Consider the following 71,690-nt stretch of genomic DNA (forward strand, 5'->3'; position numbering starts at 1 on the left):
TCCGGCCTAGACGCACAGTTCGGGACCCCCTACCCGATATCCGCCGGTTTTGACACCGACAGCTAGGAAACATAACCATCTCTGATTAACGAGCTAGTCAAGTAGAGGCATACTAGTGACACTCTGTTTGTCTATGTATTCACACATGTATCATGTTTCCGTTTAATACAATTCTAGCATGAATAATAAAGATTTATCATGAAATAAATAATAACTTTATTATTGCCTCTAGGGCATATTTCCTTCACTGAGCACATGCTCACTAGCTGAGCTATTCCCCTCCATCTTGTAGGCAAATTACTTGTCAGAAGTCTCATACCTCTTAACACGGGCATGAGTTTGAAATACCAATTTCAACTCTTGGAACATCTCATATGCTCCGTGGCGTTCAAAACATTTTTGAAGTCCCGATTCTAAGCCGTAAAGTATGGCGCACTAAACTATCAAGTAGTCATCATACCGAGCTTGCCAAACATTCATAACGTCTGCATCTGCTCCTGCAATAGGTCCGTCACCTAGTGGTGCATCAAGGACATAATTCTTCTGTGCAGAAACGAGGATAATCCTCAGATCATAGAGCTAGTCCGCATCATTGCTACTAACATCTTTCTCTAGGAACATATCATAAATAAAACGGGGAAGCAATACGCGAGCAATTGATCTACAACATAGATATGCAAATACTATCAGGACTAAGTTCATGATAAATTTAAGTTCAATTAATCATATTACTTAAGAACTCCCAGTTAGATAGACATCTCTCTAATAATCTAAGTGATCACGTGATCCATATCAACTAAACCATGTCCGATCATCACGTGAGATGGAGTAGTTTTCAATGGTGAACATCACTATGTTGATCATATCTACTATATGATTCACGCTCAACCTTTCGGTCTCAGTGTTCCGAGGCCATATCTGCATATGCTAGGCTCATCAAGTTTAACCCGAGTATTCTGCGTGTGCAAAACTGGCTTGCACCCGTTGTATGTGAATGTAGAGCTTATCACACCTGATCATCACGTGGTGTCTTGGCACGATGAACTGTAGCAACAGTGCATACTCAGGGAGAACACTTATACCTTGAAATTTAGTGAGAGATCATCTTATAATGCTACTGCCGAACTAAGCAAAATAAGATGCATAAAGGATAAACATCACATGCAATCAATATAAGTGATATGATATGGCCATCATCATCTTGTGCCTTTGATCTCCATCTCCAAAGCACCATCATGATCACCATCGTCACCGACTTGACACCTTGATCTCCATCGAAGCATCTTTGTTGTCTCGCCAACTATTGCTTCTACGACTATCGCTACCGCTTAGTGATAAAGTAAAGCAATTACATGGTGATTGCATTTCATACAATAAAGCAACAACCATATGGCTCCTGCCAGTTGCCGATAACTCTGTTACAAAACATGATCATCTCATACAATAAAATTTAGCATCATGTCTTAACCATATCACATCACAACATGCCCTGCAAAAACAAGTTAGATGTCCTCTACTTTGTTGTTGCAAGTTTTACATGGCTGCTACGGGCTGAGCAAGAACCGTTCTTACCTACACATCAGAAACCACAACGCAGTATAGTGATTTCTTTTTGATCTTCAGAAAGAACCCTGTTCATTGAATCCGATTCAACTAAAGTTGGAGAAACTGACACCCACTAGCCACATGTGTGCGAAGCACGTCGGTAGAACCAGTCTCGCGTAAGCGTATGAGTAATGTCGGCCTGAGCCGCTTCATCCAACAATACCGCTGAATCAAGAATCAACTAGTGACGGCAAGCAATATGTATATACCCACGCCCACAACTCCTTTGTGTTCTGCTCGTGCATATAACATCTATGCATAGACCTAGCTCGGATGGCACTGTTGGGGAACGCAGTAATTTCAAAAAAATCCTACGCACAAGCAAGATCCATCTAGGTGATGTATAGCAACAAGAGGGGATAGAGTGTTGTCTATGTACCCTCATAGACCGTAAGCGGAAGCGTTATGACAACACGGTTGATGTAGTCGTACATCTTCACGATCCGACCGATCCTAGCACCGAAGCTACGACACATCTGCGATCTGCACACGTTCAGCTCGGTGACGTCCCACGAACTCTAGATCCAGCTGAGTGTCGAGGAAGAGTTTCGTCAGCACGACGGCATGATGACGGTGATGATGAAGTTACCGACGCAGGGCTTCGCCTAAGCACTACGACAAATATTACCGAGGTGGAAATTTGTGGAGAGATCAACTTGTGTGTCTATGGGGTGCCCCCCTCCCCCGTATATAAAGGAGTGGAGGAGGGGGAGGGCCAGCCGTCTATGGCGCGCCCAAGGGGGGAGTCCTACTCCCGGTGGGAGTAGGATTCCTCCATTCCCTTGTTGGAGTAGGAGAGAAGGAAGGGGAAGAGAGAGAGGGAAGGAGGGGGGTGGCCCCCCACGCAATTCGGATTGGGCTAGGGGGTGCCCTCCACCTTGGCCTTCCTCTCCTCTCTTCCACTAAGGCCCAATAAGGCCCATATACTCCGGGGGGGGGGTCCGATAACCCTCGGTACTCCGGTAAATGCCGGAACTCACCCTGAACCATTCCGATATCCAAACATAGCCTTCCAATACATCGATATTTATGTCTCGATCATTTCGAGACTCCTCGTCATGTCCATGATCATATTCGGGACTCTGAACTACCTTCGGTACATCAAAACACATAAACTCATAATACCGACCATCACCGAACGTTAAGCGTGCGGACCCTACGGGTTCGAGAACTATGTAGACATGACCGAGACTCACTTTCGGTCAATAGCCAATAGCAAAACCTGGATGCTCATGTTGGTTCCTACATATTCTACGAAGATCTTTATCGGTCAAACTGCATAACAAACATACGTTGTTCCCTTTGTCATCAGTATGTTACTTGCCCAAGATTCGATCGTCGGTATCTCAATACCTAGTTCAATCTCGTTACCAGCAAGTCTCTTTACTCGTTCCATAATGCAACATCCCGTAACTAACTCATTAGTCACATTGCTTGCAAGGCTTATAGTGATGTGCATTACCGAGAAGGCCCAGAGATACCTCTCCGACAATCGGAGTGACAAATCCTAATCTTGATCTATGCCAACTCAACAAACACCATCAGAGACACCTGTAGAGCATCTTTATATTCACCCAGTTACGTTGTGACGTTTGATAGCACACTAAGTGTTCCTTCGGTATTCGGGAGTTGCATAATCTCATAGTCATAGGTACATGTATAAGTCATGGAGAAAGCAATAGCAATAAACTAAACGATCATAGTGCTAAGCTAACGGATGGGTCAAGTCAATCACATCATTCTCTAATGATGTGATCCCGTTCATCAAATGACAACTCATGTCTATGGTTAGGAAACTTAACCATCTTTGATTAACGAGCTAGTCAAGTAGAGGCATACTAGTGACACTCTGTTTGTCTATGTATTCACACATGTACTAAGTTTCCGATTAATACAATTCTAGCATGAATAATAAATATTTATTATGATATAAGGAAATATAAATAATAACTTTATTATTGCATCTAGGGCATATTTCCTTCACCTTCTTCTTGTAGACTCGTGTTGGGCCTCCAAGTGCAGAGTTTTGTAGGACAGTAGCAAATTTCCCTCAAGTGGATGACCTAAGGTTTATCAATCCATGGGAGGCGTAGGATGAAGATGGTCTCTCTCAAACAACCCTGCAACCAAATAACAAAGAGTCTCTTGTGTCCCCAACACACCCAATACAATGGTAAATTGTATAGGTGCACTAGTTCGGCGAAGAGATGGTGATACAAGTATAATATGGATGGTAGATATAGGTTTTTGTAATATGAAAATATAAAAACAGCAAGGTAACTAATGATAAAAGTGAGCCCAAACGTCATTGCAATGCTTGGAAACAAGGCCTAGTGTTCATACTTTCACTAGTGCAAGTTCTCTCAACAATGACAACATAATTAGATCATATAACAATCTCTCAACATGCAACAAAGAGTCACTCCAAAGTCACTAATAGCGGAGAATAAACAAAGAGATTATTATAGGGTACAAAACCACCTCAAAGTTATTCTTTCTGATCGATCTATTGGGCTATTCCTATAAATGTCACAAACAACCCTAGAGTTCGTACTAAAATAAAACCTTAAGACACACATCAACCAAAACCCTAATGACACCTAGATACTCCAATGTCACCACAAGTATCCGCGGGTTTGATTATACAATATGCATCACACAATCTCAGATTCATCTATTCAAACCAACACAAAGAACTTCAAAGAGTGCCCCAAAGTTTCTACCGGTGAGTTAAGACAAAAACGTGGGCCAACCCCTATGCATAAGTTCACAAGGTCACAGAACCCGCAAGTTGATCACAAAAACATACATCAAGTAGATCACGTGAATATCTCATTTGTCACCATAGATAAGCACATGTAAGACATACATCAAGTGTTCTCAAATCCTTAAAGACTCAATCTGATAAGATAACTTCAAAGGGAAAACTCAATTCATCACAATAAGGTAGAGGGGGAGAAACATCATAAGATCCAACTATAATAGCAAAGCTCGCGGTACATTAAGATCGTGACAAATCAAGAACACGAGAGAAAGATCAAACACATAGCTACTGGTACATACCCTCAGCCCCGAGGGTGAACTACTCCCTCCCCGTCATGGAGAGCGTCGGGGTGATGAATATGGCCACCGGCGATGATTCCCCCCTACAGCAGGGTGCCGGAATAGGGCCCCGATTGGTTTTTGGTCGCTACAGAGGCTTGCAGCGGCGGAACTCCCGATCTAGGTTTATTTCTGGGGCTTTTGGTATTTATAAGATTTTTTGGCGTCGGTTTCAAGTCAAGGGGGGCCACGAGTCAACCACAAGGACGGAGGGCGTGCCGGGGGGGGGGGGTAGGGCACGCCCTCCATCCTTGTGGAGGCCTCGTGGATCTTCTGGCCCAACTCTTTTGCTTCGAGGGCTTCTTCTGGTCCATAAAAAACCACCGTAAATTTTCGGCTTAATTGGACTCCGTTTGATATTCCTTTTCTGCGAAACTCAAAAACAATGAAAAAACAGAAACTGACAGTGGGGTTAATAGGTTAGTCCTAAAAAATTATATAAAATAGCATATAAATGCATATAAAACATCCTAGATAATATAATAGCATGGAAAAATCAAAATTATAGATACATTGAAGACGTATCATTGGCCCTTCAAATAGCTCACTTAACTTCTCTTTTATGTTTTAAATAGTTTACTTAATTTCTGTCTTTCAGTTGGTCTCTCGGCGCCCATTCACTTGAGGGTTGTTGTCTCATGTCATCAAAGGAAAATCGCAGAAGAAACCTACGAGCAATGATCATTGTGAAGAAAAAAAATAGAGATGCAATATGAATGTAATCGTTCGCAACATTTTAAACAGTTCACTTCACTTTAATTTTATTGTGTTTCAAATAGTTCACTTACCTTTCACCTTGTAATTGTGTCTGTGCCAAATGACGCAACGAGTCATTATAAAAAAAATGGAGTGGCAATTCTGAAAAAAGCTGGGAAGGGGGTCAATTTTGGGAAAATTGCCCAAAAGAACTGCCCTAAGCCTCCTGAGAGAGGGAAGTACCACACCAATGGAAGTATTTTCTTTATAAGCACAAACCATGCTCTTAAACTGTTTTTTTTTTCTGGACTAGAAAGTACAAACTGTAGGCCCGCTGGCCAGTGACCCCAACCCAGCCACCACCGACATCGCGCCCGGGTGCGCGTAGCACGCACCAACAGCAGCGAAAGCATTGGCTTACTCACGAAGCTTCTCGGCCAGGGCGCACCGTCCCGCTGCAGGTGGGCCCAACAGACCGCCCATACCACACCGCTAAACTAATAATCAGGCAACGAATCACACTCCCGAGGGAAAGCTCGCCCCGAGATCACCCGATCCCTCCCGTCCGTCGCCCCGCCAACGGCGCAGATCGCGCGGGTGGACGTGGCCCGCGACCCCCGAACGCCACAAAGTGTCGTGATCAACTCACTAACACGGATTAAATATCCCTCTTAACCTTTTTCCGACCCGTATTATGACAGGCTCCGCGGCTTCTGGCCCCTTTCCGCAGCATCAAACCGGAGGGGAAAGGAGGGGGAGGAGCGGGAGGAGCAGCAGGCGGAGGAGATGTCGGAATCGGAATCGCGGGGGCGCGCCGACGCAATGTGAGCGAGGAGGAGGGGCTGGGGAAGAAGAAGAGGAGGAGGAGGGGGAAGAAGCCGCGATCCCGGTCTCACGCTCCGCCCGACGAGCCGCCCGCCCGCGGCCCCGCGAGGTATCTCTCCCTCCCTGCACGGTTTTTCCCCAATTAGCACGAGAAGGAACATTTCGGGGGTTCATGGCGACGGGAGGACCGGGGACTTAGGGTTCCGGCGAGGGCTGCCTACCTGAGGTGGCGTTGCTTGTTTCTAGGTCCGTCAGGGTTTGGTTTGTTGTTTTGTGGCTTGTTTCCAGGGCCGTCGGGGAGGGAGGGATGGAGGATGAACTTCTAGGGTGTGGTGTGGGGTGCTGGTTCGTGCGTGGTGGATTGATTGGGCGAGTTGTTAGCAGCGGGCGGGATCCTGGGCCTACCTGTGTGCTGTGTGTCGTTTTGATCAAGGGTTCCTGGAACAGATTCTTCCAGCTTCTCAGGAAGCACAACAATCCACGGAGATAGAACACATTGTCAAGTAACCAAATGTCACCATGGGTTTTATTTCAAAACATAGGCAATAGTTTTTGGCATTTCCACTTGGCTAGGAACACGAGGCGGTACCAAATATCGTGGTCCATACTCTCATTGTATCTCTTGCAGTATAGAGGAATGACACTGGCAGTAACAATAACAAGTGCAGTCATGGCCCACACATGATAATTGTGTGGTATATTTATTTGCTACTCCCTCTGTCCCATAATATAAGACGTTTTTTGACTACACACCGTGTCAAGTCTTATATTATGAGGCAAGAGGGAGTAGATACCAACTTTTGCATAGGTATGCACTAGTTATCTTTTTTTTCATGGATGGACTAGTTTATCTTTGCTCATCGCTAGAGGTCAGCCGAAAAACTTGTTGATAGCACCATACAGCCATCATTTTCCATCGAAAATGTATTTACCCAATTAACTGCCATGCTACCACATTGCAGAAATGTACAGGATGGCGCTTCCAAGCTGGAGTGACATTTCGGCCTACCTGTCAGAGTATTGGTCTGTCATAGCTGCTACTGTCATCTTTGCATTGGTAGGTGGCGTGACAATTTATTATACCATCAATCAGTTGAACAAAAACATCAGCTTGAGCTTGATGAAAGCTATCAGAGCTAGGGCAAAGAAGTACAAGAAACTGAAAGACAAGGTCCCTGCCGCTTCCCACATTTGGAGGAAAGAACTTGGCTCTCGCAGTAAAGGTCTGAAATGCTGTGTATGCTTGAAGTCTGTTTCACCGCCACAGTATTTGGGGGGGACTATCCATGAGTGTGATATTTGTGGTGCCACTGCACATCCGAGTTGCTCAGGAAATGCACACAAAGATTGCAAATGCGTTTCTATGGTTGGTCTTGACCATGTCATTCACCAGTGGGCTGTCCAGTGGATTGACACAGCAGATCGATCTGAAGAAGACTCATTCTGTTGCTACTGTGATGAATCTTGCAGTGGAGCTTTTCTCGCAGGGTCTCCAATTTGGTACTGTATGTGGTGTCAACGGATAGTGCATGTTGATTGCCACAACAACTTAGCCAAGGAAACTGGTGATGTCTGTGACTTGGGCCCATTGAAACGGTTGATACTATCACCTCTGTGTCTCAAGGAGCTTCATAGGACAGGTGCAACAGGACTTTTCAGTTCTATCACAAGTGGGGCTAATGAATTGGCTTCCACTGTGCGGGAGACGATTAGGATTCGTAGCAAAATGTACAAAAAAGACATTGGTCCTTCTCAGCCAGAGAGCCCTGGGACTGCTGAGCCACAATCTGACACTGACGGAGACTCAGAAGGATCAAACACCACTGCTAAGAGAGATGATCATGTCAATGGTAAACTTCATGAAGTGCATCAAAGCACTGAATCGGAAAAAGATAAACAGTTCATAGCGGATAACGCTACTAGCAGGCCAAATGGCCAGCATGAGATGTCCCATGCCCAGAATAATCAAAAATATGAAATTGTGGACGTGCCTTCTGATTCTAGGCCATTGCTAGTTTTCATTAACAAGAGAAGTGGTGCCCAGAGTGGCGATTCACTGAGACAGCGCCTGCAGATCCTTCTTAATCCTTTACAGGTTGGTGTAGCAATTAGTTATTGCCTTTAAACTTTTACCAGCTTTAAATAATGTGCTCTTCTTTCTTCAGTTGCTCAGATCAATGCTGCTTATTTGATTTATTTCTAGCATACTGTATATGAACTTTCATTCACATAACTCGTGTATAGTATCTCTGAAGGGCGTAAGCTCTGTGCCATAGCATGAATAATCCTGTCCCAGCTTATTTTGTTCAAAACTTAATGCTATGTGTCACTTGTTATACTATTATGATTTCTAGTGCATGATTGCAAATTCCTTGCGTAGAATTCAATTAATGCTCCATCTGGCAATTCTTAATCATTTCAATCTTATGGATTTGGCCCATTTATTTATACTCCCTCTGATCCATATTAAATGTTGCTGATTTAGTACAAGCGACAATTACTATGGATTGGCAGGAGTAATAAAACTAGAGTTCACATTTGGGTTGCTAAGTGCTAACTCTTCCGTAGGTATTTGAGTTGGGCAAGCATCAAGGACCAGAAGTTGGTTTATCTTTGTTTCGGAAGGTACCTCACTTCAAAATTCTTGTTTGTGGTGGTGATGGCACGGCTGGTTGGGTTTTGGATGCCATTGAGAAACAAAAGTTTGAAGCGCCACCTCCTGTAGCCATCCTTCCAGCTGGTACTGGCAACGATCTTGCGAGGGTTTTGTCTTGGGGTGGTGGTCTTGGTGTTGTTGAAAAGCGGGGAGGTTTATTCTCAGTTTTGAAAGATGTCGAGCATGCGGCAGTTACTGTTCTGGACAGATGGAAGATCACTATAAAGGACAATCAAGGGAAGCTCATGTGTTCACCAAAATTTATGAACAATTACTTTGGTACGTTTATCCATCTTCTTCTCAAATGCATCCCTGTATAGTTCTTGCATTATAGATACCTTAGTACTTAATAGTGATACTTTTTCAGGGGTTGGTTGTGATGCAAAGGTTGCTCTAGATATCCACAACCTGAGGGAGGAAAACCCTGAACGGTTTTATAGCCAGGTAACCCTTGCTTGCTCCCCGCCCGCTTATGTGCACAACGGAAGGCATTTTTCCTTTAATTGCAAGTAAACTTGTTGGTGTTCTTGCTTGGTTGCACAGTTGCGCAGAATCAGACATGTGGAAACATTACACCATGATACATTTTCATTTTCCCCTTCCAAAAGTAATCGAATGGCTAGTTGTGTGCAATCGAAGGAACAACATGTAATTTTTTCAGCTTCCCGTTGTAAGGGTACTTATGGTATAGAAAACTACATCGATCATCCATGGTGAACGTACATGTTTTAGAGTGTTGAATTTCTTTGATCCTAATGGTTTTTATGCTTCTCTTTAAATCACAAGACGAGATATTTGTCTATTTTTCTCTTGTCTATTTATCAAAACGTTTTCGATTTGTAAAAATTTAGTGTGTCCAGCTGCTAATGATAGCATACAAACTGTTAGTGTAATGTTCTAGCCTGAAAAGAAATAATTAGTTTTGAAATGGCACTGATGATTTTGTTGAGCCACTGTGGCTTTGCTACTCGTTTGGGGATCTTTAGGCGATGTATTGGCATTGGGCATGCGGAATCTGGTCAAGTGTTGGGACAAGTGTTCAACCTAGCAGATTTGTTGAATGAAAATAGTTGATGGATGAGTCATGTAATTTAGAATTTTCCTTTTTTAATTTCTTGGGTACTTTGTGGAAATTTGCACATTCTGGATAGTTTGTTCTCCTTTTCTTTTTCTCAGTTGCTCACTCTTAAGGTTTCTTGCTATGATTGATCCATAAATAGTAATTTTATTTGCAGATTCCATGCTTGCAACTTGCTATCTCCCTATTCTACATCGTTCTGTATTTACAGCTGCATATCTGTTTTTGTCACAGCAATATGATTTAGTTTCTCTGCAGTTCATGAATAAAGTGCTTTATGCAAAAGAAGGCGCAAAGAATATCATGGATAACATGTTCTATTATTTTCCTTGGGAAGTCAAGCTTGAGATAGATGGATCCAACATTGAAATTCCTCAGGTAAAAGTGGATCACATTTTCTTACCTTTTCTCTTGTATGTGTCTTAGTGAGCACATAACCTTGCATTGGCATATCTGCAAGACATAATAAACGAAGAGACCAAGTTTATGCAACAGTGATGAACGTGATCTGTTAAGATGGTTGCTGCTATTTGATTGTTCATGTTCTAAAAATTACTCCCTTCCGTATGAAAATATAAGACACTTTTTGACACTGATAGTGTCAGAGGACATCTTATATTTTGATACAGAGGGAGTAATTTGGCATATCTGGTATCCCTTTTGGATGGAGTAATGTAGAAGCATATCCCGTTTAGGCAATGCCCACTACATGGCAAGTGTGGTTAGCTGTCCCCAAATTGGAAGAAAAAGATTTAGCCTACATCCTGTTCCTTGTCACATTTCTCCTGTTGCAGGACGCCGAAGGTATCCTTGTGGCCAACATCCGGAGCTACATGGGAGGGGTTGACCTGTGGAAGAATGAGGATAGTGTCTCCGACACTTTCCAACCTCAATCCATGCATGACAAGACGCTGGAAGTAGTTAGCTTCACAGGAATGCTGCATCTTGGAAGGCTGCAGGTTCTTATAGACTTCAGGTTTTTTTTTGTGATATATATATTCAGTGTGGACTGTGTATTGATATGATAATCTTGCTATAGGTAGGGCTTTCTCGCGCGCAAAGGTTGGCTCAAGGGCATCATATAAAGATTGAGATCACTACTCCGATGCCCATCCAAGTCGATGGAGAGCCATGGTCTCAGGAGCCATGCACCATAGAAGTTTCTCATCACGCCCAGGTTTGGTCTCTCCCTCGTTTGCATAAGTTTAACCGTGCTTTCTTCCTACCTGGCTTACACATGTGTTTCTCTTATGAAGGCCTTCATGCTGAAGAGAGTCTCTGAAGAGCCTATAAGCCACGCCGCGTCCATAATGGCCGACATCCTGGAGAACGCCGAGAACAGCGGCACCATCTCGGCCTCGCAGAAGAGTGCTCTGCTTCAGGAGATAGCGTCTAGGCTTTTGTAGCAAACTCTTCTGTGCAACACGGTCTTGTAGCTCTGTAGTTGGCCCTATAGCATTTGACCATGTCTGGCCCCTTCTGTACATACAGCCATGGCTTCCTTCCTTCTTGGATCGAGCTTGTGTATAATTTCTGTAAAATTTTGTAGGGCTTTGAGTTTGAGATGAGCACTACCAGAAACTATTGTGGTTACTGGTTAGCCTAGTTCTTGGTGATTCTGGTTCTGGGGAATGTGTTCTGAGTCGCTTGTTTGGCTTGTTAGGTACAGACGATGATTCGGTGTGATGTGGTATGTGCAGTGCGCATATGACCTCAGTTCTTGCACAGTATTTTGGTTCTTTTCTTATTTTTCCTAGCGTTGGTCGGACATGAGCGCGATGTGATCGCAAAAAGGAAAAAATGAAAATAAAAAGACAAGCATCGTGAATGAACGAACGAAAATAGAAACTGCAAGTTAGGCATGGAGAATGGTGTTGCATGACTCGAGATGGTGGGTGGATGCCTCGGAGTCGGAGGTGTTCGCAGCGAAGTCACCAAAACTGAGCAGACAGAAAGCGGATTGAATTTATTTACAAAACAAAAGCGCCCGTCTAGCTTAGTTGGTACAGTGCAAGGCTTTTAACCTTGTGGTCGTGGGTTTGAGCCCCACGGTGGGCGTCCAGCTATATGCTCTTTTTTGGTTGGTGCAAGATCAAATCTGCTCTGCCACTTAGCTAGTTGTATTCTTTAATTTTTTTATTTCTATGGAGAAATCAATCAAGAGCAAACAATTTGCAATGACGCGGATTAACTCTCAACCCAAAGGAACCGAGCATCGGCAATGTTCAGAGCGAACCTTGCCACCAGCTAAAGGTTGTTAGCCCACCTAGTGATTAGTAAGGTTCTCATGGTCTATATCAGCTCAACAATCTTCAGGTTACCGGTGGCCAACCACATAGAAAATTCCTTGATGATGCGCAACAAAACAAAGGGGTTAGAAGTCATTTGGCGGAAGACGCGTCCATTTCCCTCTTTTCAAATATACCACCAAACAAGTTGCATCCCGCATTACTCTCAAACCAAAGGAACAGAGCATCGAATATGTTCAGAGGCAACCTTGCCATCAGCTAAAGGTTGTTAGCCCAGCTAGTCAAGTTTTCATGGTCTGTATCAGCCTAACAATCTTCAGCTTATCAGCAGCCGACCACATAGAAACTTCATTGGCGGTGCACGACATAACAACCGAGGGGTTAGAAGCCGTGTGCCGGAAGATGCATTCGTTTCTCTATTTTCAGATGTACCACCAAACAAGCTGCATTGCAGAGGACCAAGCCTTTAACATCCTCTGATAAGGCTATAACTAATCTTGCTGAAGACCCAAATGCTCCCTTTATTTGCTATCATCAATAGAGGACTAAGCCTCTAGCATCCTCTGATAAGGCTATAACTAATCTTGCTGAGGACCCAAATGCTCCCTTTATTTGCTATCATCAATAGATTTTGCTTTTGTTTTTTCGAGCAATCAACGAGGATGGGGTGACCTACCTGAATATATTTCTCATGGCTGTACGAGTCCCGCAGTGGAAGATATACACAAATTTTGAGAGTTTTACATAGGGGTTACATCATCAAAGAGAGTACCTGCATAAAGTACTATTGATTGTGATAAGTGTGGAATGCAGCATTTTTCGTGCACGGTTGCATCTGCTTCTACTTATGGATAATAAATTTAAAAAATAGCAAAAAAATCAGAAATTTTCAGGCACCAAAGATGCTCGAGTCTTGTAGGTGCTTGTAAATTTTGTGATGGGATGACTTATTAGGAACCTGATAGAAAAACAAAATCACGTGGGCAAAGTTAGCGCCTGACCGTACTCTCCTCCCATGTGGCCGAGCAACCGACATCTTCATCATTCAGGCTGGCAATGTCAGGGTGTGTCGTACTCGTCGATGAAACCACCATGGTGATGGATATGGGTTGTAGGCCTGTTGGACTGGCCTGATGGCATGGCTATGCTAGCTACAAAGAATAGCGTCAGGCATACGAGAGGTAAATTGCAAAAAATCATCACAACTGGGGACCCTTATTCAGACAACCGTCGTCATTGTGACGACAGTTTTTGAAAAACGCTAATTGGTCACTAAACGCACATTGATACTGTTTCTGATGGGCTGACATGGCATAAACTTTGACACCGCGCAGACACCTCTCTCTCTCTCTCTCTCTCTGACATTCTGTCGAGCAGCTTGTCTGCACTAGGCAGGACGCTGCCGTTGCCCGTCACCGCAGACAACCGCTCCCTCGCGCTCTGCTTCTGCACCCCGTGCCCTGCCGTGAGCTCGGCCCGGCGCCGTCATGCCGCCTGGCTGTCAGGATCAAGCTATAGAAATGATCAAGAAGGAGAGAGAGATGGAAGACGAATTGGGAAAAAGTTCACCCAGATCGGGCTGTGTGTGTATTAGCTGTAGAGTAGTTGGCCATATAGGCAATTCATAGAGAAGATTCCATGCTCTGGCCAGCCACAACCCGGCTGCCTTTATAGGTGGAAAGCCTCCCGGCAACAGGTGAAACATAACAGTAACGACTGAAACGGAACAGTAGACATCTAATGGTCGACAGAGAACGGTAAAGCGAGGCTCGATCTCAACCCTCCATCTACTGAATCGTTATCTGTAGCCGCAACTAGCGCTAACTAAAGAAATAACACTTCCCGCTGCAGTCCTGACATTGCTCCCCCCTTGAGTGTCGACGTGTCCTCACGGCGTTGCCGCTGCTTCCCTCCAAGCGCGAGTAGTAGAGCTGAAGAACTCCAGGAAGGTGTATTTGATGAAGTCTGCGTCTTCCCATGTTGCATCTTCAGGAGGCAGGTTTATCCACCTGATAAGCCACTGGACGACGGGCATGTTCTGTCGTGGAACTTGATGAACCTCCAGCACTTCTTCTGGGCCTGTTTTGATTGTCCCATCCGCATTTACCAATGGTAAGTTAGGGTCTGGTATAGATTTGTCCCCAATGTGTTTCTTCAACTGGCTCACATGAAACACTGGGTGGATCTGTACATCTTTTGGAAACTGCAACTTGTAAGCTGCTTTGCCTACTTTCTGAAGCACCAAAAATGGACCATAGAATCTATTTTGTAGTTTCAGTGCTCCTCTGAACCCAAATGCAGCTAATCTGTACGGAGCCATCTTCAAGTACACTGGATCGCCCACCTGAAAGCTTCTTTCCACCCTCTTATTGTCTGCATATTTCTTCATCCTGTTCTGTGCGACCAACAAATTCTCTTTTAAGTTGTTGCAGTATTTGTTGCTTGGCAGTTAAAAAATCATGTTCTTCTTCATCATCAGGCCCAGGTATTGCCAGTTCTGAGATGAGAGGTGGGGGAAATCCATAGAGAGCCTGAAATGGAGACATTTTAATGGTTGTATGATAAGTGGAATTATACCAGAATTCTGCTAAGGATAGTCAAGAAAGCCACTTGGTTGGAGCAGATGTAGTCATGCATCTTAAATAGGTCTCCAAACACTGATTTACATGTTCTGTCTGGCCATCTGTTTGTGGATGATAAGCAGTACTGAACCTTAGTTCCACATTGAGTGCAGAGAAGATATTTTTCCAAAGCTGACTGGTGAAAATTCTGTCTCTGTCAGAGATAATTAGTTTTGGGGGACCACGCAACTTAATAATGTTATCCACAAAGGATTGGGCTACACTGAGCACTGAGTAAGGGTGGGACAGGGGTATGAAGTGGGAGTATTTAGTAAACCTGTCCACAACCACCATGATCACATCCTTTCCTTGAGATTTAGGTAGTCCTTCAATGAAGTCCATGGATATATGCTGCCAGGCCATGTCAGCCACTGGAAGAGGTTCAAGCAGACCAGGTTGCAAGCAAGTTTCATGCTTTGCTCTCTGATAAACAGGGCAGGCTGCAATGAAATTTTCTATAGCTGTTTTCATACCAGGCCAATAAAAGATGCTTTTGATCATGTGATATGTTGCTCTCCTTCTTGAGTGCCCCCCACTGGAGAACTGTGTAGGGCCACAATCAATTTATACCTTAACTCAGGGTTGTTACCCACATAATTTTTTCCTTTGTATCTAATAATTCCAGATGTTAAGGAGTAGTCTGACAGTGACTTATCCTTGTTTAACATCAATTTTTCCAACAGTTGCACACTACTAGGATCCTGTTGGTAACTGTGCACCAGATCTTCTGCCCAAACAGGAGTAGCTACAGAGATAGCCATACATTTAGGAAGAACTCTTGACAAGGCATCAGCCACCTTGTTGTGAATACATTTTTTGTACCGAATTGTGAAATTAAATTCCAACAATTTCATCATTAGTTTGTGCTGAACTCCTTCAGTGATTCTTTGATCAGTTATGAATTTTAGTGATTGCTGATCTGTTTTAATTATGAGCTCTTTCCCTAGCAAGTAGTGCCTCCACCTTTTTAGTGCCTCCAAAATTGCTAGAGCCTCTTTTTCATAAGTAGACAGAGCTGCATTCCTAGGGCATAAAGATGAACCATAGAAAGATATTGGCCTTCCTTGCTGCATTAGAACAGCCCCCAATCCCTTTTCCTGAAGCATCAGTTTCCAAAACAAATGGCTTGGAAAAATCTGGCAAAGCCAAAACAGGAGCAGAAGTTAATGCTTGTTTCAGTTGCTGGAAAGCTTTTGTATGTTCAGGTGACCAATGGAAATTTCCCTTTTTAAGCAGATCATGCAGAGGCCTGCATATAACACCATAACTTTTGATAAATCTTCTATAGTACCCTGCTAAACCCAGAAAACTTCTAAGCTTAGTGATATTTTCAGGCACAGGCCACTCAGCTATAGCAGAGATCTTCTGTGGGTCAGTAGCCACACCATCAACAGAAATCACATGCCCTAAATATTCCACTTTCTGAGCTGCAAACACACACTTTGACATTTTGGCAAAAAGTTGGTGCTCTCTTAAAAGATCCAAGACCAACTTAATATGCTCCAAGTGCTCTGTGAGGTTTCTACTGAAGATCAGTATGTCATCAAAGAAAACCAACACAAATTTCCTTAAATAAGGACCAAATATGGTATTCATTAATTCTTGGAAAGTTCCAGGGGCATTGGACAGGCCAAATGGCATTACCAGAAATTCAAAATGGCCCAAGAATGTTCTGAATGCAGTTTTATGGATATCTTCAGGTGACATTCTGATTTGGTGATAGCCAGACCTTAAGTCCAATTTAGTAAAATACTTTGCTCCATGCAGTTCATCTAAAAGGTCTTCTATCACAGGGATAGGGAATTTGTTCTTAATTGTAAGAGCATTGAGTTTTTTGAAGTCTGTGCACAGTCTCATGGACCCATCCTTCTTTTTAACTAACAACACAGGAGCAGCGAATGGACTTTGGCTGTGTCTTATGAGATGTGCAGCCAACAATTTTTTTATCTGCTCCTCCATCTCTCTTTTCTGATTTTGGGGCACTCTATAAGGCCTAACTTGTGGTGGAGCTGCACCTTCTACCAAAGGTATTTTGTGGTCCAATGCTCTATGAGGTGGCAGTGTTTTGGGTTCCTCAAACAGATCAGCATATTGCAGCAATAACTGCTGTATTTATGGTGGAGTTTTAAAATCCTCTGGTGCATCCAAGAGTATGTTGTGGATTTGACACAGGAACACTTCAGGTCCTTTGTCTAATAATTTATCCACTTTCTTAGCAGGCATTTCCTTCACACTAGCTGCAGTAGTGAACATTGCTGTTGAAACAGTTTGCTTGCCCTCATGTGTGAAACTGAATTGCTGGGCTGGAATATCAAATGACACAAGGCTCACAGCAGTAAACCAATCATATCCTAGGATTGCATCATGGCTTGGGAGGAACAGTGTTCTGAAACTGTGGGAAAGTGTCACTTTGGAAATCTGAAACTGACAGTGAGGTACAACTGCAGTAGATGTTAGTGTGCCCCCACCAGCCACTGAAATCTTTCTGGGTTTTACAGGCAGCATGTTGCAGTTTGCCTTAACTGCAAAATCTTGGTTTATGAAAGAGGTAGTACTACCAGAATCCAACAATGCTACAGCTTTCTTCCCATTGATATGAATGATTACTGTAGGAGTTGGCACGGCTAACTGTTGTCCCATGGCAAAAGCAGAAAGGAACATAGCCTGATCTCCGTCATTTACTTGCTCTGCCTGATCTTCCAATCGTTGCTCTTCAATATCATAAGTGACTTGCTCCTCTGGTTCTTGTTGCATGGCTTGAACATTTGGTATTAACTTGCATTTGTGGCCATGTACCCACTTATCTCCACATCTCCAACACTCTCCAAGTTTTCTGATTTTCTGTGCATTATTAGCAGGAGTTTCATTGTGCCTGACAGGAATTTGTTGCTGGATAGGAGGAACAACAGGCTGTTTCTGGATAAAACCTCCAGTGTTTTTCTGGTAGTAGTTGTTATAAGGGACTGATATTCTTTTTGTGTTTGCCACTGCAGGAGGATGACAAGGTTCCACATCCTTTGCTAACTAGTAGGCATCAGTGAGGGTTTGAGGTCTCAATGGTCTAATTTGATATTTGATGCCTTCTCTTAATCCATTAACATAGCATCTTACAAACCAAGATTCTCCTAATTCTGGATTTTCCTCTTGTACATCAGCCATGAGATCTTTAAATATTATTGTATATTCAGACACTGTGCTGTTAGACTGTTTCACTGAATTAAAATTTTCTGTGAGATCATATGAGCCATGTGCAGAAAATCATTTAGTGATTTCTGTGCAAAATTCCTTCCAGGAAACTTTCTTTTTCAGCAAACCTGATCTTCTCAGCCATACATCTGCTTCCCCAATGATGTATAATTGGTCCAAGGAAACCTTGTATTCTTCTGGTGCCCCTGACATTTGGAAATATTTGTTGCATTGCCTGATCCAACCCACTGGGTCTTCTCCTTCAAACCTAGGAAAATCCATTTTAGGCACTTTGGTCAAGGATTTCATGAATTGACACTGCATATCCTGTTCATAGGTCTTTGCATATCCCTGCCACAACTGCCTATCTCTATTTTGCTGATAGTATTGCTTAAAAATAGGGGTGTGAGTGGACTGTCTGGCTGTAACTGGAGTGCCCAAAGGACTTAAGTGCTCTGGTCTTCCTTGCTGTGCAAACCCTGGTGGAGCAGCTGGTCTACTGGTTCTGATAGGAGGCAGATTCTGCTGTTGCAGCTCTTCCAATTGCCTGGTCTTTTCCTTTTCAGCCTCCAATTGTTTCCTGAGTTGCTCTGTTCTCAACAGTTGAGTTTGCATCTGTTCCTGAGAGGTTGTTGGTGAATTTGGTCTCTGTTGAGAGCTTGATGGGACTTCAGTAGTGCTTCCATTTGTTGGTGCCTTCACTAATACTTGCAAAACTGAATTGATCGTGGAGAGCTGTTTGCCTAAGTCCATCACCACTTGCTCTACATTGCCCATCTGCACAGATATATCCCCTTGTTTGGAACTGATAGACTGTACCTCATCATGCAGTTTTGCCATATCCGCCTGCATCTGTGACTGGTCTTTCTGCACGAGCCCCATGTCGTCTCGAAGAGACAATAGTTCCTGTAGATCAGGCTCGTCGATGGTCTTGGCGCGCCCCATCACCTTGATCTGAGGGAGAGAGAAGGAATTTTACTGTCGAAATACTTCGGTAACCCGGCTCTCTGCTCAGATCCTGCCGCCTTCTTGCTCCGCTCCACCAAAGCTGCACGAACCAGTGATAGACAAGGAATTTTACCACCAGGGAATCGTTCCCCAGCAACCTTTCCGCTCTACTGGTTTGCAGCCGAGCAATTCTCCGCCACCAAGGCCGCCCTGGTACAGATCGCCGCCTCCAACGCCGCCCTGGTACAGATCGCGGCCACTCGCACCGCTCCGGCTCAATTCGGTTCCGATCTACTCATGGGGAGGGAATTGGGTGGGATTACTCTCCCTATGGACGAAAATTTTTGTGGCCGAGGAAAAACCTTGCTCTGAATACCAATTTGTCAGGAACAAGCTATAGAAATGATTAAGAAGGAGAGAGAGATGGAAGACGAATTGGGGAAAAGTTCACCAAGATCGGGTTGTGTGTGTATTAGCTGTAGAGTAGTTGGCCATATAGGCAATTCATAGAGAAGATTCCATGCTCTGGCCAGCCACAACCCGGCTGCCTTTATAGGTGGAAAGCCTCCTGCCAACAGGTGAAACGTAACAGTAACGACTGAAACAGAACAGTAGACATCTAACGGTCGACAGAGAACGGTAAAGAGAGGCTCGATCTCAACCCTCCATCTACTGAATCGTTATCTGTAGCCGCAACTAGCGCTAACGGAAGAAATAACACTTCCCGCTGCAGTCCTGACACTGGCCCTCCCGCGACGCGACGCCCTGTTGACCGCCCATCCTCGCCCTGGGACAGCCAGCGCGCCACGGTCAGGAACCCGACCAGGACGCAGGGGCTCAGCCAGCGCGCCACGACCACGAACCCGACCAGCGCGCCACGGCCAAGAACCCGAGCTACGACGCGATGGTGTGGTTGCTCTCCACAAGCAACTGTGTGCCCTCTGCTCACATCCGGCGATCGCTGCGGCAACGGGCTCGGACATCGGCACGTACAGGCTCCACACAAGTGGCGGGTCTGGCTCTGGTGCCGGGTGACGGCCGACCTCCTTTCACCGCCCACCACCTGTTCGACCAAAGGTCCAAGAGCAGCCACCAGCCTGAATGAAGACGACCTCTCCTTCATATCTTCATTGCAAAACCAATTCGCAGAGTTCAAGAACAATGAAATTAATAGGCCTGCAAGGGCAACGCGAAGCTTCAATTGATCAACCAGCAGGAAGATGAGATTTCTCATCGATCTGCATTATTTCCAGGAGACCCCTTCCAGGCAAGTGTGTACTGTAATTTCTCAGCTTCTGTACATAATAAGTTAATTACAGTTCGCTTGAATTAAATATGAAAATATAATTTTTATATTCCCAAGAGTAAAGCGAATCACTTCTGTAACAGCCCAAGTAGATTGCTGTCCCATACAAGGTGGCATTTGCGAACCCGAAGGCGCCTGTCTATCCACGTTCGGCACAAAGCTTTGAGATGACTTTTCAAAATGCGCGATGTGTTTTTGACAAGAATATGCATTTTATTATTATCCTTGTCGGATTTTGGGTTCTGGCAGACCCTTAAGGTTCGAATATTGGGGTGCACGCGGAGATTCTGCCTCCTCCTACCTGCACCCCTCCGCCATGCTAGGATCCAAACTAAGAAAAGAACAACACACGAGACATAGGGTTTTATATTGGTTCGGGCCATCGTTATGGTGTAATACCCTACTCCAGTGTGTGGTGTGGTGGATTGCCTCTTAGGCTGATAATGATAAACCATACAAGGAAGAACAGCCTCGCGAGGTTCTGTTCTTGGCTAGGGCGATGAACTGCTCGGAGGAGTTCAGTCACCTTTCTCTCTTTCTCTCTCTCTCTCTCTTTTCTTCTTTCAACCGACCGAACCCCTTTGATATGTGGGTGGCTGGTCCTATTTATAGAGGCCCTGGTCCTCTTCCCAAATATTAAGCGGGAAGGGAGCCAACAATGGCGGGCTAATTTGAAGGGGGACAACAAGTATCAGCTATCCTGACAAAAGTAGTCTTCGCCTGTGCAAAGCTCTGGTGATGACACCGTCTTGGGCTCCACGGTGACCTCCGTCTCGTAGTCCTCCTGGTCTTGGTCTCGTTGCACCGAAATGACAACCTTTGCCTGATGCCTCGGTACTCCGCGGCTGCACTTGCCCCCTTTGCACCAAAGAGGAAAGGAGGACGCTGCGCGGGCTGGCACTCGCCTGGCGCCCTGAGTCGTCGTGGCTTGCGCCATGGGCACCTCGTGAGGTACCCCGCCTTGATCTCTCCGCCCCCTCGTGAGCCAGCCTGATGAGGCCGTGCCTGAGGAAGCTCCGCGTCGTCCGCCCCGCGAGGCTTGGCCCCTCGCGAGGGTCTTGGGTTTGTGTTGGTGAAGATGGGCCGTGTTGGGGCCCCCTTTGAGCCACGCCGCAGGCCGCAGGCAGGCAAGTCTGGGGACCCCCGTTCCCAGAACGCCGACGGTAGCCCCCGGGTCCAAGGCGCGCCCGGACTTGGCTGTGCAGGGAGGCGAAAGGGCAAGAGCGAAGCGCCGCGGGCCCTAACAGCCTGCGGCTTTGGGCGCCGCGTGGCGGTTGATTGGACGTGGGCGTCTCCACTTCCCCACGACGCCTCGGCAACTGCACGGATTGGACAAGTCCCTGCATGCAAAAAAACGGATCATGATTACCTGCGATCGTGGGGGCCGTCGGTTGGCCCTCGCCAGCTATAAGTACTGATCGACGCGCGTCCTTCCAGTTTTATCTCCCCTCGCTTCTCCTTCTTCTTCATGGCCCCGTCGAGGAGGTTCTCGGCCGCGGAGAAGGGGAAGGCTTGCCAGGCTGGGCGTGCCTCTCCTCCGCCCAAGCGCGGCCGAGGGCGCCCCCGCAAACATCCTGTGGCCACCACGGCAGCTCCCCGCGGCCGCGGAGACGCTTTCTAGCACGGTGGTGGGCGGATTACTGCGATCAGGGGGTGCGCTCCGGCTGCACGTTCCCCCATGCCGCGCTTCCGCGCTGCTGAGGTGCTGCCGGAGTTCGTCATGTGGTCGGCGGAGCCGACTAGCACCCGGCTTCCTCTTCCTCGCTTCCTCCTCGGCGAGCTCCCGGCCGGCGCCCTGGGCAGCCTCTAGCTTCAGGCCGACGGCTGCTGCAGCCGGGCCTCATGGGTTTCATTGGAGGTCTCCGCAGCCGGGAGTCTGGCCCTGGCTCGCGGTTGGCAGTCGTTTGCCCGCACGCGCGATCTAGACCGTCGGTGCACCCTACACTTCAAGTTTGACGGTGATGCCACCCTCTATGTGAGGGTGTTTGGGGAAGATGGCCGCCGTGCAGGGTGCTGCCCCGAGGGTGATGACCGTGCCTGGGAACCCGGCTCCGGTGATGATGGAGAGGGCAGCGCTCGCGCGGCCGGTGGCGCTCAGGGTTCCTCAAGCTTCTCCGGTTCTTCTTCAGGCGGCGACTCTTCTAGCGGTGGCCGTGGTCAGCCTCCACGCCGTCGCATCTGCTTGGGAGGTGGTAGCATGTCCGCCCACCGTCGCGCCCTGGTGAAGCGCGAGAGGGAGTCCGCCTGAGCTCCAGAGGCAGCTCGGGCTTCCCTGCGGGCCGGTGCGAGGCGAGCTGCACCAGATTTGTTCTTCATTTTCCTTTTTCCTGCGTAACAAGGACAGTAGTGTGGTGTCCCGCGGGGGCGTGTATGGGTTATTGCTGTTAATCATCGTTTTGCTTTCTTTATTGTACCTTCCGGCTACGTGCCCACACGTGGATGGTTCCCGGCCCCAGCCGTGAGGGCGACCGACCTAGGCCCTGCGTCTGTGTCGCGGTGCCCAAGGGGCACGGACTGGAGGGGTGCTCCTGCAGGGGGCCCAGGTCACGAACCCTTTGAATGACTAGGATAGGGACTCTCGCGAGGGCGCCTGGCTGCCCCCCCCCCTCGCGAGGCTTTGCACCAGAGAAATCGAGGCAGGAGAATGAAAGGTCGAAGAACCGCAAGCCAAAAACGGCAACAACTTCAATAAAACTTCGAATGAGAAGGAACAAGCCAACTGCGGAAAGCAAATGAAAAGCCGCGTCCGGCACCTAATCTAGTCTTCGACGTCTTCTCACTAGCGCGGAGCTAAGTGCTGCCACTGGGCGTGGGAGGGAGCCCCAGGGCCTGAGGCCGGCACTCCTGAGACTCCGAGGCATGTACAGCCCCAACTCATTATTACGTGAGAGTGTCACGGGCGGCGAGCTTCACAGGCGTTCGCCTTCTTCACGGGCTCCGGGCCTTTTCCGAAGCGCGATAGCTTCATAGGCACTCGCCTTGCTTCACAGGCTCTGGGCCTTTTCCAAAACGTGATAGCTTCACAGGCACTCGCCCTGCTTCACAGGCTTCGGGCCTTTTCCGAAGCGCGATAGCTTCACAGGCACTCGCCTTGCTTCACAGGCTCTGGGCCTTTTCCAAAACGCGATAGCTTCACAGGCTCTGTGCCTTTTCCAAAACACGATAGCTTCACTGGCACTCACCTTGCTTCACAGGCTCTGGGCCTTTTTAGGGGTAGAACCTCCGGAGGTGCTGGATGTTCCATGCATTCTGAACCGGCACTCCCTCCTGAGTCTCCAAGCGCGCGGAGCCGGGCCTGGAAACATGAACAACCTTGAACGGGCCCTCCCACATGGGAGAGAGCTTGTGCAATCCCTCCCTGGAGAGAACCCGCCTGAGCACGAGGTCTCCTACCTCGAGAGTCCTGGGGCGGATGTTGCGGCAGTGATATCGCCGCAGCGCCTGTTGGTACCTCGCCGCTCGCAGCGCGGCTTCTCGGCGACGCTCCTCCCCCAGCATGAGGTCCATCCCCCGCATGGCGTCCTGCTGCGCCTCGTCGAACGCCAGGACCCGCGCGGAGCGACGTCTCACCTCGTGAGGGAGGACCGCTTCCGCTCCATAGACCAGGAAGAACGGGGTCTCTCCAGTTGGCTTGGTCGCAGTGGTGCGGATGGACCACAGCACGGACTGAAGCTCGTCGTACCAACCTCTGCCGCAGGCCTCCAGCTTCTTCTTGAACGTCCTGGTCTTGAGGCCCCTCAGAACCTCCGCGTTTGCCCGCTCGGCCTGGCCGTTGCTTCGGGGGTGCGCCACTGAAGCGTAGCATATCTGCGTTCCAAGGTTAGCACAGTATGTTTTGAACATGTTACTGGTGAATTGCAAACCGTTGTCCGTGATGATGCGATTCGGCACCCCGAACCGGCTCACGATGCTCTTGATGAACTTGACCGCGGAACCTGCGGGAATGGTGCAGACAGCCTCTACTTCAGCCCACTTGGTGAACTGGTCCACGGCAACGTAAAGGTAGTGGTAGCCCCCTGGCGCCCGAGGAAACGGGCCCAAGATGTCCAGCCCCCAGACTGCGAATGGCCACGAAAGGGGGATAGTCTGTAAGCCCCCTGCTGGCTGATGGATCTGCTTGGCGTGGAACTGGCAGGCTTCACAAGCTTTCACCAGTTCCACGACGTCATTGAGCGCGGTGGGCCAATAGAACCCACTGCGGAACGCCTTGCCGACGAGGGTCCGTGATGATGAATGATGTCCGCAGTCTCCGCCATGTATATCTTCCAGTAGTTCCTTCCCTTGCTCCCTAGAGATGCAGCGCAGGGATACATCGTTTGGTCGCTTCCGGTAGAGCTCTCCATCTTTGATGCAGTATGCCGTGGCCTGGCGTGCCACTCGCTCTGCTTCCTCCTCTTTCTCCGACAGGGTCCCTTGCGTTAAGTAGCTCCGGAGCTCCGTGATCCAACATCCCTCCTGAGGTTCCATTGTCAGGAGCAGGCGTGCTCCCGAGGCCGGGCCACAGGCCGGAGCTCTTGAGGCAGGCGGCTAGGGGAGCTCCTCCCAGGGCTGAGCCGTGTTTGATAATAACGGCAGGGCTGAAGGCTTGAAGAGCCGCTCCTCGAAAACGCCAGGCTCCTGAGGTAACCGCCTGGACGCGCGTTTGGCGATGTCATCGGCTTCCTGATTGGTGCCACGGGGCACATGCTGCAACTCCAACCCCCAGAACTGCTTCTCCATCCTGCGGACCTCCGCAAGGTAGGCTTCCATGTGCTCATCCTTCGGCTCGTACACCTTGTTGGAGAAGTTGACAAGAAGCTGCGAATCGCCCTTGATGGTGAGGCGTTTCACCCCCAGGGCAGCCGCGGCCTTCAAGCCCGTTATTAGACCTTCATACTCCGCTATGTTGTTGGAGACCTTTTCACCTTGTTGGAAACAGAGCTGCACGGCGTAATAGAGCTTGTCCTGAGTGGGCGATATAAGCACCGCCCCAGCCCCAGTGCCGTGCCTGGAGAACGCCCCATCGAAGTACATGACCCAGGCTTCTGGCGCCTCACTTCCCGGGGACAGGGACCGATCCTCGTCGGCCTTGAGGCCTGGCGCCTCCGTCCATTCTGCCACAAAATCTGCCAACGCTGCTCCCTTGATGACTCTGGTTGTGCTGAATTCGAGCTGAAATGCTTGCAGCTCTATGTTCCACTCGGCGACCCTTCCAGCTGAATTGGGGCTCCTGAGCACTCTCTCCAGGGGGTATGACAAGACGACCTTGATAGGGTGACCCAGAAAATAGTGCCGCAGCTTGCGCGAGGCCACCAGCAGCGCGAGGAGGAGTTTTTGAGGCATGGGGTATCGTGCCCTTGCATCCCGCAACACCGTGCTGACGAAATACACTGGGTGCTCAACGAGGTGGAGTGCGTCAGTGCTGGTGGCTCCCTTCGGAGACCTTGGCGCCTCTTGAGGCAATGAGGACTCCTGAGACTGGCCATCTAGGAGTGGGGCCTCTTCTGCTTCCGGTGCGCCCCTCTGCGGCGGCTGATCCTCCTCAGCCGCTGTAGCGATTTCTGTGGGCCTTCCCCATTTCTGTTCCACCTCGTCCCGGGCCGCTGCTGCAGTTTTGATTCGACGCTCCTCTCTGACTGCCACCAAGGCTGCGCTGGCGGAGTAGGGAGTGGCGGCGAGGTAAAGCACCAGGGGCTCTTGAGGGCGCGGAGCCACCATGACCGGTGGACTGGTCAGGTATCTCTTGAGATCCTGGAACGCCTTGTCGGCCTCTTCAGTCCACTCGAAGGGCCCCTTTTTCTTCATTAGCTGGAAGAAAGGCAGCGCTCGCTCCCCCAACTTGGAGATGAAGCGCCCTAGCGCGGTCATGCGCCCCGTGAGCTTCTGCATTTCTCTGAGGGTCTTTGGCTGGCTCATGTCTTCCACTGCCTTGACCTTCTCCGGGTTAGCCTCGATGCCTCGGTGGGACACGAGGAAACCCAAAAGCTTGCCCGAGGGGACTCCGAACACACACTTCTCTGGGTTGAGCCGTAGGTTCACTGCGTTGAGGCTCGCAAAGGTTTCCTCCAGGTCTTGTATCAAGGTCCTGGCCTCCCGAGATTTTACCACGATGTCATCGATGTAAGCTTCGACATTCTTCCCGAGCTGCGGGCCCAGGGTGATGTGCATCAGCCGCTGAAAGGTCGCCCCTGCGTTACGCAGCCCGAATGGCATGCATGTGTAGCAGTACACCCCACACGGGGTTAGGAAGGCTGTCTTCTCGACGTCTTCTACCGCCATCTTGATCTGGTGATACCCAGAGAAGGCATCCAGGAAGCATAACAGGTCGCATTCCGCAGTGGAATCGACGATCTGGTCGATGCGAGGGAGCGGGAACGGATCTTGCGGGCACGCTTTGTTGAGGTTGGTGAAGTCGACACACATGCGCTCCTTCCCTCCCTTCTTTGGCACAACGGCAGGGTTGGCCAACCAATCTGGGTATTGGACCTCGCCAATGACCCCAGCGGCCTCTAATTTGCGGGTCTCTTGGACGATGAAGGCCTGCTTTTCTGTGGACTGCCACCTGGCCTTCTGCTTCACAGGGCGCACGTTGGGGCACACGTTGAGGTGATGCTCAATTACACTCCTGGGGATCCCTACCAACTGGTCTGGCTCCCAAGCGAATACCTTCTTGTTTGCGCGCAGGAACCCGACCAGGGCCTCTTCCTGCTCGGGTTTGAGGTGGGCGCCTATGGTGAAAGTGGCGTTGGAGGACCCGTCCTCATCGACGGGTATCTGCTTGGTTTTTGCCTTGTCTTGGGTGAACAGCTGCTTCTTCTTGGCGGGCGCAGCTCCCTTGGGCTCGGGGGCCTCCAAGTCGGCGGGCTGTGCCGACGCCGCTATCTTGAAGACGAGCTTGAGCACCCGCAGAGCGTCCCCGGTGTCCCCGTGCACGGTGAGGACACCGCTGCTCCCGGGCATCTTCATGAGGTTGTACGTCGGGTGCGTCGCTGCCATGAACTGGGCCAGCGCTGGGTAGCCGAGGATGGCGTTGTAGGGGAGGCCGATGGGGGCGATGTCGAAGTCGACCAGCTCCGTGCGGAAGTTGTCGTAGGTGCCGAAGGTTACTGGGAGCCGGATCTGTCCCAAGGAGCTGGACGATCCGCCCCCAACGCCTGAGAAGGGCCGGCCGGGTCGCAGCCGTTCTTGGGGTATGCAGAGGAGATTGAAGGCCTCGACCGAGAGCATGCTGAGGCCCGCGCCGCCATCAATGAGGGTTCTGGTGACGGCCACCTGGTAGATGGTGGGGGTGCACAGCATGGGGAGCGCACCCGAGCAGGCCGAGTTGGAGGGGTGGTCCTCCGAGCTGAAGGTCAGGCCGGTCTCGGGCGCCGCCCGATCCAGGGGAGCCCCCTGCCGCGTGGAAGCGGCGCTGACCCGACGGATGAACGACTTGACGTGGTGACTTGTGGACGGCGCCTGCGAGCCGCCCAAGAGGGCCGCGACGACCGGGGGTGTTGACGCAGCGCGATAGACGGGGGAGAGGTTGCGGGGCTCCATGGGCGCGCGGAGCGCGCGGGGCGAAGAACCAGCTGGGGTGAGCGTGGGAATTGCGGTGCGGCCGCCTTGCCGCACGGACAGATGCCGGGACGATGCTTGCTGCCCATCCCCCGCCGGGCCGGTGGCGGCGTTGACGGTAGGTGACGGGGAACGGCGTGGATGCCCGCCGACAGGGGCCGTCTGGGCGACGCGGGAAGCGAGTGCGGCCCGCCGCTCGGCGCGGGCCCGGCGAGCGTCAGACATGGGCGTGACGGTCGGAGGAGAACGGGGCGGTGGAAGACGAATTCTGGCGCACCCCCTACCTGGCGCGCCAAATGTCGGATTTCGGGTTCCGGCAGACCCTTGAGGTTCGAACACTGGGGTGCGCGCGGAGATTTCGCCTCCTCCTACCTGCACCCCTCCGCCATGCTAGGATCCAAACTAAGAAAAGAACAACACAAGAGACATAGGGTTTATACTGGTTCGGGCCACCGTTGTGGTGTAATACCCTACTCCAGTGTGTGGTGTGGTGGATTGCCTCTTAGGCTGATGATGATGAACCATACAAGGAAGAACAGCCTCGCGAGGGTCTGTTCTTGGCTAGGGCGATGAACTGCTCGGAGGAGTTCAGTCACCTTTCTCTCTTTCTCTCTCTCTCTCTCTCTCTTTTCTTCTTTCAACCGACCGAACCCCCTTGCTATGTGGGTGGCTGGTCCTATTTATAGAGGCCCTGGTCCCCTCCCTAAATATTGAGCAGGAAGGGAGCCAACAATGGCAGGCTAATTTGAAGGGGGACAGCAAGTATCAGCTATCCTGACAAAAGTAGTCTTCGCCTGTGCAAAGCTCTGGTGATGACGCCGTCTTGGGCTCCACGATGACCTCCGTCTCGTAGTCCTCCTGGTCTTGGTCTCGTTGCACCGAAATGGCAACCTTTGCCTGATGCCTCGGTACTCCGCGGCTGCGCTTGCCCCCTTTGCACCAAAGAGGAAAGGAGGACGCTGCGCGGGCTGGCACCCGCCTGGCGCCCTGAGTCGTCATGGCTTGCGCCATGGGCACCTCGTGAGGTACCCCTCCTTGATCTCTCCGCCCCCTCGTGAGCCAGCCTGATGAGGCCGTGCCTGAGGAAGCTCCGCGTCGTCCGCCCCGCGAGGCTTGGCCCCTCGCGAGGGTCTTGGGTTTGTGTTGGTGAAGATGGGCCGTGCTGGGCCCCCTTTGAGCCACGCCGTAGGCCGCAGGCAGGCAAGTCTGGGGACCCCCTTTCCCAGAACGCCGATAATCCTCGATCTATTTCATGCTAGAAAGGTAACAAGCACTTGCTGTACATGATAGATGACTTTAGTAATCTAAGGTGACTGGACTAGTGGTAATTGTACTGGATGCCAAGCAGATACATTAGACATTGATAAAAGAAGCGGTTCCTTTTGTCGAGTGTAGGTTTCTTTCCCAACCGGAACATTTACATTTAACAGAAATACCATGAGCGGTAGCTTGCTTATTCTTCTTGGAGATGTGCTGTAGATGAGTTACCTGTAGTTCAAAATTTTCAAACTTTACACATGACTGAGAAAATGCTCATATGGCACTACCACATGTATCACCAAAATGATTTTGCTTCACTCAAGTCGTGTAGTATTCTTTCTCTGAGCATTTGATTGATCTATAGGAAATATGCATATGTGGCAACAACGTTTAGGAATTCCATAAAAACGTCCATCATGTTTGGCACATCAAACTCACATTATTACAAGGATGAATACTTAAGTGGTCCACTCAGCTAGTTTTATTCTTAGGTTAAGAATAGTGATTTCACATGTTGTAGTTTGTCCACGTTGTGGGTGAAAGCTTTGCTAAGCTGAACCACCTTCTTTGGAGACATCCACTGGGTAACGATGGATGCAGCTAGCCCATGATCCATTGGCATTGGGGGATGGTTGGATGCACACCCACACGGCGGTGTTGCACTTGTACCCGGCTCCGAACCCGATCATCCACACCCTATCACCCTTCCGCATTCGGCCCTTATCTTCGATGTAGGCCAACTGGTACCACACGGATGCACTTGATTGGTTCCCAAACCGATGCAGCGTCATACGCGATGGTTCAACATGCTCGTCTGATAGACTGAGGCCAAGCTGTACGGAGTCGATCACCGCTGGTCCACCAACATGGATGCAGAAGTGCTCAAACGCCATTCGGAAGTCAGGGATGTATGGCCTGATCTTCCTCCGGTGGAGCACCTTTCTTGCCATGGAAAATAGATATTTGATCAACTCTGAGGTTGGTAGGACGAGCGGTCCGATTGCGGTCATGTTGGCCTTGAGCGTTTCTCCGGCGATGGCCATGAGGTCTTTTGATAGAGTGAGCCCTATGTTTCCCTCAGGATCATCCTCTTGGTAAACGCACCGGTAAGCAGCGTCATCTGCACCGACGAGCGTCCGCTCGACGTGTGCAAGCTTGAACCGGGCCTTGTGCTTACAAGTCGATAACAGCATGGCGCTGCCACCCACACGGAACAAAATGTTTCCCAAGTGCATGGAACGCACATTCCCCTTGTAGTATTGCGGACCAAGGGTCTCCGTGGACACCACCAACACATGTGATCCCGAAGGAATGATCTGCAGCATGTTCTTTGCGAGCCCCACCGCGGTCACCCCTGCACTGCACCCCATTCCGGAGAGGTTGATCACGCGGATGTCGTCTCGCAGCGCATACCCGTTGACGATCCGGTCGGCGATGGATGGCACTGGGCAAAACAGGCTGCAGTTGGTGATTAGGACGTGGATCGCATCAAGGGCGATGCACGTCTTGGCCAATAGGTCATCGATCGTCGAGAAGATGACCATCTCCGCCTCACTGCGACCTTCATCTAGAGAACAGTCTGGCTCGACATAGTAAAGTGCAGGTGGCACCAATGTGTCTTCACCCATGCCAGAGCGCTCAATCACACGTTCTATGAATTTAGTGGTAGATTCGCCAAAGAATGGTGAGATGTGTGCATGCTCGAGGAAGGTGGCCTTTGGGGCTCGATACTTGTAGCTTGTTCTGAAGCAAGCGTAATCGACAAGGTACACATTTCTAGGATGACGTATGAGGTAGGAGTAGATTCTAAGCATGGCGGTCGGAAGAATGGCAGCCAAGAGTAGGTTGATGGGTTGGAGATCACGCAGTTGGGAAAGAAGCTCGTCTATAGGGGCAATCCGTTGTGCGGCTTGTAGGAGGAGGACGGCGGCTGCTAGTGTTATGGTGGTGGCCATGAGCAGGAACTTGTTGGTAGCCAGATAGTATAGCCGTTTGAGGTGCTTGAGATCGGACAATGAGGTCATAATGTTGGATTATGCAGATGCGAGCGATGAGGATAGAATAATGGGAGTAGTGAGGGCCGGGAAGGGGGTTTTATACAAAACACCGAGCCGGGACAGTTTCATTGGGAACTTAATTTTTCAGCGCTTCCTTGCATTCAGAAGCTTATATTGCAACGTCATGGAAGAAATACGTCGTTATAGCATATTTAGATCAAACATGCTTTCCAATAGTAGAGGGGACCATGGATGCCCACTTCTGAACTAGTATTTCATACAATGTTTTTCATGCAGCACAAGAGTGAAGTTAGCCATGTTTTTCACATGACACAGCAACACTTTATTCAGATAGTTAAGAAGACGTCTAGCAAAAAATATTGAAGAGATATTTTGCTGTTACCCTACGAAATACTGTGGACCATCTGTTTTTTTAGGACTCTGTCGAGCGGGTCCCAAATTTCAGTTTGGGCATAACATGCTAAGCGCATCTCTAGTGTTATTTGTTTAATGATACGTGTGGGCTGATGGGTTTTTTCTAAAAGGGAAAACCGATGGTTTTCAGCAATTTCGACCGCGATTGTGATGGTTTTATGCTAATTTCTCCCTTTTGCTTTTTTTGGAATCGTTCTGCCTTTCACTTGAGTAATCTTTTGGTTGGTTTCATACATTGATATTAGTTACTGCAAGGATCTCAGCTTGTGCTTGTTTAGCCTGTTTTGAATTGTACAACTACGAACGTAAGTGCATGTCTCATGTCCGTTCTATTACCAAAGGCAAAGTATTTTCAAGCTTTTTTTAGCAACATATGATAATTATTGTTGCTGGTAAAGCTACAGTTAAAATTACATATTTAAATTTTAGCACGTTAAATATTCAAGAGTAAATAACATAAAACCACATGGATTAGGGCAAACGTAACTATGGATGACAGCACGGCGGGTTTGAGCAGGCAGGGCTCTACTGAACCCGTGCCTAAGACGGCGGTGGCCACCCACCCGCCATCTCAAATAAGGTGACATCTGCAAATCCAAAGGCATCTGCCCACCAACATTTGACGCAAGGTAACTAGGTAAGTATTTGAATTAAGCGCTTGCCTATAAATCCGCCACTGAGATGACCATCCTAAATTTTGTGTTGTATTTTGGACAGGAATCTGCGTTTGTCTTATTCATATCAATCCAATATTGAAGCTCGAAAGGTAACATGCACTAGCTATACAAGATACTTTCCCAACTGGATCATTAACATTCAACAGAAATAGCATAAGAGACAGTACGTCACAACATGCTTATTCTTCATAGGCTGCGCTTGGAACGTCATTTTTAAGCGATCTACACCAGTAAAACACACCCCCGCCACTTACAACATTGAGATAGGTGAGAATATGCTCATAGTGTTGTATCACATGCATCAGCAAAATAACTTTTCTTCACTTAAGTGCAGTAACTCTTTCTCTGAATAATTGATATGAAACTTATTAAAACCATCTAGATGTCACCTAAGACCGCGCATGTGCATTTCTGGCGCCTATGTTTCGCGATTCCATGAAAAAAAATATGTACATTTCCTATGCTTAGAGCACATCTAGATCAAACAAGATTTCCAATGGTAGATGGAACCATGCGCGGTTGACTTCTGGCTAATTTTTTTAAATAATACATTTTTTATTAATTTTCATAAATATTACGCTGGGTAATTTTTTTCAAAAATAATACACCGTCGGCCCACAGCAGGCCGATTGGATTCTAGTCGGCCTACAGCTGGCCCACTGGCCCCTGTCGGCCCATTATGGGCTGATTGGGTCCTGTCGGCCCACTGTGGGCTGATTGGGTCCTGTCGGCCCACTGTCGGCCGACTGGAGCTAATTGGCTCGCGGTGGGCTAATTGTTTTTGCAAAAAAAGTAGGCATAAAAAATATATGTTTAAAAAATGTTAATCATGTAATTAAAAACTGTTAAACATGTATAAAAAAATATGTTCCTGATGTATACAAAAAATGTATAATATATATGCAAAAAAGTTGACTAAAAATATGTTTTAAAAAGGATTAATCATGTCTTTAAAAATTGTTAAATGTGTGTATGAAAAATGTTCCTTATCTATACAAAAAATATAGAATGTGTATGAAAAAAAGTTGACACCAAAAAAATATGTTTGAAAAAAATGTTAATCATGTATTTGAAAAAATGTTCAACGAGTACACAAAAATGTTTCATGTATTGGAATGAAAGGTTAAACGTGTATAAAAAAATGTTCCAGCTCCGGATCCGGTATGGGAGCATCACGGACCTAAGTATGATTGGTTGCTCTTTTTGTATGGAACTGGAACATTTTTTTCAAACATATGTTTTTGGTGTCAACTTTTTTCATACACATTCTATATTTTTTGTATAGATAAGGAACATTTTATACACACATTTAACAATTTTTAATCATGTATTTGAAAAAAATGTCAACTTTTCAAACATATTTTTTTGGTGTCAACTTTTTTTCATACACTCTATATTTTTTGTATAAATAAGGAAAAAAATTATACACACATTTAACAATTTTTAAATACATGCTTAACACTTTCTAAAACATATTTTTATGTCAACTTTTTTGCATATATATTGTACATTTTTTGTATACATCAGGAACATTTTTTATACACGTTTAACATTTTTTAATTACATGATTAACATTTTTTAAAACATATATTTTTTATGCCTACTTTTTTTGTAAAAACAATTAGTCCACAGCGAGCCAATTAGCTCCAGTCGGCCCACAGTGGGCCGACTGGACGCAATCAGCCCACGGTGGGCCGACAGGGGCCAGTCGGCCAGCTGTAGGCCGACTGGAGTCCAATCGGCCTGCTCTGGGCCGACGGTGTATTATTTTTGAATTTTTTTATCCAGCGTAATATTTATGAAAATTAATTAAAAATGTATTATTTTTTTAAAAATAGCCCTTCTGAACAAATATCTTGACACTTGTTTTTTCTTGTAGCACTAGTGTGTGTATTATAAGCCATGGAGGTTGATTGACTTTGGTTAATTTAGCTTGACCTTGATGATTTCCCAAGTATGCATTCGCCGGGTTAAGTAGATTATCAATTAGGATTAATTATTCTGATAACAAAATGAATTAGCTCCTGCAACGTCCTCAACTTTTTGAATACTTGTCTAAAAAAAGCTTTTTGAATACCTTTCCAGGACAACAGATATGCACAATCAGCCACTTTGCAAGGCAATTTTGGTACTCTTTGCAAGGCAAATTTGGTACTCTATCCTTTGTCAAGGTGGGTTACAGCACCTTGCCCCCCAACCAGCTGAAACGTCGTTTGATGATTGGTGGGACAAAGCATGGCAAACAACTCTGATCACCTAAAGAAGGGATTCAATACCCTGGTGGCGTTAGGTGCTTGGATTCTTTGGACTCACCGCAATGCATGTGTGTTTGACGGAGCAGCTCCAAGCATGGCAAGAGCGCTGGACACTGCCGGTGATGAGCGGCGTCTTTGGGAGATTGCAGGTGCACGGGGCCTCATTTTCCCCTTTGATTTTCAGGCGAGAATGTAAACTAAGAACTTTGGTGAGGCGTGCGCAGCGTGTTTCAGTGGGCATTGTATGGGTTCTTTGTCCCATTTCTTCCTCATATAATGATACACAGATCTCCTGCGTGTTCAAGAAAAACAAGCAGCCAATTTGACATCAGAAAGAGCTTTTACCAGCAACTTTCTCAAAGGTGGCTTTGTTGGGGCACATTCCAGGCCGCCCAGCACACAGGCCACAGGACATACAAGAAAATATCAAGTGGAATTTTAGCTTTCCACACCCACTTGTAGTGAGATCCAGGCCATCACATTCAAGCCACTGATACATAGATTTAGATTGAAACTTTCTTTTACCAAATACTCCTCTTGGGGGCTTTGCCTGTACGTATAAAGCCTCCGCACCTCATCAGGCTCGGGACAAAGATGAACTCCTCTTGGGGGCTTTGCCTGTACGTCTGAACTCAGAACTTCTTTCCTTCTGTTTATATATTGCACTCCTATTGCTATTGCAAGTCAGAACTCCTGCCCAGAAAATCATCCTACCAATCTTGGAGGAGGTTTCTCACTGACATAAATCATCACTAACGAACTGATCACCGATACATGAACCAATGGAGTATGTACACCAAATACTGCAGTAGTCGACACAAAAGAAACGAAAAAAAGGGAGAAAAAAAAACTGCGACGAACAAACGACGGATGCCCTACAAAATTGCTGGCTGCGCAAGCGCAGCCGTACGAGGCATCTAACACCCGTCGGCAATAACTCAATAAGCCCTACAGCAATCATCTACTGATCAGACTCCAGCAATCTCCTCAGGTTGCAAAGGGCCTCAGCAGACAGGCTCTTGCAAGATCTTATCCTCCTCGATGACGCCTCCTCCGAAGTCCGCAGGCACCCGCCGAGCTCGGAGGCAAAGCAAATGACAATCACCGTCAGGTTGTCGAAGGTCTGGAGCCTCTTCGCCTCCATGGCGAGCTCCCTCGCGCACCTCTCGGGGTCATCGTGCCGTCGGAGCCCCTTCCGGACCAGGGTCACCGCCTGCTGGCTGGTCATGACGTCCCATATCCCGTCGCAGCCTATGATGAGGAACTCGTCGTCCTCTGTGAGGATGGTCTGCTGGAACTCTGGCTCAGCAATCAGAGGTGACTGCGAGCCTTGAGGCATTTTCATGTCCCAATCCCCTAGAGCACGAGTCACCGACAATACTCCGTTGAGGTAGCCGTCTTCGATGTATCCCCCACACTCAGTGACCCTTTGACGCTCTGCTTCATATGTTGGCCTGTGATCACGGGACATCTCCATAGCCATGCCTTTCCTGCATAGAACTGCTCGGCAATCCCCAGCATTTGCAACCAACAACTGCCTGCAAGATAGGAAGAAGAGCAAAAGTTAGCATGCATATGCCAATACAATCATGTCTATCATATCACAGAGTGCATCTGCAGAGGCTTTGACTGCATGCTCATCTTACCTTCCAAAGATCAAAGCTGTAAGAGCTGTGGTTCCCGACGATCGGCTGATGACTGAATCGTCTGCAAGAGCAAGGTCTGCACTCAAGAACGCTTTGCGGATTGAGTTCGCAACAGATTCAGAAAAGAATTCATCTTCTTGCAATCCTTCTGGGAACTCTGAATCCTCAAAGAACAACCTCATGGCATGCCTTTTCATGTAGGCTGCTGCATCTGAACCTCCATGGCCATCAAAAACCTACTGACAAATAACACAATTAGTTCAGATGGTGCAGGAGAATCATAGTAGGATAAAAAATATGACAGAAGGCCATGCATACCCCATAGAAGGCATTAGGGGACGGGCACAGCAATAGTGAGCCAAGATGACCAGAAAGATTATCAATTCTGATATGCTCATCTTCCATGTACCGCCTAGGTCCAATATCAGCGAAGCTCCCAGATCTAATCTTGGGGACAAACTGTAGCGTCTCCAAAGGCGTCTTGACCTGCATTGAGCAGAGACCAATTAATATGCTGTCATGAACAGACATCCTCCGCTAAAACTATATGTGGGGAGAGGGTCACTTATACTGTTTGATCAAGACAAATTGGGTTGCTAACCATCGCATGGCAAATCATTCAAAGTGTTCAGCGTCTAAATCAACCCTATTATACGGTTATGGAGATAACAAAACAAACGTTTCAATGCTTAATTAATGAAAACAACTACTTATGCGTGTGTTATGGAGATAACTAAACAAACATTTCAATGTTGACTTGATAAAAACAAACTACTTATGCGTGCGCTATGGAGATAACTAAACAAACATTTCAATGCTGGATTGATAAAACAACTACTTAGGCCGCGTACAACCTTGTACTTCCAAGTAAAAGCCGTAGCAAATCCCCAAAGCAGACAATTCAATGTACTCACAATAAGTTACTAGCATAATTCTAATATGCCCAGCAGAGAAACAAAACACAGAGAATCATACTATCTTGCATAGGCAAACAATCAATATGCACTGCCAAACCATACTAGAACATAATTTGCATAAAATTACCACGCGCTAAACAGATCAACCCAATAATGATTCCAACATCCATTTATACCCCCAATTTCCAAACTACCATCAACAGTTGATACATCGATATTACAAAACAGCAACAAGAAAGGCTTAACCTTTAAATTCTTATTACAAGTACTCTAGACTAGAACCAATTCTAGGGAAGGTCATTTAAACACCTGTCGGCATCGTAATTTCGCTACGCAAGAAGATAAGAGAGGCGCTTCTGATTGATATATAACCTATAAAAGAAACCTATAGCGCCAGGAAGAACAGACTAGCGATCCCTACCGATAAGCATCAGATTTACCATACCCGTCTCGCCGGGTGACAAGAACTCCTACGGCCTACCTAAAGATGAAAACGAACGGGGGAGGGGGAGGGGGGAGCCGGCCGGGACCATCGCCAGGCAGGGTCAAGAACTCACCAGATCGGGCACCTCGAGGTCGACCTGCGCTTGCGAATCGACCGGCGGCGGCGGCGACGACACCCCGACCCCGACCCCGACGACGACCTCCTCGGCCCCTCTGACGGGGCACCGGCGGAACTGCGCCTCCAGCATCGGAACGACCTGATGCATGACCTCCGGCCCGGCAACCATATCTCCGCCTCACTGGTCAGATCAGATCCCTCTCCTCCGCAAACAACCTCCCGGATCCCTCGCTCGCCCTTCACTCGCCAGAGAACTCCCCCGATCCGCACTCGCGCCACAGAACAAGAATCCAACGACGATCGCCCGATTTTTCCTCGTGGGGTCTCACGATCCGAGAGACGCGATCTTGAACCTTTCCTGGACACACACGCTCGCTCGGTGGCTGGCTGGCTCACGCGCAGACTTTCCTGATCCGAAACGAGGGAGAGGGGGAGAAGAGAAGAGACGAAACGGCGCAAATTAGGCGGACACGTTGCTATTTACGCGCGCGTGGTGGGATTGGAAGAGAATAAATCAACGGACGGCGGCGGCGGCAGCTGGTGCGTGGGCGTGGGGGACGTACGGGCGCGTGGCCGCTGCGAGCCGGTAACCTAGGCTCGGTGCGATGGTGGGTGCACCCGCACCAGGCCGGCCTCGTTCTCGTCTCGGTTCACACTTTCGCCCGTCAACGAAACAATGATGCGCTGCAATGAAAATCAGTTGATGGAATTTTTTTGAGAAGTCTAGTATATTCTCCTGTCCCAATACCAAGGTAGAAGACAAGGCGTAAATCTGTACAATTTTGAATATTATGACTGAAGCACTTAACGATAAGTATTTGAGTTTGCCTGCAAATATGGGTATGGACAAAAATAATTGTTTTCAATTCCTTTTTGATAGAATTGTAATGAAAATCAGTGGATGGAAAGAAAAATTGCTATCCGCGGGTGGGAAGAAAATTTTGCTCAAATCTGTTGTACAAGCTATCCCAGCTTATGCCATGTCCGTCTTTAAAATTCCTAAAAAAACTTGTAAGGGAATTATCGACGCGATGTCGCAATTTTGATGGGGTGACGAGGACAACCAGAAGAGAATGCATTGGATGGCGTGATGAAAGATGTGCGTCTCAAAAGACCAAGGAGGTATGGGGTTCCGAGATATCCAATGTTTTAATCTGGCATTGTTAGCCAAACAAGCATGACGTCTACTTGATAATCACGAGTCTTTATGTGCTACGATCTACGAGATATCCACAGGAGACATAGTCTAGTATGTACTTCAAATATTATACACAGACTTCAATAACGCAGCCGAATACGAGGCTTTATTGCACGGACTTCGAATGGCTGTCTCTATGGGCATACAACGCCTGGAGGTGTGTGGGGATTCAAACCTCGCAACATCTCAAATAAACGGAGACTTCGACGCTAAAGATCCGAAGATGGCGGCCTATCGTAACGCCATACTCAAAATATCAGCTCGGTTCGAGGGACTTGAGTTTCATCATGTGGCTCGAGAAAGTAATCAAGCGGCGGATGTCCTTACTCGCATAGGCGCCAAGCGTGACCCCGTCCCACCTAACATCTTTTTGAAAAGGTTCTTCAAGCCATCTGTGGTATGGCAGGACGAGAGCGGCAACTCTAGTTCAGATCCGGTTATACGCCAAGATCCCAAACACAATATCGATATCATCGGGGACTCAACCACCGAAACAACACAAATCGGCCCATCTAATAATGGCAGTAATTGCCCCATGGACCAAACCCTTCTTGGCCTACCATAATAGGCGAGAGCTCCCTGAGGACCAGAATGAGGCTCGATGCATCGTTCGTCGCTCGAAAGCCTACAAGGTTCATGAAGGAGAGCTCTACAAGAAGAATGCTACCGGAGTACTTCAAAGATGTATCTCCGAAGAAGAAGGACGACATCTCCTGGCTGAAATCCATGCTGGTCTTGGCAGTCACCACGCTGCAGCCCGGGCTCTTGTAAGTAAGGCCTTCCGTACCGGTTTCTTCTGGCCAACGGCCCGAGCAGATGCACATGACCTTGTCCAATGTTGTGTGGGATGCCAATTTTTCGCCAATCAAAGCCATATGCCGCCTACCGCCTTACAAACAATTCCCATTACTTGGTCTTTCGCGGTCTGGGGGCTTAATATGGTCGGACCCCTTAAAGGGGGGAGCCATAAGAAAAAAAATATCTGTTGGTCATGGTAGATAAATTCACTAAGTGGATAGAGGGCAAGCCAGTTAAAACAGCTGAAGCCGGACCAGTCATGGACTATATATCCGGTGTCGTACACCATTATGGTGTCCCACACAACATCATCACCGATAACGGCTCCAATTTTACAGCCGACGAAGTAAAAACATGGTGTGCTAACCTGGACATTAAGCTCAATTATGCCTCCGTCTATTACCCCCAAACAAATGGTCAAGTCGAACAAGCCAATGGTCTTATCCTGAGCAGCATTAAGTCTAGACTAGTACGATCTTTAAAAGAGTCAGACAAACACTGGGTTGAGGAGTTCGCTCCGTACTCTGGGGGCTGCGGACCACGCCCAATCGCACTACCGGTTACACATCATTTTTCATGATGTACGACGCAGAGATCGTCTTGCCCTGCGACATTATTCATGACTCACCTCGAGTGCGCATGTACAAAGAGAGAGAAACCGGGCTAGATCGGCAGGACAGTCTAGATGCCCTGGAGGAGGAGCGCGATGTTGCAAAAGCACGTTCCGCATTTTATCAACAACAAGTTCGCAGATACCAAAGAAGAGAGGTGTGGGCCAAGACTTACAATGTTGGTGAACTCGTTCTATGCTTTCCAGAAAAGAAAAAAGACAAACTCAAACCCAAGTGGGAAGGTCCCTTCATCATAGATGAAGTTCTCACTGGAGGTGTGTACCGTCTGCATGACACATTGGATAATCGCGAGCCGAACCCGTGGAATGCTGCCAGACTCCGAAGATTCTATGCCTAGAGCCGGACTCATTGTTCGTTTTCCTTTTTCTCCTCTTTTCATTTTCTCTCTTTAATTTTTTTGAGAAGTCTAGTATATTCTTCAGTACCAATACCAAGATAGAAGACAAGGCGCAAATCTGTACAATTTTGAATATTATGACTGAAGCACTTAACAATAAGTATTTGAGTTTGCCTGCAAATGTGGGTATGGACAAAAGTAATTGTTTCCAATTCCTTTTTGATAGAATTGTTATGAAAATTAGTGGATGGAAAGAAAAATTGTTATCCGCAGGTGGGAAGGAAATTTTGCTCAAATCTGGTGTACAAGCTATCCCAGCTTATACCATGTTCGTCTTTAAAATTCCTAAAAAATCTTGTAAGGGAATCATTGACGTAATGTCGCAATTTTGGTGGGGTGACGAGGACAACCCGAAGAAAATGCATTGGATGGTGTGGTGGAAGATCTGCGTCCCAAAAGACCAAGGAGGTATGGGGTTCCGAGATATCCACTGTTATAATCTGGCATTGTTAGCCAAACAAGCACAACGTCTACTTGATAATCCCGAGTCTTTATGTGCTACGATCTTGAGAGCTAAATATTTTTCGGACGGCGATTTAATGAATGCAAATCTAAAAAAGAGCTCCTCTTTTACTTAGCAAAGTATCATGACTGGAGTGAATTGTCTGAAAAGTGGTTATATCTGGTGAGTTGGAAATGGACATAATATTGATATATGGAGAGATGCATGGATTCCTAACTGTGCGAATAGGAAAATTGTTACTCATAGAAGGGGACAAATACTATCAAAAGTCTGTGATCTTATTGACCCGGTCGCGAATTCTTGGGATAAAAATTTGGTGACACAAACGTTATGGCCAATTGATGCTCAAAGGGTATTAGCAATTCCACTTTTCATGCGTAATATGCCTGACTTTATTGGTTGAAGCCATACAAAAAAGGTAAGTTCACTGTTCGATCAACTTATTTGAAAGAACGAAACCAACAACATGGGAAAAAATTAGAACACGCAAACGGAATGGGTAGAACCAATGTCAACCCTATATGGGGTAATATTTGGAGACTATCCTGCCCAGCAAAAATTAAAATTTTCATATGGCGTATACTGCATGGTACCTTCCCATGCCGAGTTACACTTGCTAACAGACATATAAAAGTTTCACCCATTTGTCCTTCTTGCTCAAATGGACCGGAGGATACAAAACACGTCTTGTTTCAGTGTCAGAAGGCAAAAGAAGTTTGGGGAAAATTAGGTCTACAAGAGGTGATCCATAAAGCCTGTATTGTTGACCACGCGGGAGAGGCGGTGCTATAATTCTTACTCCTTATGAAAGATCAAGAATTAAACATTAAGGGCATCCAGAATGCACATGAGTTAATAGCTATTACAGCTTGGTATCTATGGTGGGATAGACGTCAACTGGTCCATGAAGGAAAGTTACAGGATGCAAATCAAACTTCAATGGGGGCTCGTGCTATAACGGCAAACTATGTCAATGCATACTCCCCTAAGGCAACTCATAAAATAGGGGGATGGAGTATCCCTCCTAGAGGATTTGTCAAGCTGAATTTTGATGTCGTTTTCGAGCATGATCTCCTTTGAGGTACAGTGCTGCGGTCCTGAGAGATGATAAGGGAAGGTTCATCATTGGAGGAAACTGGAGGATTGACTGGCGTGATAATGTATTAACAACTGAAGTTCTGGCTCTTAAATTTGGTTTATTCCTAGCACAGAAGATGGGTTGTAATCGCCTTGTTGTAAACTCAGATAACATGGAAGTGATCAACATAATGAAAAATGGAGGACACTCGGCGGGAGCGGCAGCTGCAGTTTTTGATGATTGTTACTTTTTGGCTTGTGATTTTTCTAGAGTTAAATTTGAACACTGTAATAGGGAAGCAAATAGAATGGCCCATGAAATAGCTAGGTTAGCAAAACTTTCTGCCACTAGGGATTGGTTTGAGGAGCCGATGAAGGATATTGTACCTCTTCTTATGGACGATGTAACAATTATTTATAATTAATAAAGTTCAAGTTTTATTTAAAAAATGATGCGATGCAATGATCTCACACGGTCACACCCTTGACAAATTTTTTTGTTGACAAAACACACCTTGCCAACTTGTGAGGTTGGGAAATCTAACTCGCCATTTTTTTCCTTTGCCAACTTGTCAATGGGCATTTATATTTTTTTGCGAGGGAATGGACATTTATCAGCAACAGACAAAAGAGGGGGTGGGGGAGGCAGGACTGCGGCGAGCGACATGTGACCATGTTATCGCGGTGAGTCAAGGCAATCAGGATGACGGTGGTCAGCTCCATCGAAGGAGGACCTCCATATGACGGCAATGGAGAGGGTCGTCGGGGATGTCGCTTCTCGTCGAATTTTTTGAAAATGCCAAGGGACTCGGAGAGAAGGGAAGGAAGGAGAGTTGTGGGCTCGAGTAATTTGGGTGTTGCTCAACAGAGAGCCCAGCAAGCATCGGTTCGACCACGACACACACACCTCGCTAAAGTCGAGAAAAGAGAGCGACTCTAGAGAAATTGGAATGCAGAGGAGAATAAGGTTGCAAGAGGCAACGCCCGAGTGGTGTCGATCATAGTCGGCCGATATCTGGGGAAGACAAGCTCGCAAGTGGCTGAGGTTGACGAGTTGGTTAGATAGTCGCATGGTGCCGATGGTGCGGGCAGAGCAGGTCGCGGAAAGTCGATAGCCACAAATTTAGGAACAAATTAGGCAGCCGAAAGAAAAGGGGCTAGAACCCTTTATACGAGCATCTGTGTGGGTACTATGTTAATTAGAAAACAAAATAAATAAATAAACTTTGTAGAAAAATGGCTTGAGATGCTTTAAGGGCATCTTCAAGGCAGTCCTGCAAACCATACACCCCGGCCATAGAAGCCATCCAATGTGGCCTTGTATCGGTCCGCGGCACGGTCTGGACGTATTTTCTCCCACAAAGAGGAGATAAAAGTGGGGGAGCTTTGCGGGAGTTCAGACACCAGATACGGAGGACTCCGACACATCGGGCTCACCCAATAACCTTCCCGGACCCCGCACCCTCATCCTTCCCATTTTCTCCCCTTCCTCATTTCTCCCTTTTCCTTTGCCGCTGCTCCACCACCCGGCAATGGGTCGGGTTTGGATCGGGTTGAACAATCTCAAATCCATATCCATGTCCATGAAGACAGTTTTTGCCCGCCCATGAAAAAATCCATGGGTGAAAAATTGTGTCCATGTCCAAATCCGATGGATATCCATTGGGTCCTCTCGAGACATATAAATAAGATATAACACAATATTAACATAAACTCTTCCATTCTTCACCTCGTGGTAGGCTAGGCTTCACTTATGGTAAATCAACATCCACTAACAACCTAAGATCATTTAGTATTTTTCTAACAGATGAGAATGACGAGTCATTTAAGGAGGAGGTAAAAATAAGGGAAGGGGTGTTGGATTGTGTTACATAGGGGATTGAATGTCAACTAAAAAAGTTACGATGGGGATTGTGTAATTTCTTATGCATGGTTTAGATAAAAAAACTGTAAAATTGTTGTGGGACATATGACCATGGGGCAGGGATAGCAAATTTTCCCCCATTAAGTCATACTATCGGGTCAGGTTTGGGTATATCCATGGGTACAAGATTATATCCATGCCCTATCCACGAACAATCGGGTCGGGTTTGGGCGCCGCCCATGGACACAAAAGCATATCCAAACCCTATCCATTCGGGTCGGATATCCATGGATATCCATGTCCATGGATAAAATTGCCATCCTTAGCCACGCCACACCTCTGCCGGAACTCTACATCGCCGTCACCTCCAGCGTTCCAGCCGGGTTCCACCCAGCTTCTCCTTCGTCGTCGTTCAACCCCTATCATCCAACCACCCGGCCAGGTACCATCCGCTACGGCTATACTCACCATGCCCGACAATTGTTTAATGAATTGCCGGAGCTAAAAACAGTTTTCCCTTCTTCTTTCTAGAAATGGATTCCGATTTTGGAGTACATATATGAGCACTATGTTGAGCCATCCGACAGCTCACCCGACGAGGAGGAGTACTCGGATGAGATGACGATGATGCAGTCGGTCCATGAAAATGCGGAGCGTGCGGAGGAGCATGTTCTCAATTTTAAGGGCTCAATCAAGGGTCATCGAGTGCTCAACTGCAACAGGCGCACATCCATTTGACACTGTTGGCCGACTACTTTGCCCCGGATGCACTCTTCGCTAATCATTTTCGCCGTGTTTTCGGATGCGCAAGTCTGTCTTCGAGCGTTTGGACCATGCCGTCCAGTCCTATGATGACTACTTCGTCTTGAACAATGATGTCGGCGAATGATTGGCTTCTCCAGTTACCAGAAGTGCACGGCCGCACTACTGATGCTTGCATATGGGATGACCGCTGATTCGTGGGACGAGTACCTATGGATGTATGAGAGCACATGTGGAGATGCCATAATCAGGTTTGCAACTGCCGTGGTCGAGGTGTTCGGACCTCAATACCTAAGAGAACCAATTGTAGCAGACACAGAGAGGCTCTTGCCAATCTCAGAAGCAAGAGGGGTGTCTAGCTTTGTTTGGATCTCTTTACTGCATGCATCGGAAATGAAAGAACTCTGAAAGCTTTATAGGGGAAATATCAAGGTCATGTTAAAAAAGCACATTATCATTCTTGAAGCTATTGCATCACATGATCTTTGGATTTGTCAAGCTTTCTTCGGCATACCCGGGTCTCACAATGACACCAATGTGCTATAGAGATCACTGTTGTTTGTGAGGCTGACTGAAGGAAAAACTCATCCTTGCCACTGTACTGTTAATAGACATGAGTACAACATGGGCTACTATCTGGTTGATGGTATCTATCCTCCGTGGGCTACCTTTGTCAGCACCATCTCTAACTCAGCTGGCCAGAAAAAGGCTCACTTTGACCAAAGACAAAGAAGCAACTAGAAAGGTTGTTGAGAGGGCATTGGAGTTCTGCAGGCCCGTTTTGCAGTTGCTTGTGGACCTGCTAAACAATGGGATCTGCAGACCTTATGGGAGGTGATGACATGCTGTGTCATCATGCACAACATAATCGTCGAGGATGAGGGTGAGGATGTTGATGTAGCTCTGTAATTTGAGAATATGAGTGATCCTATCCAACTTCCACACCAAAATCCGACCACATTTAAAGACTTTAGAGCAACTCCAATGGGCCGACCCAAACAGATGGCGATTTTGTCCGCCTTTTGTCCGTTTGGGTCGGCTGCCCGCCCGATGTCCGCCTTATTTTAGATATGGGTCGGCAGCGCACGCCGACCCATATGTGCTGGCGTGGCCGGCTGGCCGTCCTATTTTTGCATTGATTTTGCATTTAAACATATAGCCAAACAACATAGTTTGAACCGAATAAAATAGCATAGTTTTACAAGCGGAATAAAAATAAAAATGTCTCACATAGTTTTGCAAGCCGAATAAAGAAGATACATCTATTAGTTGCCAACATGAGCCCACATATGCTCAACCAAATCATTTTGTAGTTGGACGTGAGTTTCCCAATCACATATGTCATGATTAAAATGGGTGAACTATTCAAACGTTGCCGCTCCTCCATGCTCAGGCACAACATTCTCACCTTGAAACTGAAACCCTTGATCGTACAGACGTTCCGGACGCTCATCTTCTACGATCATATTGTGCATGATCACACAAGCAGTCATCACCTCCTATAGTTTCTGCATGCTCCAGGTATTAGCAGGATACCGGACGATGCCTCATCGAGATTGCAAAACACCAAAAGCACGCTCAACATCGTTCCTAGCACTCTCTTGCTCTTGGGCAAATCTTTTCCTCTTCTCTCCGACAGGGTTGGGGATTGTCTTGACAATAGTGGTCCACTGAGGATAGATACCGTCACCCAGGTAGTATCCTTTGTCGTAGTTGTGGCTGTTGATAGTAAAGTTCACCGGTGGGCTGTTGCCTTCGTCAAGCCTAGCAAACACCGGCGAGCGCTGAAACACGTTGATATCATTGTGTGATCCGCCCATGCCAAAGAAAGAGTGCCAGATCCATAGATCTTGAGACGCCACAGCCTCTAGTATGACAGTGCAAGCCCTGGCATGACCCTTTATACTGCCCTTACCAAGCAGAAGGGCAATTCTTCCACTCCCGGTGCATATAGTCTATGCTTCCAAGCATCCCTGGGAAGCCTCTATTGGCATTCATCGCCAACAAATGTGTTGTATCTTCAGGAGTCGACTCTCTCAAGTACTCAGGGCCAAACATAGCAATAACAACCTTGCAGAACTTATACAGGGACTCTAGGCGTGTAGACTCGCTCATATGGACGTACTCGTCAATGAGATCACCGAGCACTCCGTATGCATGCATTCGCATGGCGGCAGTGCATTTCTAACAAGAGGAGAAACCAATCTTGCCAACGACATCCTCTTTGCACTCGAAATAGTCATCGTAGCCGACCACCCCCTCTCTAATACGGCTGAAAAGATGTCTACTCATACGGAAACGGCGATGGAATTTTTTATGTTTGAACAACGGATTTGTTGTATCAAAGTAGTCCTTCCAAAGAAGGAAATGTCTGCTCCCTCGGTTGCGATTCAACGCCGAAAGGTGGCCCGGAATGGAGCCACGGAACAACGGCCACTGGCTATTGAGGTGGTGATGGACCAACACAGCAGCTAATATCTCCTCCTCATCATCGGACGACGAATCGTCGGAGTCGCAAAGGAAATTGTAAAAAAAGAACTCGTCGGCGGAGTCCATTTTGTACCTTGGCAAACTGTCGAACAACTTGCGGGTGTCAACGAAGGAGACGGCCGGCGAAGGGAGTCGCCGCGCGCACGGACTAGTTAGCTGCCCTGTCGGCGTCCGACGAGCGGGCCAGTGTGGATCTGGCCGGGGCGGTCACGGCTTCTTGGTCGCGATCGTGGCTGTGTCAGGAGGGAGCGGGGGTGGGAAGCAGTCGGCTCCCCGACGGTAAGACGGCGGTGGCGGGCGACGTGGGAGGTGGCGGCGTTGCTGAGCGGATGTTGCAGCGCCGGCAACTGGCAGAGTCGCCGGAAAAATGGGCGGAGGCGTCGGCGACGAAGGAGGCGGGCGAGGGTTGCTGTTGGATGGGGAAGGACAATGTGCCACCGACCAGCGGGCCCGGGTGGAGGAGAAGGCGAGCGCGCGTGTCCGTCTCGTGTCCGCGCCGACACAAATCCGGCTCAAAAATAGGCCGGGAATGGATCACCTGCGGACGAAAAGCAGACGCGCGTCCGTTTGGGTCGACGCATTGAGCCTATTTTTGTGTCCGCGCCGACCCAAATAGAAGCCAGTAGATGAAATGAGTCGCCCCGTTGAAGTTGCTCTTAGAGCATCTATAGTCGGCCTTCTTAAATTGAATGGACGGGCACCGAAACCATTGACCAAACAGAAGAGAGAAATAAAAAGTAACAAATAATTGACCCAACCAAACCCCTCGTATCTTAGCCTGTATGTACTGAAATGAAGCAGTGCCAATTAGCGACTCTCATCGTTACACTGGGTTCAAAATGACCCTAGCCAAAAGCCAATCCAGCCTACAGATTTGGAGGGACACGAGCTTCCCGCGGGAGCTTCCGTGGTTTCCCGCGTTATTTTACTTTGTCCCGGGAGAGGCGAGGTCGACCGTCGACGGCCGCGGTTGGATTCGGTCCTCCTGGCCTGGCCGTGTTGGCATTCGCCTCTACGATCCGCGAAAAGCAGCGGCTGAGCGAGCTTGGGCGGCTATGCCGTCTTCTTCCACTAATTCTTTTTTTCCATTTTTGACGTACGGTTTTGACTCTTGTCGAGCCAAAGTCCATGGGTGGGTGGAGAACCAATTGACGTGCAAGAGATACCAATTCTTCCATTCCAATACCTGGTTGGTGCATCATCATCTCATCACTTTGGACGCAAAAAGAATAACAGAACCAGATCATTCTCGGTTTTGTATTATGCGGAAATACCACAGATATTTACTTTCTGCCCTGTCCTTGCCCGCCGCCATCAAAGGGAAAAAAAACCCAGAAACATGACTTCAAACTCGAAAAGAACATTTTAACAAAGAATAAAGCCGCTGACTAAGCATATGAAATCAACCCATCAGGATTCAAGTCCTAGATTTGACACTAGTGCTTGCACTTTTTTGAATTTGTTTCGGCCTTTACAGTGACATTCGTGTAGTGGGAGGAGACAATGTTCATTTAGTGAGAGCATCTCCAACCATTGGCCCCTCCGGAGGGCTCGAAAAATCGCCGCCCGAGGGCGACCCGGCGCTAAAAATCAGCTTGGGGATGATCGGGTTCCCAGCCGGTAGCCGCCGCCCCCAGACACCCTTTTTTAAACATTTTTGAAAAGAAAATCGGTCAAAATTCGGCAAACATGACAAAGATTCGGCAAATAGGACATAAATTTCGACATTCTACATTTTTTACATAGAAAACATAAAATTTACTAAAAAACAAAGAGCCGCGACTACAGGTCGAAGAACTCGCTGAACGCGGCGATGTTGCCGTCGTCGCCGTCATCCTTCTCCTTCTTCACGCTGCTGGACCCCTGTCCGGGGTCGCCCTGGCGGACAGGGTTGTCCGGTGGCGGCGCGTCGTCATCGCTGTCTTCAAGCACGATGACACTGTTGTGGAACGTAGCAATAATTCAAAATTTTCCTACATGTCACCTAGATCAATCTAGGAGATACTAGCAACGAGAGAGAGGGAGTGCATCTTCATACTCTTGAAGATCGCTAAGCGGAAGCGTTCAAGAGAACGGGGTTGATGGAGTCGTACTCGTCGTGATCCAAATCACCGATGATCCTAGCGCCGAACGGACGGCACGTCCGCGTTCAACACACGTACGGAGCGGAGACGTCTCCTCCTTCTTGATACAGCAAGGAAGAGGAGAAGTTGATGGAGATCCAGCAGCACGACGGCGTGGTGGTGGAAGTAGCGGGATCCCGGCAGGGCTTCGCCAAGCACAAATGGGGAGGAAGAGGTGCCACGGAAGGGAGGGAGGCGCCAGGGCTTCAGGTGCGGCTGCCCTCCCTCCCCTCCACTATATATAGGGGCCTAGGGGGGCGCCGACCCCTTGTAGATCCCATCTAGGGAGGGGGCGGCAGCCCTAGGGGTGGCTTGGCCTCCAAGCCAAGTGAAGCCGCCCCCCACCCCTTAGGGTTTTCAACCCTAGGCGCATGGGAGGCCCAAGGGGGGGCGCACCAGCCCACCAGGGGCTGGTTCCCGTGCCCCTTCAGCCCATGGGGCCCTCCGGGATAGGTGGTCCCACCCGGTGGACCCCCGGGACCCTTCCGGTGGTTCCAGTACAATACCGATGACTCCCGAAACTCTCTCGGTGGCCGAAACTGGACTTCCTATATATAAATCTTTACCTCCGGACCATTCCGGAACTCCTCGTGACGTCCGGGATCTCATCCAGGACTCCGAACAACTTTCGGTTAACCGCATACTAATATCTCTACAACTCTAGCGTCACTGAACCTTAAGTGTGTAGACCCTACGGGTTCGGGAGACATGTAGACATGACCGAGACAACTCTCCGGTCAATAACCAACAGCGGGATCTGGATACCCATGTTGGCTCCCACATGCTCCACGATGATCTCATCGGATGAACCATGATGTCGAGGATTCAATCAATCCCGTATTCAATTCCCTTTGTCTATCGGTACGATACTTGCCCGAGATTCGATCGTCGGTATCCCGATACCTCATTCAATCTCGTTACCGGCAAGTCTCTTTACTCGTTCCATAACACATCATCCCGTGATCAACTCCTTGGTCACATTGTGCACATTATGATGATGTCCTACCGAGTGGGCACAGAGATACCTCTTCGTTTACATGGAGTGACAAATCCCAGTCTCGATTCATGCCAACCCAACAGACACTTTCGGAGATACCCGTAGTGCACCTTTATAGCCACCCAGTTACGTTGTGGTGTTTGGTACACCCAAAGCATTCCTACGGTATCCGGGAGTTGCACAATCTCATGGTCTAAGGAAATGATACTTGACATTAGAAAAGCTTTAGCATACGAACTACACGATCTTGTGCTAGGCTTAGGATTGGGTCTTGTCCATCACATCATTCTCCTAATGATGTGATCCCGTCATCAACGACATCCAATGTCCATGGTCAGGAAACCGTAACCATCTATTGATCAACGAGCTAGTCAACTAGAGGCTTACTAGGGACATGGTGTTGTCTATGTATCCACACATGTATATGAGTTTCCTATCAATACAATTCTAGCATGGATAATAAATGATTATCATGAACAAGGAAATATAATAATAACTAATTTATTATTGCCTCTAGGGCATATTTCCAACAGACGCCCCCTTTGTTGCGCCCACGGCGGCGCGCGGCGATCTTCGCCAGGGCGCGGAGCTGGCGTTCCACCTCCAGCCGCGCCCAATCTTCCCGTGCCCATTTCATGGCCGCGTCGTCGTCGAGCCCCGGATCGGTCTTCACGGCGGCGAGCCCCGGCTCCATCTTCACGACGGTGAGCCTCAGCTCCGTCTTCACGCGGTGAGCCTCGGCTCCGCTTTCGGTTTGACGAGGCGGGAAAGAGTCGAGGAGGAGGCACGCCCGCCCTCGTTGATGACGATGCCGACGCTGCGGGTGCGCCGGCCAAGCGGCATTTTCGCGGGCTCGGCCTTGACGCTGAAGAGTGCCGGCGACCTGGAGGAGTGGGAGGAGGATCGAGAGGAGGAGGAAGAGGAGTCGGTCCTCCTCTGCATCCATTGGCCGCCACTCCGGCGGGGGACCGGGGCGACCGGGTACGTCAGCGGTGGGTCGTTTTCGCCCTCGAGGTGCTCAAGGACGACGTGGAGCATGCGGCCGGGGGCGCCCCACCAAAGGCGGCAACTGTCGCTGTTTTTGGTCCCCCGCACCACCGACGCGTTGTTGATGGAGGCCAGCCGCTCCGCCTACCGGCGTTCGAAGTACGCCACCCATGCCCCGTGGTTGCCAGCGTCGTACTCCAGGAGGGCCCGCTGCTCCTCCGACAGAGACGCCCGCGCACGCTCAATCTTGGTGGGGAAGTAGTCTGGGCGCATGATGTCGGGCAGCGGGGGGACGGGGACATCGCCGGCGCTGAGTCTCCACCCCCCGATGCGCGCATGTCGGGAGGCGCCGTGTAGTTTGCTTCGTGCAGGAGATGGGCTTCCCACTCGTGCAGAGAGCGGCGCCCGAAGCCATTGGCTGCCGTCCCATCATTGGGGAACCTTTTGCCCATCGTCTGCGGCGGTTGTGAACAGGGAGGGAGAGGCAAGAGAGCTCGTCGGCGGCGGTTGTGCACGGGAAGAGAGAGAGGCTACGGGCGGGTGTGTCCATCGGCGAGGGAGGTGCTGCTTTATATAGCGGCTGGGGGTTGGCAATCGTGTTTATGCGTGGCGGGAGTGGGTGTGTCGCCTCACAATGCCGCCAGTGAGGAATCAATGGAAGACTGACCGGCGACAGCCTTGGCATTGATTCCCCGCGGGAAACCGAGGCGATGTGAGAACGACGAGGCATGGGGGTTGCTGACTCGGCGGGCCTGCCGTTCTTTGGCGCCAAAATCGATTGCCCGGGCGCCCCCGGGCGCCCCAGCGCGTCGGGTTCAGCCTGGATCCACCGGCGTCAGTTTCGGACCTAACCGGTGGAAAATGGACTCCTGGAGCATGACTGGGTCATTTTCTGGGCGTCGGCGCCGAAAAAGGGGCGTGGGGGCCTGTTGGGGACGCGCTTGGAGATGCTCTGAGAGGAGACGTTCGCGTTGACTACGAGGCTTTTATGATGACTTCGTCAATCTCAAAATATTGTGCCGTTTTAGTATTTCGGATGTACTTATAGAGATGGGTTGTGCATGTGTGCATCTATAAAATGAGTGTACCGTGCATGTATGTAAGTATCTATGATTATGTCGTATTAGAAAAATATGCGTCAAAAAATCGAACAAGTACTACACTCGCTTGTTAAAGCATAAATGGTGAATTAGAATGAAACAACTTTTGCGGTTTCTTTCGAAATATATGTATCCTTGGAGTCATGCCATCATTTAGCACTAAGTAGGTTGATAAAAAGCACAACTATATAAATTCAACACCGATCAAGCAAGTCACTACATCATGCAAAGACCCTGGAATTTTGTCTAAAAGAACCACCTAGATAATGAAATTGACAAAAAAGACCATCTCTAAAATGAATTGACAGAAGCGACCGACTGCTCTATAACGGCAGGCCTGTCAACTGACACGTGATGCCTGCCGCCACATGCAGAGGCAGCTGCCCCTGCTCCAATAGGAGGTGGCAGGTGCCGCTTAAACAGAAATCAGCGCCCAACCGCGAGCCATGACGAAATGGAGTGGGCCGTGGGACCCGGCTCTCAGCCCACATGAAGGCTGTCGCCACTCCCATCAGGCGGCATGTACTGTTTCCCCTAAACTATCTTGACCCCGCTGAGACTAAATTTCGTGTTTTGATCCTTTTTTAAAACCTATTCAAGATTTGACCCTAGTTTGAATTTATTTTGAGATCTGACCCTTTTGCTACCGTCATGGTCCTTGGCGGTAGGGTTGCATGCCCTACCGTCAAAAACCCTCTAAGTATTGAACACAATGCGTGCCCGTGCCTACCGCCAAGCACCTGGGCGGTAGGGTTGTACAGGCTACCACCAGCCCGGTTGGCGGTAGCGATGTTTCCTACCGCCAAAGTCCCTGGTGGTAGGCTGTTAGACCCTACCACCATGAACTCACGCGATAGCAAAAGGGTCAGATCTCGAATTTTTTTTAAACTAAGGTCAAATCTCGAATAGATTCAGAAAAGGGTCAAAACACGAAAATTTGTCTCCAACCGTGAGTCATGACGAAATGGAGTGGGCCGTGGGGCCCGGCTCTCAGCCCAGATGAAGGCTGTCGCCACTCCCATCAGGCGGCATGTACTGTTTTCCCTAAACTATCTTGACCCCGTTGGATCCCTCTACACAATTTCATCTTTTTGTCATGTCATGGTTCTTCACGTATCTGCAAGCCTTTTTTTCAACAACAGATCTCACTTGCATGCTATGCTCTCGTGCCGGAACAGCTCAGCTCCCAATATGCGGAAGTGGATCCTTTAATATTAAAAAGGGAAGTCATCTAAGCTACAATTTCCTAACTTCCCTCCTTCACTTCCATATGATTAAGATTAAAATGACTTGAATTAATTTACAAAATATAAATCTGCTTTATATATTTATAAAAATTACATACAAACAAAATTATGATGCAATGAAATTAATTTTAAATTTATTTGTATCAACAGTAACTATGTACAATACCTACTTAAGTAGATAATACAGTGTTCGCTATAATACCCGTGATTTTCCTTCTTTGTTTTACACTAGTTTGCATTGTAGCTTAGGTGACTTTGCTCCTTAATGTTAGAGGATCACTTCGTGCCTAGCCGTGTGATGCGTGCCTGGCCGTCCCGCACTCCAGCCGCCCACCTCATAGCGCTCCAGCACGACTCCCGCCTGGTGGAGTGGCGGCAGCCTCCACGTGGGCTGATAGCCGGGCCCCATGGCCCACTCCGTTCCGTCGAGACTCACGACTAGGCGCTGATTTCTGCGGCAGGGGCTGCCGCCTCTATGTGTGGCGGCAGGCCCCATGGTTTAATTGGTCTTTTCTGCCAATCTGACTCAGGGTGATCTTTTCTGCCAATTGGTCTTTTTGATAAAAATTCAAGACGTGGGAGTTCCAAGCTATTCGATATCCTGCAAGTATCAACTTAAAATAAGAAATTCACATGACATGCCACAGAGGAGCAGGACTTTACTGGGGAATACCATAGATCCGACCATGGAGTGCGGTTAGACAACATCACGGCGGTGATGTTCTTGAACTTCTGCCTAGTGTGCAAAAGGAAGAAAGATGCTAATGTAGTGATTAGCTCTCTTTGATCAGGATGGAGACATTGTTCTTTTAGTGAAAAGACAGGGGCCTACCTCCCTAAGTTTCTTAAAAAAAGGGATCCAACTCGCGCAGGAGTGGCTTATATAATGGCAAATTCTACGCACACAACGTGGCCCTCGATTCCTTTTTGTGGGGCCACAGAAATATCAGTCCACCGCCCGCACCTCGCTCCCTCTCGCTCTTATCCGTTCCCCATTCATCTCCTCCACACCTCGCTCCGCGCAAGCCCCACTTCCATCGCCGTCCGGTGTTTGCTGCGCTGGCCGCTGCTGCTCCCTCACGGGCTGTAGTATGAGGCGTTGAGGTGCTGTGCAAGGGGAGCTGCAAGCCAGATCTGGTGGGCCTGCAAGCGGCAGAGGAAAGCGTTGGGAATGGCGACGACCGCCGCCGCCGCCGCCGACGCCCAGCTGCACCGACGAGGCGGTCTGCAACCAGCAAGACGGCGAGAACGACCGCAGCTAAGTGCTACAACTACGGCAGCGAGATGCTGGGACCAGCACCCCAAATAGCTACTACCAATGTTTTTTTAGTTTCGTCCCAATTTTACTGTTTTTTTGCTACCACCACTGTTTAGGATTGCTGGAACTAGCACAAAAATTTGCTACCACCAGCGCTCTTGATTTTGCTGGAACTAAACCAATTTTTGCTACCACCGGCGTTCTAGTTTGGTGGAACCAGATCTATTTTTTGCTACAATCAGACATTTTTTTCTTTTGCTGGAACAAACTCCAGTTTTTGGAATTTTGTTTCCAATGGTGTTTTATTTTGCTGGAACCACTTCATTTTTTTGCTACCTCCAGTGTTTCAGTTGTTGGAACATTGCCCAAGTTTTTGCATTTTTGCTTCCATCGTTTTTTATTTTTGCTGGAACCAACCTGAATATTTGCTACCACCATATCACGATTTTTGCTGGAACCATGTTCCGATTTTGTTGCAACCGGCAATTTCTTTTGCTGGAACCTACGATGCGACCAGCATGACGGGGAGATGCATCATTGGATTTTGCTGGAACCACAACAGGGGAGCTGCATCATTGTGTTTTGTTGGAACCGGCAACACGGATAGCTATAGCCGGCAATTTTTTTGCTACAATCATCTATGGGACGAGAACTACGGGAGAGCTGAATCGACCCTTTTTCTGGCGGCTAGATACGACACCGGCGAGCTGCAACCGGCGAAGATGGCGAGCTATGACGGGGTGCGGGGGCGCAAGATGCGGAGGGTGCGGCGTGCTATCGAGAGCACTCTTTCTTTTTCTCCCGAGAGATGTGCGAGAAGAAGGAACAGCAGATCGTGCGGTTACACATGCGCGGATCGTGCGGCTAGCGACCGACCGGCGCCCAACGCTGCCCTTTATATAATCACCTGCGCGGTCACGAGTTAATTGCAGCAAAAAATTGACAACAATTAAACGGGCAATAGTAGAAGAGTGAATACATGGACATATACGAATTCAAATATTAGATCATCGCGCGGTAAACATCTTGTACATAACAACGCTAATTCATTTTTTTACCCCGAAACCATGGAATAATAGTTCTATGATATTTTTCATTTAAACAAAATGTATGTACAAAGAAATAAAAGAAACTAAAAATATATCAGATGCCAGCTCAAGGAATGATGGAACAAAGTTTATTAGATGCTAAAGAGTAACTCCAGTCCAGTGCTTGATCTTGACTGCTTATGCTGGATTTGCTCCAATCTAAGCTATTTTAAGTCCCTTCTTGAGATAGTGAATCCATTTTTGAAAGTGAGGAGCAGTGTCGCGATTTAAAAAAGAATACTCGGTGCAAACACCGACTTTCAAAATAACTTATCTTGTACTCCCTCCGTCCCAAAATATAAGAACGTTTTTAACACTAGCATAGCGTAAAAAACGTTCTTATATTCTGGGACAGAGGGAGTAATCAATTACCTTGCGCACTTATTTTGTTAGTTGCCTGTTACTAACTTTTTAACTCATCCATTATGCAGTTGATTTTATCAACTGTGCATACTGCTTGGTTAGGTTTCCTGCATATCATGAGGCTCATCAGCAGGAGGTGGAACTTCAAATCTACCGGCAACAAAGTGATATCTCATATTTATCATAATTATGATAACACTTCTGCTTGGATACAACCCTCCTAAATACATAAAGAGAGGAGATTTCTTCATACCTCTTCATAATAAATAGCAGAATGGTCTTTTCTCAAAAATACGTCGTGCCGCCCGACGTATTTTTTTATGAAAGGGGCACCTGCCAATTGGGCCGGCCCATAGGCTGCACTGCCCGAGCATGCCTTGGTGCGAATAAAAGGTCGAAAAAAAGAGGTGGTTGAGAATCAAACCCCAGACCTCATGCACATTAAATAATTTCTGAATTGTTTTTGAAATTCAAACACTTTTTCAATTTTTTGAGAACATGATTTTTTTGGGAATCTCACAACATTTTTGGAAAAACTGGCACAAAATTGTAAACAGAGATATTTTTCAAGCAATTTTGTGAAAACGAGAACATTATTTGAAAAACAGGAACAAAATTAAAACACAAAGATTTTCAAATTATGTTCCTTTTTTGCAAACTTGAATAATTTTTCAAATTCCTCAATGATTTTTTGAACTTGTGAACAAATTTTGAAAATGGTAACATATTTTGAAATTCCTATTTGTTTTTTGAATTTGTGAACAAAATTTTCTTCATGTTTTTTATTCTTTTTGGAAATTTCATAATTTGTTTGTGTTTTCAAAAAAAATTTAGAGTATCAAAATTTGCTCGTGTGAACAATTTTTCAAAAAAGTTTCGGAATTTCAATTTGTGTTCTCATTTTTTAAATGCCTTCATTTTTTCAAAGATTATTTTGTGTTTTCAAGAAAAGTGTTCTCTTCTCAAAATATTGTTCACCGATTAAAAAAAATTCATGTATTTCAAAAAATATTCGTGTTTCCAAATATTGTTTTAGAATTTAGAAAATGTTTATGTTTTCGAAAATTGTTCATGGAATCTAAAATATGTTCAATATTTTAAAAGTATTTACAATTTTCAGTGAACGTTTCAAATTTTGCAAATGTCGTTTCAAATGTGTCGCTTCTGTGTGTTCAGAGAAGACAGGCTATGATTAATCAGAAGTAGCTGCAAGATGGAGTGGCTAGCAGCACTTAATCCTAGCTCCAGGGTGTGAGTTCGAATCCTGGAAGCAGGTTGTCTGTTTTTTGTGTGTGATTTTTTACACCCTGCTTTGTGTCGGTTCCTATTAGTGGGCCGGCCCAGGAGCGGGTCCTCTCCCGTACAACATACATACGAAAGTGGGTACCACTAAAAAACATACAAAAATGGGTTTGTCAAATGTCCATAGTACTCTTCATACTTTTAGGCCTTCTACAATGGCGGGTGCTTATGCACAGGTGCTTGAGAAAAAAGAGCAGCGTCGCACGTCGTCCTGCAATGCAGAGGTGCTAGGCAGAGGTGCTTCGGTTGCTCAGCCGGAGAAGTTGGGCCTTTTGTTCTCTTTATTTTTCTGTCGATGGAGCCTGGAAGGGAGCAGTTATTCTTCTAAGCACCGGCTGGCACCGGGAGCAAACTTTTGCTTCTGCCTAGCTTCCTAAGCACCCATGCAATCCAATATGAACAGGAAAACCGTTTTTTTCTATGGCACCTAGCTAAGCACCTGCCGTTGTACAGGGCCTTAGGGAGGAAGATTGTACTGAAGCGGACATAGAGAATGCTCGCAGTAGATCAAGAAGCAGAGGCAAAGATGTTGGGAAACGTAGCATTTCAAAAAAATTCTACGCTCACGTAAGATTTATCTAGGAGATGCATAGCAACGAGAGGGGGAGAGTGTGTCCACGTACCCTCGTAGACCGAAAGCGGAAGCGTTTGATAACGCGGTTGATGTAGTCGAATTTCTTCTCGTTCCGACCGATCAAGCATCGAAAGTACGACACCTCCGAGTTCTGCAAACGTCCAGGTCGATGACATCCCTCGAACTCTTGATCTAGCAAAGTGTCGAGGGAGAGTATTGTCAGCACGACGGCGTGGTGACAGTGATGGTGAAGTGATTCGCGCAGGGTTTAGCCTAAGCACTACGACAAATATGACCGGAGACGTAAACTATGAAGGGGGGGGGCGCGCACACGGCTAGGAATCAATGTTATGTGTTCTAGTGGTGCCCCCCTTATATATATAGGTTGGAGGGGAGGAGAGGCAGCCAAGGGGGTGCCCCAAGTAGGAGGAATCCTACTTGGGTGCCTCCCAATTCGGCCTCCCCCTTTCCATATTCATCCGGGAGGGGGGGGGGGGGAGGAGGGAGGAGAGAAGGAAGGGGGAGGCCGAATCCCTCCCCTTCCTTTCCCTCTTCTCCTCTTTCCTTCTCCCTTTTTTTGGCCTACATGGGGCGCACCAGCCCCCTAGAGGCTGGTTTGTCCCCTTCTTGGCCCATTAGGCCCATGTAGTTGCCGGGGGATGCCCAGAACCCCTTCCGGTGACCCGATATGTACCCGGTACCCCCCAGAACACTTCTGGTGTCCGAATACCATCGTTCTATATATGGATCTTTACCTCTCGACAATTTTGAGACTCCTCGTCATGTTTGTGATCTCATCCAGGACTCCGAACAACATTCAGTCACCAAATCACATAACTCATATAATACAAAATTGTCATCGAACGTTAAGCGTGCGGACCCTACGGGTTCAAGAACTATGTAGACATGACTGAGACACCTCTCCAGTCAATAACCAACAGCGGAACCCGGATGCTCATATTGGTCCCCACATATTCTATGAAGATCTTTATCGATCGTACCTTAATGACAACATGCGTTATTCCCTTTGTCATCGGTATGTTACCTGAGATTCGATCGTCGGTATCTTCATACCTAGTTCAATCTCGTTACCAACAAGTCTCTTTACTCATTTCGTAATACATCATCCCGCAACTAACTCATTAGTCACATTGCTTGCAAGGCTTATTATGAAGTGCATTACCGAGAGGGCCCAGAGATACCTCTCCGATACTCGGAGTGACAAATCCTAATCTCGATCTATGCCAACTCAACAAACACCTTCAGAGATACCTGTAGAGCATCTTTATAATCACCCAGTTACATTGTGACGTTTGATAGCACACAGGGTATTCCTCTGGTATCTGGGAGTTGCATAATCTCATAGTCGATGTATTTGACATGAAGAAAGCAATAGCAATAAAACTGAACGATCAACATGCTAAGCTAACGGATGGGTCTTGTCCATCACATCATTCTCCTAATGATGTGATCCCGTTCATCAAATGACAACACATGTCTATGGTTAGAAAACTTAACCATCTCTGATTAACGAGCTAGTCTAGTAGAGGCTTACTAGGGAAACGGTGTTTTGTCTATGTATCCATCGGTTAACACAATTCTAGCATGGATAATAAACATTTATCATGATATAAGGAAATATAAAATAACAACTTTATTATTGCCTCTAGGGCATATTTCCTTCATTCTCCCACTTGCACTAAAGTCAATAATCTAGTTCACATCGCCATGTGATTTAACACCAATAGTTCACATCACCATGTGATTAACATCCATAGTTCACATCGCCATGTGACCAACACCCAAAGGGTTTACTAGAGTCAGTAATCTAGTTCACATCGCCATGTGATTAACACCCAACGAGTACTAAGCTTTGATCATGTTTTGCTTGTGAGAGAGGTTTAGTCAACGGGTCTGCCACATTGAGATCCGTATGTATTTTGCAAATATGTATGTCTACAATGCTCTACACAGAGCTAATCTAGCTAAATGCTCCCACTTTCAATATGTATCCATATTGAGACTCATAGTTATATGGATCAGTGTAAAAGCTTGCATCGACGTAACCCTTTATGACGAACTCTTTGTCACCTCCATAACCGAGAAACATTTCCTTAGCCCTCTTTAGGCACATAAGGATAAATTTGACCGTTGTCTAGTGATTCTACTCGTAGATCACTATTGTACCTGTCGTGGAATTGTCACGGCAGATGTCCTAGAGCAAGGACTTAGTCGTAGGGCCATCACACTAGGAAGCTTAAAGGAGTTAATCGGGACAAAGGACACGAGAGGGTTTTATACTAGTTCGGCCCCTTATGATGAAGGTAAAAGCCTACGTCTAGTTGGGATTGGTATTGCTGGGGTTTCGATCACCAAGAGGCTCAACTCGCCGGCTTGGTTATCGACTTGTTGTTTCTTGCCCTAAGCCGCCACCGGGTCGTCCCCTTATATGCATGGGTTGACGCCTGACAGCCTACAGAGTCCCGGCCGGCTCATAATCGTGTCCGGCTCGGTGACTTCCTTTACATGTCTTTGTTTACAAGTCTTTCCTTACATACGGCGGTTCACAATATCAGGCCTTAAACCGCCTTCAGGCCTTTGGGTTTTCTATAAGACTTAATAAATTATAATCTTGAATGTTTACTGGGCTTCTTGTGTAACCCGCCATTGGGACTGACCCGGCCCCTCCTGGGCGGGTCATAACTGATAGTAATATCCCCAATATTAGGCCCCAGGTTGACTTTGAACTTCGTTCTTTGTCAATCTTCAATACTTAGACAAAAATCCATCTTCTTATCTTTGCTGAAATTTTCTTGTAACCCGCCGTGACGTCATCTCTTGAAAACGCGAAAAACTTTCATGACGTCATCTTCCAACGGATCTTTTATCTTTAATGTTTCCTGATAATCGAAGCGCCTGTATAGCTGGATAACCATTATTCGGGTCTCCCTTGATTTTCGTGCCCGTCTGTTCGCACTTTTTCCTTATAAATAGGCACGCCTCGGCCTTCTCATTCTCCTCTCTCGCTCTGTATTCTTCCTCTCACAAACCCCCTGCTGCTCGAGCTTCGCCACCGCCGCGCTTCACCTCCGTCTCCGTCGATGTTGGCCGCTGCATCAACCCGAACCGATCCAGAGAACAGCGACGACCTCCGCAGAAGATCCGCAATCGTAAGTGTCTCCCTTTTTACTTCTCAGATCCTCATTTTAGGGTTTCCAAGCTCCTGCGTGTTCTTCATAGTTCATCGTAGTTCTTCCACCACCAGCCTTTTCTGATCCAAAAAGTTATATATATGCTCGCGTGGTAGTGTTTTTGTACCTCCTCTTGATCCATAGATCCCTTTCTCTGATTAAAAGGCTGCTTCAGAACTTACCGACTCCTCTGTACTGGACTTTTTAGGTCTAGAATTGTTTTCATTTTGAATAACCATTTGATCTAGAATAATACCAAGCAATGCAGGAAACTTGTTTGTCTCAATACTTAGCTGAATTTGCCTTCTTCAAATATCTGTAGTCATGGCGGCTTATCATGCCGGCTTAATTTTCCTTATATATCATTAGCCCTTAACTAAGCCACCATTATTTTTTTGCATCTTCATCACTTAACTATCAATCTCACCATTAAACTGAACTGACATGTTGCTTTTCTTTTCAGTTCCTCTTTGCATATCATGCCGTCCAAAACACCAACCATATGTAACTGGGTTACCTCAACCATAACCGAGGAACGTTTAAAAGAGTTCTTTACCATAGGATTTCTACCAACGAAAACCGTCATGTTTTACCGTGCCCCTGACCTGGAAGAAGAACGGCCCAATCCAAGAGACGGTGAGGTGATCGTTTTTACTAACCACATGAACCATGGATTCTCACCGTCCGGCTCAAAGTTCTTCAGAGAGGTCCTCCACTTTTTCAAGCTCCACCCTCAAGATATTGGGCCCAACTCCATAACTAACATTTGTAACTTCCAAGTGCTCTGTGAGGTATATCTTCAACAAGAGCCGAACGTGGAGTTGTTTAGAGAATATTTTTGTCTAAACCGGCAGAACGAGTGCACCAAAGGCCTTAGCTTAGAGCTTGGAGGCATATCAATTCAGCACCGGCAGGGTGTCATCTTCCCCCTCATTGTCTTACCAAGTCACCCAAAGGACTGGAACCAGACTTGGTTCTACTGCCAGGACATTTCACCAGCAAACGAGAAGCCACTGCCGGGTTATCGCCCTGACCGTCTTGACTCCAAGTTCGCGCTTCCTGATAAGCTTACCGTCGCTGAACGCAAGAGGCTAATACCATCTATCAAAAGGATTAATGCTCTGTTGGGGAACGGGTTAACTGGAGTTGATCTGACCCGCTGCTGGATCTTATGGCGGGTCATCCCTTTGAGCCGCCGGTCAAAGCTGATGTATGAGTATGGTGGAGGCTCGGATGATTCTCTTTTTCAAAGCCCCGTTCAATTGACAGAAGAAGATATTGTCGCAATGTCAACTCTTCTGGTGAACGGGAAGTATGAAGATTGCAGTGTCGTCGGGTTAAACCCCTTCTGCCAGCTTAACCCGGTGCCAAAAGTAAGGATGTTGTTATTTCTCTCTTTTGTATTTTCCCAGCCATATTGTTTTAATACTTGCCTGACTCTTTATCTTGTTTTTACCTGTCTACAGGCCAATTCTGACTTCTGGAAAGTTAAGTATGACCACGAGGCTGCCAAGAAAGCGAAAGCCGCCGCCATAAACGCCAAGAAAACGACCCGGAGGTTGAAAAAGAAGAAAATGAGCACTGCTGAAGATTTGATGAAGCTTGATGATACATCTGACTCGGAGGTAGCCCTTGATTCCCTTGGCCAATTTTTTAACAATCTTATTGACACTAATCATTACTAGGATGACACTGGGGCCAGTCAGGCTGTGGAAGCAGAGGTAACTATCATTCCTCCAACTCAGAGCCCTTGCCAAGACAAAAAGTTCAACGAGTGGTCCATAAAGTAAGTTTTTCTAACCCTTTAGCTCACTTGGATCCCAACTTTCGTTTGAAAAAGCAGCAACATGAAAGCCGCCGTTAAGCTTGGACTGAAGATGAGCCGGCTGTCGTTCTTCAACATACTCCTCAGAAGCGTTCGAATGAGCTTTTAATTATTTCTACCTTTAACTCTTTTTAATGGATCCTTCCCCTTGTATTACTTTTAACTCTATTTTATCCTTTCAGGAGGTGTCTCGCTCTTCTGGCGACTCATCACAGACACAATTTCTGGCCTTCAAGACTGCCCCTGGGTAATGAAAAATCCTCATATTTTCCGGGTTGTTCAAATTGTATCTTTATACTGATGATCTTGCAACATTTTCCTCAGTGGCCAAGCTAAATCCAAGAAAGCGAAGGTAGCTAAACCGGTGGAAGACCCGCCAGTGCTTGCATCTGACCTGGCCAGGCCATCGTCTCCATTAACCGACGCTCCAGCAGACCCGCCTGTTGATGTAGAAGCAAATCCTTCTGAGCCATCATTTGAGGAGACCACTGTAAACCCTTCCGCAACTGGACCATCAAGCTCAGCCAACCCGCCGTCACCGTCTGCCCAAGACGTTCAGATCACCGGGAGCCGTTTTATTGAGTCGGGGAATCCAACCGTGCTGGCTCGGTGTACTGCGAAACAAGAGGCATTGGAGAGGCAGAAAGTTCGTTTTGACGTTGCCAACTACAACCATCTAAATTCCAATGATATTTTATCTGGCTATCTCAGCCATGTACACTCCAATCGCGACTCTGAGATTGAAATGGTCAAACAACTGCAGTTGAAATATGAGGTACATTTTTCCGGCTTATCTATATTCCTTCAACCCCCAAGTCTTCAGATTATGAGAGAACCGGAATGATCTGTAGACTTTATAATATAGGCCAAGACCTTTACCTTTGACACTTTTTCTTGAATTCAATAAAACAAAGCTTCACTTGTAGTCCCCAAGGGCCGGTTCATTTTGATCATAAATGAGCCGGTATTTTGAATTGTTTGGTACCGTATTCAAAGTACTTAATACTCCGACTTAACCTTGAGAAACTTGCTGAACTGCATACATTAGCCCCCAAGTGCCAAGTGTTGTTACTTTGTAAAGTAGTTGGGACTTAAAGTATGTCTTTAGAATCATAAAAAAATTGTTTTGGCATACATTAGCCCCCAAGTGTCAAGTAGTTTTTGTAAAGTACTTGAGACTTGAATCTTGACTTTTGAACTTGAAGCAAAATCTTGACTCATCTGAATGTTTTGCAGAATGCCTTATCTGGAATGAACTCGCAATTGACTGATGCGAAGACCCGGCTAGCGAGTCAGGAGGCAGAAATCAAATCTTCTAACTCCAAACTGCAAATAAGTCTCTCTGAGACGGAAAATTTAAAGACCAACTTCGCTGCCAAGAAGAAAACCCGGGAAGAGGAAAAAACGCTTCTGACCCAACGTGCTGAGAAGGCCGAAACAGCCCTTGAAGAGATTTCAACAGAGCTGAATGGTTTAAAGGGCCGGGTGTCTCAAATGGTGGCTGCCATCTTTGGTAAGCCGTCCGACTTTAATTTTGTGTGCTTTTTGCTGATCCGGTGTATAAACCACCAGCTGACTTTGTCTATAAAATATGTGCAGGCCCTCGAAGCAAAAATCTGAGCCAAGACCCTTTGATTAAACTAAAGGCAGTGTATACTTTGGTAGAACAACTATATATTGGCGCACAGCGGGCTGTTGCTGCCATCTCTCCTGCCAATCAAGGACCCAACCGGCTCAGTGACGTTTTGAAGAAGTTGTCGATCCTGCCTGCCAGATTTCAAGAAGTGAAGCGTTCCTGTGCGTGAGCCGGAGCTTTGACTGCCCTGAGCCGTTCCAAGGCTTGGGTGCCAGACCTAGACCCGGCAGACGTGGCCAGAGGCTATCCCACCGTGAAAGAAGATATATCTCCTTTTGAGCAGGATGACTTCATGGCTTGCGTGCGCGGAGTCCGTCCTCATGCAACTATCCTTGGAGATGAAACCAACATCGACAAGTACCAACCGGGTTTTGATAGTGAGAATAAGAAGATGGCCACTCCCTCATACAAGGTAACAGATTTGATCCCGCCTGTAAGAGAAAACACATTTGCCCCGGAAGTTGACCCGGTCGGCCTGATTGACGACGAAGCTGAATTTGTCGCCGTGAATGGTTTTGATTGGTCAAAACCCAACTTCCAGCCAACAGAAGGCGGTGAACCGGCGAGGGAGGAACAATGATAATCTTCGTGGGCTTGTAAAGCCTTGTAATAGCTTAATTATGAAAACACTATATGCTTTGCTTATGCCATCGTGCATAAAACACTTCTATGTGATTCTGTGTTTCCTGATGTCAATGTATGCATCATATTTAATGATTGTTTCTGCAATATTTGAACTCTGTTCCTGTAGATACAAAGAAAAGACTGGCTTGGCAGTTTAGAATAAAACGGGTTAAAACACCCGGCTTATAGCCAATATGTTTACCACAATATTAATCAGAAACAGATATAAACAAAGGACAAGAGCTGAAACTAACTCTTTTAGTTAATGCAGCAAGCAATTGTGTATAAGTAACAACCATACTTTGTACCTTTTGATCCTTAGACCGCCGGCTTGAATAGCCCAGGTGATGAAGTTGATAATTCAAACCTTATGAGAAGTCAATGCTTCTGAATACTCAATGATCATTATACCTTGGTAGCTGTGTTGTCAAATAGTCGAGCCGGTGAAGAAGACCGGGCTAATTATTTGTAATATTGAGACAACAAAGACTAAAAGGCAATCAACAGATAATAAGTATGATTTAACCTTATATTTAAAGGTTGATGGCTTCTGATTTGAATACAATCAGTAAACCGGACCAAAGGGGTTAAGCTAAGGTTTGAATACGACCATATAGCCCCCAATGGCTATGGCATTGTGCCGATCAAGAGGGTACCGACAGCTATGTTCTCTTTGGTTCGAATACGACCTATGTTTGAACAGGAAGCCCCCAAATGACCTTGAGAGTTTTTTAACGACCTTGATTCGAATACGATCCAAGTCGGACCCAAAAGGGGTTAAGCTATGATTCAGATATGATCAAGAAGCCCCCTAGTGAGTTTGGCCTTGAGCCGATCAAGAGGGTTACGGCAGCTATGTTCTCTTTGGTTCAAATACGACCTATGTTTGAACATGAAGCCCCTAAGTGACCATAATAATTGCAGCTAGATTCAAATACGATCATAAGCCGGACCAAAAAAGGTTAGACTTGATTCAAATATGATCAACTCCTTAATAGTCATTTGAGAATAAGAAATAACAAAGATGCATAATCTTTGAAAAGAAAAGAGACCGATGGTCTTACTTTATTACTTATCATGGTATATATAATGTTGAAGTATGTACATGACGAGAGCCGGTGGCTCAGGTGTAGTATGGCCGAAGTTGAGCAATGTTCCATGGCCGGCGGGTCTCCTCCTCCGACTTACGTGAATCTTTGTGTTCTCGAACGTCAATGAGGTAATACGACCCGTTGTTTAAGTTCTTGCTGACCACAAAGGGTCCTTCCCAAGGTGGGGATAGCTTGTGTGCATCCGACAGATCCTGGATGAGCCGGAGCACCAGGTCGCCTTCTTGAAAAGTCCTGGATTTGACCCGGCGGCTGTGATAACGGCGCAGGTCCTATTGATAAATTGCTGATCGAGCCGCTGCTAAATCTCTTTCTTCATCCAACAAGTCAGGTGCATCCCGTCTGGCTTGTTCATTATTAGCTTCAACATAAGCCGCCACACGGGGCTGTTGGGTAATGTAGTAATTTCAAAAAATTTCCTACGCACACGCAAGATCATGTGACGCGTAGCAACGAGAGGGGGGAGTGTGATCTACATACCTAGTAGATCGACAGCGGAAGCGTTTGGTTGATGTAGTCGTACGTCTTCACGATTTGACCGATCAAGCACCGAAACTACGGCACCTCCGAGTTCTAGCACACGTACAGCTCGATGACGATCCCCGGACTCCGATCCAGCAAAGTGTCAGGGAAGAGTTCCGTCAGCACGACGGCGTGGTGACGATCTTGATGTACTACAGCAGCAGGGCTTCGCCTAAACTCCGCTACAATATTATCAAGGACTATGGTGGCTGGGGGCGCCACACACGGCTAAGGAAAAGATCACGTGGATCAACTTGTGTCTTTGGGGTGCCCCTTGCCTCAGTATATAAAGGATGGAGGAGGAGGAGGCCGGCCAAGGCTAGGTGCGGCCAGGATGTGGAGTCCTACTAGGACTCCAAGTCCTAGTAGGAGTCCACCAAGAGGGGAGGAAGGGAGAAGGAAGTGGAGGAGAAGGAGAGGTGGCCGGCCCCCTTTTCCCTAGTCCAATTCGGACTAGAGGGGAGGGGGGGGGCGCAGCAGCCCCTTGGCCCTTTCTCCTCTTCCCACTAAAGCCCATCAAGGCCCATTGCTTCTCCCGTAACTACCCGGTACTTCGAAAAATACCCGAATCACTCGGAACCTTTCCGATGTCCGAATATAGTCGTCCAATATATCAATCTTTACGTCTCGACCATTTCGAGACTCCTCGTCATGTCCCCGATCTCATACGGGACTCCGAACTCCTTCGGTACATCAAAACTCATAAACTCATAATATAACTGTCATCGAAACCTTAAGCGTGCGGACCCTACGGGTTCGAGAACAATGTAGACATGACCGAGACACGTCTCCGGTCAATAACCAATAGCGGGACCTGGATGCCCATATTGGCTCCTACATATTCTACGAAGATCTTTATCGGTCAGACCGCATAACAACATAAGTTGTTCCCTTTGTCATCGGTATGTTACTTACCCGAGATTCGATCGTCGGTATCCAATACCTAGTTCAATCTCGTTACCGGCAAGTCTCTTTACTCGTTCTGTAATACATCATCCCGCAACTAACTCATTAGTTGCAATGCTTGCAAGGCTTAAGTGATGTGAATTACCGAGAGGGCCCAGAGATACCTCTCTGACAATCGGAGTGACAAATCCTAATCTCAAAATACGCCAACCCAACATGTACCTTTGGAGACACCTGTAGAGCTACTTTATAATCACCCAGTTACGTTGTGACGTTTGGTAGCACACAAAGTGTTCCTCCGGCAAACGGGAGTTGCATAATCTCATAGTCATAGGAACATGTATAAGTTATGAAGAAAGCAATAGCAACATACTAAACGATCATGTGCTAAGCTAATGGAATGGGTCATGTCAATCAGATCATTCAACTAATGATGTGATCCCATTAATCAAATAACAACTCTTTGTCCATGGTTAGGAAACATAACCATCTTTGATTAACGAGCTAGTCAAGTAGAGGCATACTAGTGACACTCTGTTTGTCTATGTATTCACACATGTATTATGTTTCCAGTTAATACAATTCTAGCATGAATAATAAACATTTATCATGATATAAGGAAATAAATAATAACTTTATTATTGCCTCTAGGGCATATTTCCTTCAGTCTCCCACTTGCACTAGAGTCAATAATCTAGTTCACATCACCATGTGATTTAATAGCAATAGTTCTCATCACCATGTGATTAACACCCATAGTCCACATCGATATGTGACCAACACCCAAAGGGTTTACTAGAGTCAGTAATCTAGTTCACATCGCTATGTGATTAACACCCAAAGAGTACTAAGGTGTGATCATTTTTTTTGCTTGTGAGATAATTTTAGTCACCGGGTCTGTTATATTCAGATCCGTAAGTATTTTGCAAATATTTATGTCAACAATGCTCTGCATGGAGCTACTCTAGCTAATTGCTCCCACTTTCAATATGTATCTAGATTGAGATTTAGATTCATCTAGATTAGTGTCAAAACTTGCATCGACGTAACCCTTTACGACGAACCTTTTGTCACCTCCGTAATCGAGAAACATATCCTTATTCCAGTAAGGATAATTTTGACCGCTGTCTATTGATCTACTCTTAGATCACTATTGTACTCCCTCTCTTAACACAGTGTATGGTATACAATAGATCTGGTACACAGCATGGCATACTTTATAGAACCTATGACTGAGGCATAGGGAATGACTTTCATTCTCTTTCTATCTTCTGCCGTGGTCGGGCTTTGAGTCTTACTCAACTTCACACCTTGTAACACAGGCAAGAAACTTTTTCTTTGACTGTTCCATTTTGAACTACTTCAAAATCTTGTCAGGGTATGTACTCATTGAAAAACTTATCAAGCGTCTTGATCTATCTCTATAGATCTTGATACTCAATATGTAAGCAACTTTACCGAGGTCTTTCTTTGAAAAACTCCTTTCAAACACTCCTTTATGCTTTGCAGAATAATTCCACATTATTTCCGATCAACAATATGTCATACACATATACTTATCAGAAATGATGTAGTGCTCCCACTCACTTTCTTGTAAATACAGGCTTCACCGCAAGTCTGTATAAAACTATATGCTTTGATCAACTTATCAAAGCGTATATTCCAACTCCGAGATTCTTGCACCAGTCCATAGATGGATCGCTGGAGCTTGCATATTTAGTTAACACCTTTAGGATCGACAAAACCTTTCTAGTTGCATCGTATACAACTCTTCTTTAGTAAATCCATTAAGGAATGCAGTTTTGTTTATCCATTTGCCAGATTTCATAAAATGCGGCAATTGCTAACATGATTCGGACAGACTTAAGCATAGATACGAGTGAGAAAATCTCATCGTAGTCAACACCTTGAACTTGTCGAAAACCTTTTGCGACAATTCTAGCTTTGTAGATAGTAACACTACTATCAGCGTCCGTCTTCCTCTTGAAGATCCATTTATTTTCTATGGCTTGCCGATCATCGGGCAAATCCATCAAAGTCCATACTTTGTTCTCATACATGGATCATATCTTAGATTTCATGGCCTCAAACCATTTCGCGGAATCTGGGCTCATCATCGCTTCCTCATAGTTCGCAAGTTCGTCATGGTCTAGTAACATGACTTCCAGAACAAGATTACCGTACCACTCTGGTGCGGATCTCACTCTGGTTTACCTACGAGATTTGGTAGTAACTTGATCTGAAGTTACATGATCATCAACATTAGCTTCCTCACTAATTGGTGTAGTAGTCACAGGAACAGATTTCTGTGATGAACTACTTTCCAATAAGGGAGCAGGTATAGTTACCTCATCAAGTTCTACTTTCCTCCCACTCACTTCTTTCAAGAGAAATTCCTTCTCTAGAAAGGATCCATTCAAAGCAACGAATATCTTGCCTTCGGATCTGTGATAGAAGGTGTACCCAACATTTTCTTTTTGGGTATCCTATGAAGACGCACTTCTCCGATTTGGGTTTGAGCTTATTAGGATGAAACTTTTTCATATAAGCATCAGAACCCCAAACTTTAAGAAACGACAACTTTGGTTTCTTGCCAAACCACAGTTCAGATTGTGTCGTCTCAACGGACTTAGATGGTGCCCTATTTAACGTGAATGCAACTGTCTCTAATGCATAACCCCAAAGCGATAGTGGTAGATCGGTAAGAGACATCATAGATCGCACCATATCTAATAAAGTACGGTTATGACATTCGGATACACCATTATGCTGTGGTGTTCCAGGTGGCATGAGTTTGTGAAACTATTCCACATTGTTTAATTGAAGACCAAACTCGTAACTCAAATATTTTACTTCTGCGATCATATCGTAGAAACTCTCATTTTTATTACGATGATTCTCCACTTCACTCTGAAATTCTTTGAACTTTTCAAATGTTTCAGACCTTTGTTTCATCAAGTAGATATACTCATATCTGCTCAAATCATCTGTGAAGATCAGAAAATAATGATACCTATCGTGAGCCTCAATATTCATCGGACCACATACATCAGTATGTATTATTTCCAATAAGCCAGTTGCTCGCTCCGGAGAACGGAGTCTTAGTCATCTTGCCCATGAGGCATGGTTCTCAAGCATCAAGTGATTCATAATCAAGTGATTCCAAAATCCCATCAGCATGGAGTTTCTTCATGCGCTTTACACCAATATGACCTAAACGGCAGTGCTACAAATAAGTTGCACTATCATTATTAACTTTGCATCTTTTGGTTTCAATATTATGATTATGTGTATCACTACGATCGAGATCCAACAAACTATTTTCATTGGGTGTGTAACCATATAAGGTTTTATTCATGTAAACAGAACAACAATTTATTCTCTTACTTAAATGAATAACCGTATTACAATAAACATGATCAAATCATATTCATGCTCAACGTAAACACCAAATAACACTTATTTAGGTTCAACACTAATCCCGAATTTATAGGGAGTGTGCGATGATGATCATATCAATCTTGGAACCACTTCCAACACACATCGTCACTTCACCCTTAACTAGTCTCTGTTTATTCTGCAACTCCCGTTTCGAGTTAC

At 46.9% G+C, this 71,690-nt stretch overlaps 3 protein-coding genes and 1 non-coding gene across 5 annotated transcripts; 2 read left to right on the forward strand and 2 right to left on the reverse strand.

The window, feature by feature from the left end:
• The first annotated feature begins 6,063 nt into the window (after positions 1-6,063).
• Positions 6,064-11,594, forward strand: LOC123102460 (diacylglycerol kinase 1). Of its 2 annotated transcripts, none has more exons than XM_044523821.1 (8): positions 6,064-6,337; positions 7,191-8,323; positions 8,797-9,163; positions 9,252-9,328; positions 10,197-10,340; positions 10,757-10,921; positions 11,002-11,139; positions 11,219-11,594. In XM_044523821.1, exons 2-8 carry the CDS (start codon positions 7,193-7,195, stop codon positions 11,366-11,368), a joined length of 2,172 nt encoding a protein of 723 aa, XP_044379756.1. In that variant the 5' UTR covers positions 6,064-6,337; positions 7,191-7,192; the 3' UTR covers positions 11,369-11,594. The 2 variants fall into 2 exon arrangements, with proteins under 2 accessions (XP_044379756.1, XP_044379757.1); XM_044523822.1 differs by having other exon boundaries at positions 10,221-10,340.
• A 353-nt stretch (positions 11,595-11,947) lies between these two features.
• TRNAK-UUU (transfer RNA lysine (anticodon UUU)) lies at positions 11,948-12,020 on the forward strand. The gene has a single exon. It is a non-coding gene; the product is annotated as a tRNA-Lys (tRNA).
• Positions 12,021-29,465: 17,445 nt separating this feature from the next.
• Positions 29,466-31,671, reverse strand: LOC123106652 (3-ketoacyl-CoA synthase 6). The gene has a single exon (XM_044528749.1). It carries the CDS (start codon positions 31,090-31,092, stop codon positions 29,617-29,619), a length of 1,476 nt encoding a protein of 491 aa, XP_044384684.1. The 5' UTR covers positions 31,093-31,671; the 3' UTR covers positions 29,466-29,616.
• Positions 31,672-35,193: 3,522 nt separating this feature from the next.
• On the reverse strand, positions 35,194-38,116 carry LOC123102462 (probable protein phosphatase 2C 2). Its single transcript, XM_044523823.1, has 4 exons — positions 37,553-38,116; positions 36,397-36,564; positions 36,079-36,314; positions 35,194-35,970 (listed from the first exon to the last, which is right to left on the reverse strand). Exons 1-4 carry the CDS (start codon positions 37,724-37,726, stop codon positions 35,394-35,396), a joined length of 1,155 nt encoding a protein of 384 aa, XP_044379758.1. The 5' UTR covers positions 37,727-38,116; the 3' UTR covers positions 35,194-35,393.
• Between the last annotated feature and the right edge of the window lie 33,574 nt (positions 38,117-71,690).

This window comes from Triticum aestivum, chromosome 5A, assembly GCF_018294505.1.
Source record: "Triticum aestivum cultivar Chinese Spring chromosome 5A, IWGSC CS RefSeq v2.1, whole genome shotgun sequence".
Taxonomy (NCBI): Eukaryota; Viridiplantae; Streptophyta; class Magnoliopsida; order Poales; family Poaceae; genus Triticum; species Triticum aestivum.

Excerpts from the sequence above, each read along its gene's own strand:
- LOC123102460 (XM_044523821.1), top strand. The coding sequence starts at position 7,193 with ATGTACAGGATGGCGCTTCCAAGCTGGAGTGACATTTCGGCCTACCTG. Across the intron at positions 9,164-9,251 it reads ATTTATGAACAATTACTTTG|GGGTTGGTTGTGATGCAAAG; the intron begins GTACGTTTATCC and ends ATACTTTTTCAG. Across the intron at positions 9,329-10,196 it reads CTGAACGGTTTTATAGCCAG|CAATATGATTTAGTTTCTCT; the intron begins GTAACCCTTGCT and ends TTTTTGTCACAG.
- LOC123106652 (XM_044528749.1), bottom strand. The coding sequence starts at position 31,092 with ATGACCTCATTGTCCGATCTCAAGCACCTCAAACGGCTATACTATCTG.
- LOC123102462 (XM_044523823.1), bottom strand. The coding sequence starts at position 37,726 with ATGGTTGCCGGGCCGGAGGTCATGCATCAGGTCGTTCCGATGCTGGAG. Across the intron at positions 36,565-37,552 it reads ACCTCGAGGTGCCCGATCTG|GTCAAGACGCCTTTGGAGAC; the intron begins GTGAGTTCTTGA and ends TGCTCAATGCAG. Across the intron at positions 35,971-36,078 it reads ACAGCTTTGATCTTTGGAAG|GCAGTTGTTGGTTGCAAATG; the intron begins GTAAGATGAGCA and ends CCTATCTTGCAG.